The sequence below is a fragment of the Ips typographus genome, linkage group LG2, assembly GCF_016097725.1.
Source record: "Ips typographus isolate SLU linkage group LG2, UJ_Ityp_2.0, whole genome shotgun sequence".
NCBI lineage: Eukaryota > Metazoa > Arthropoda > Insecta > Coleoptera > Curculionidae > Ips > Ips typographus.
The window spans coordinates 9,374,184-9,446,272 of record NC_138423.1 but is presented as its reverse complement, the minus strand read 5'-3'; the positions used below and the strand labels follow the sequence as shown (position 1 = coordinate 9,446,272).

The 72,089-nt window shown below is 36.5% G+C and overlaps 1 protein-coding gene across 1 annotated transcript; it reads left to right on the top strand.

The window, feature by feature from the left end:
* The first annotated feature begins 42,351 nt into the window (after positions 1 to 42,351).
* Positions 42,352 to 44,107, top strand: LOC145723977 (uncharacterized). Its single transcript, XM_081972021.1, has 2 exons — positions 42,352 to 42,506; positions 43,521 to 44,107. Exons 1-2 carry the CDS (start codon positions 42,428 to 42,430, stop codon positions 44,105 to 44,107), a joined length of 666 nt encoding a protein of 221 aa, XP_081828147.1. The 5' UTR covers positions 42,352 to 42,427.
* Positions 44,108 to 72,089: the final 27,982 nt, after the last annotated feature.

Below are 72,089 nucleotides of genomic sequence, written 5' to 3'. Positions count from 1 at the left end.
ATGTTGGACCATGTTATTTTGGAACTACAGGTATAAAACTTGGAAGATGTGTCTTCAGTACCATGAAGCTTAAGTAAGACCACCAATTCGATCTAAAAAGTGTTTACAAATTAGCAAAAAGTCATCTTTTTTGGAACATATTTTATCTTTCCATATTCCCTGTATGTATGTTTACCTGCTATCTGCCCTGTCAGTATCAAAAACAACACCTACCATACATACAGGGAGTCTAAATCTTTTCGAAAGAAGATGACTTTTTGCTAGTTTGTAAACACTTTTTAGACCGAATTGGTGGTTGTACTTAAGCTTCAGGGTACTAAAGACATACTTGTCAAGTTTTACACCTGTAGTTCCAAAATAACATGGTCTAACATGGGCTTAAATATTTAACACGTGAAATCCTATGTTGCGCGTTAAAAAAAACGCACTGTATACCAATCCATTTGTGACTTAAAGAGTTTCCTTAAGCGTTCTGATACAGCGTTCCGCTCTAGCGGCCTTGGTGTGACTGAAGGTACTATAATGATTCATATTCCATTTTTGCATGAGATTTTGAAACCTGTGGTTATAGAATTCTTTTCCATGATCCGTATGAAGATTTTTTGGTCCAGTCTTAGCCCGTTGTAGTATCTTAGCAAATGCAGCAGTTACTTCTTCACCCGATTTTGTCTTCAAAGGTTCAGTTCAAACGTACTTTGAGAAACAATCAATGACAACAAGGAAATATTTGAATTGTTTATTTTCTCTAACATGCATATCCATTTGAGCAAGGTCAGCTTGCCACAGATCATTCAAACCCTTAATAATAGTACGTCGTCTAGTAAACTTTTTTCGAATGGGTTTATGTAACTCTTTAATAAGCTGAATTTTTTCTTTAGACATTATTAGGGGTGCAGGTGTCGTCTTTATAGCACCAGAGCTTGTACTGTTTTTGAAGATCTTTTAACTTAGTTTCATGTTGCTTAAGTAGATCATGCATTTTAACAGCTTCATTATTTATCTCTTCCATTCGAGTTGACAATAAATTATTTACATATTCCTTAGTAGTTACATCATTTCTTATATGTTCTATACTAGTTGACAATAAATTATTTACATATTCCTTAGTAGTTGCATCATTTTCGTCTATAGGTGGTTTTAAATTACAAATTCTCAAATTTTCTGCATCAATATCTCCTTCAGGTGTATGGGGTAACACTGATTTGGTGTAGCTTGTTGCAGCTTGTTTTCTGGAGTGACGTCCGAACTTATCAAGACTCATTTTCATAATGAGACGTTACCTACTTTAATAAATAATATTTGCTTCTTTAAGTTCCTCAATTATTGATGCGATTTCATTATCATGGGAAGTATTGCCGGCCCCTTTCGATGAATATAACAGTCGTATCGGTCAACTAGTTCATTGACATCATATCACCATACATAGTCAACTGGATTTGTATTATAAATCATTTTCACTTCACCACCTTTTTTCTGAGGTGTGGGAGCAGGTAATAGATAATTACGAACAAGATTCTTATATTTAGCAGATGAACTCCCCTTTATTTTCCCACCAGGTAGAAAGTCTGTTCTATATAAATTAGTCAGATTTAAAAAAATTTTATAATTCTCATGGTCGCTGGTTGAAAAATCACTTGGATCTTTCTAAAACAACAAATTGTAAAGTGTATCGTTTACTATTATATCACCATTATCGTTAAAACTGAGATCTGACTTTCCTAAAGTCCATTTACCCACAGCTTTATTAAATGCAGGTCCAAATATTATATCTATCTCGTGCTCCACATAATTTTATCATTTCTATACGTTTATGTATATTGTTGCCCCAATAACAAGAAAAATTTAAATTATAAGCGTTTGTAGCTTTACAACACACATCGCAATTCATATGAAAAAAGTCATGTTCATGCACTAGCAAAAAAGATGAAAAGATTGTAGTGATAAGCAACTTTTTTGTAAAACTCATCAACAAAACCTTCATGACATTCAAGGCAAATATTCATAATTAAATTTATAGATCTTATCTCAAGAACATAATGGAAATTACAAAACACTATTGATTCATGGTGTTGTACAGCACGATTCCATAACCACCAATCCATATCGCGTTGCTTAACAACTCCAGTAATATTTTGGACACGCTTGTCAACTGGAGCTTCATAGAAATCATTCACTTCCTTTATTCTTAATGTCACGTCAATATTTGGATTATAAGTGCAACAGCTATACGTCTCACTTACGACATCTTCTCCTATTTCGTCTTCTAAGGCGCTGTCGTCATTACTTTGGTTTTCTTCTTCAATCACTTCGTCTGGCTGGATTTCTGGTGGTGTAACAATGTTGCACAACTCGTCGAGGGCTTCAGCACAATCACTAATGGCAGGTGACTTAGACATTGTTTTTTGTTGTATCTTCGCTGCTGCTTTTAAACTGACTTGGAAGAAAAACTCTGTTTATTTTTACTACCGCTTTCGCTTATGCTTTTATATGCAGTTGTGACCAAAGGAAGGGAAGATAGGACATTACCAAAACATATTTTTGTTACTTTTGAATATATTTTTGTGGTCAGATACATGAAAAATAAGCGAAAAACAACAGTCATGCATTGATAGTGGAAAAGTGCAGCGTTAAAATATGGGCTGATAGGACATTAACAAAACCATGATTTGTTGTATTTGAATATATTTTTGCAGCTAAATACCTAATTACATGAAAAATAAGCATGAAAATTACTACGTAGTGACCCTGGTCAGAACATGTATGAAATTGGGAATCACTTTTTTGATCATTTTTCAGTATTTCTCCGACAGTAGACCGAAAATATGGAGCTATCTCTCCAAAAAAAAAATGAAAGTGTTTGCTGTTGATATTCAAGGTTTTACCTTAAACGGGGTACAAGGTCCAGAATTTATTGCTAAAGAAGTTACCATTTCAAATGGGTCACAAGTTAACCATTACTTGTTTGAATCGCCAATGACGTACGCATCCTTATCTGCTGCTAATAAGAAAATAGTCAGTCGGGCAACATTTAATCACCATGGACTTCAATTTGTCACTTTTTTGGAAAAACATCAAATATTTCGAAAACGGCTAGAGATAGGCATAGGGCATTGTATACAAAAGTTGGTGAATTTTGTGAGGAATCCAAATATGTTATAAATATATTTAGGGTGTTCTATTTAAAATAAGAAAGTTGTGATCGATTTCTGGTATAAACGGAAGTGCAACCATCTTGAAAATATTTTAGTTAGATTGGGCATGCCCACATCAGTATTTTGCCAAATTTTCAAAACTCTCCTATTTATACTTTTTCCAATATCAATCGATGTCTTTCGTCGTGGGACACCCTGTGTTAAAATTAGAATTGCCAATATAAATAAAAGATACACTGAACAAGTACAAGGTACAAATATATAAGGCGAGAATTGAACAAATACATTTTGTTCAATCACCAGTAGAGTTTTATTACTTGAATTCATTTTAATTTTAGTATATTAGTTTGAACTCTAAGTGTTTTAGATATTTGTTAAATATATGTATATTATGTGCAATAAGGTTAGCTGTGTAAATGTAAATGTAAAAATTTATTTTTTCTACAACCCCTATAGAAAATAAAATTTTTCTCCCTCATTTGAGAGATGAAAATATCACTTTCACTCCCTAGGGAGAGAACGTGCCACCAGAGAGACTGAAAGTATTTTATTCTCTAGGAGGGAAAAATGCCATCAGTAAAAGTCACACTGTCTAAAGACAGTTTGTCAGTTTCTTGACAAATTGACAAACATATTGTCACGACTAGCGTGACGTGTTGAATTTAATTCAACTTATTTGCCTGGGATCTCGTTTCAGCGTGAAAATAATACACAGTTAACTCTACCATCAAGTTCTATTAAATAAGTACCTTAACCTAACAACTCATATTATGCATTATCATAACTGCATTATTCGAGTTTCGACGTGTTTAAAATTGATTTTCCTCCGGAATAATCGAAAATCGTGTGTTTCTTTTCCGTTCGTGTGTGATCGGTTGATCGGTAGCATCTGCAACAAGCCAAAGGGTTTGGCTTGGGTGATGTATTATTTAGATTAGTCGTTTGAGAAACGTAATCGTCGTGATACTTGAGTTTACAGCAGTTTAGATTAATTACTTTGAGTCTTAGTGGTTGAATCCGACGAGTACGATTCACGAACTGTATTTATTTATATTTCAGTTTTTCTTATTAAGGGAATTACATTAAAACCCAGTTAAACAAAGGCAATGCATGTATGACTTGTCGTTTCTAGGCTAACAAACCTCATTTGAGTAGTTTCATCTCCGAGTTGTTACCAGATAATTCCTGTGTTTGTTCCTGTGTCTTTTTGTTTGGTAGGAGAAAGTTTAGTTAGTGGCTTAAGGGGTGTGTTAGTCACTGGAAGGAGGCATTACCGTTAAGAGAGTGGTTCTGTATCTTCACCAGTTCATTCCTAAACCATTTTTTGTTTCCTTATTCTAATTAAGTTTGTCTGCATCTTTAAAAGCAGTCTGGCATATCTGACTCTAATCCAAGCTGATTTAATTCTATGTGTTCATTTTAATTGAAATTAGATGCATTAAATTTGAAACATAAAAAGGCCAATAGGTTAGTTTCTGTATCTCTTTTCTCAAAAAACAATTTAGTTTTTTTTTCTGGTTTTAAAATAAGCTTGCGTTTTACATTTATAACAATTCTTGTTCGTAATAAAAGTATAAGAATAAGTTTTAAGGTTTCGTTTAGTTTAATGAATAAAGTAATTCATAAATTTTATTAAATTTCTTTTTGTTTCTATTTACAATAAAAGACTTACACGTAATGAGCTTTTCGGCTATGATGGGATTGCGAGATAGGATGACCTTGGAGGATCCGATGCTTCACTGAGCCAAGCCCATTTCTTTTGAACTTTGAAAATTTTGCAGCTTTTATCTTGTGGATTCAACCTTAAAGTAAAGTGTTAAATAAATTCAAACACAATTTATTTTCCTATTAATAAGATAAAATTGACAGAAACTTACCTGGACTCTTTCTTGAAGATAATTACATATTTATTTTATCAAGATGTCAAGGTCAACAAACCAAAGATTCAAGTCTTCTGAATTCCTTTATAATAATTCCCTAAATGATCTTCCTTTAAATGAAAACCCCCGCAATGAGCGTGAACAACCACATCCACTTCCTGGACTTGATGGAGACATCAACGAACCACTCTGTCAAAACTACAGGAACACGCCGGCCTTCGGCGCTTTCAAAACGGTGTCGAATATAGTGCTGGAGCCGCGGGGGCTTCCAGTGGCGTCGGCTGAAATGTGCAAGGAGCACATAAATGGCGGCGGCGTCCTCAAACGTGCTCGTTCGATGCCAAAGTTAGCGTCAGATGCGCGCGACATTGCTAATTTTCAATAAGATCATAATCAAACAGGCGTAAATTAATACACAATATAAAAGTACAATTGTCATACTTACACCTCTAATGAAGACAGAATCTTGGAGAGAAGCTTGTCCCTTGGAGCGCGTTCACAAATAACTTTACTTGAGAGTTGCAGACATGTCTAATAGACATTTGCGGTTCGGTTTCCGACGTGGTGCACCGCAAAACTGGACTGACTGGAATGAACCCCTCTCTAGGGTATAAATTCCTTCTTATAGCAGTCCAAACACTGGTTCCACCAATCAAAAAACTCCCAGACCTGGTCTCCTCTAGCCGACAACTCGTGACGACCTTTCGACCCTCGGTACTTCCGAGTGTCGAAAAAATCCGTCAAATATTGTATTTTCTTTGAAGTTTGGTATTAGAGGGGCTGTATCTAAAAGCAAAATCACAAAAAAATAGTGGTAAATAATTATTATACACATACAATACTTTTTTGTTGGTTGAATTCACTATTCTTCTTAAAACTTATCAGCTACAAAACTGCTCATCCTAAAAGTCTTTAGAGTAAGGCTTAAGTCAATAGTATTTAAAAAAAACATACTGATTAAAGCAGGGTTTACTAAAGTTCTAAATGGTCCTTGTTATCATAAAACTTAGTTTTTGTCCATAACAACACATAGTGAACAAGTAACCTCAACTTTTTAGTTTACTATGTGTTATTACGACTATGACTAAGACTAAACTGGGTAGTCCCGGCTAATACTATTAATTTACCTTGCATTTTTTACATTTATAATAATAATAATAATAATATAGTTTATTTAGCCCAAAGCTATATACAATAAACAATAATCAGTTTACAACAAAATATGTAACTAAAAGGTATACTTAAAAATTAGAACAAATAAAATAACTTATATATAAAATTCTGTACTAATATTTTAGAATCACATAGTCTCGCATACATTTTTTAAACTTATTAAGAGACTCACACATTTTTATTTCCTTTGGTAAACGGTTAAACTCGAACAGACCCCTACATAAAATGTAACAAAATCAAAATTATTTATAGTATTGTAACTATGTAAATCAGCAAATTTTTTTATTTTATCACATATATAAGACGGTACTAATTTATTTTTTACTTTATAGACAAATGCAAAGGAATTATATACGACTTTTTGTTTAACAGATAAAATATTTAAGACATTCAACAATGTTTGGATTGGTGTATAGCGATTACACCTGAGAATTATCCGCATAGCTCTATTCTGTACAGTTTGAACATCATGCAGTATACAGGGTAATTCAAATTCGACCCTCACCATTGGGATCTCAGAAACCATAAGAAATACGAGAAAGTTTAAATTGGGGCAAAGTTGCGCAATTTAAAGCTCAACCAAATGCTGTTTTAAAAATTTTGATTTTCCGAGTACTTCCGAAGATATCCGAAAAATACTGAAAATTTGATTTTTTGTTTTTATTTATTTCTAACCTTATTTGAAGAGATATCCCAAAACTAAAAGCATCTTTTCATTGCCACTTTTTCCTAGCTATTCGATGATGGATTCAAATTTGCCCCACGACGTTTCGTTTTCTGTCAGTCATCATCAACTTTCTTTTTTCTTATGGGCGCCATATTGGATTTTTAGCCCACCAAATAGTACGTTTTATTCTGATTTTAGTGATGTATAATAACTCATAAATAACAAAATAATTCAATAAAAACTATTTTTACTTTAGTTATTGGCTTTGAGTTAATGGGCCGTTTTAAAAAATGTCATTATTTGACAGTACTTGTCAAACACGATAATTCGGACGATCATTAGAGCGAGTCAGTCATAGTTAAAAATGTACCTAGAAAAGAAATCCCAACAGAAAATATTATTATTATACAAGCATTTGCTGAACTATTTAGGTTAATCAGAAAAAGAGATTTGTTAGCATTATCTCTAACTTAAAAGGCTTATTTATGTTTCCAAGAGAAAGATCATCATTTTAGGAACTTAATTTTTTGCCAAATTTCAATTTTTTATAATGTTAAGTGCAAGTTTATAGTTATTTATACAGCAAGTGACTTAAATCATTTTTTATTCATTCATATTTATTCGAGTGAATAAACCGGTTTAAGTCACGTGTCTTATACAGTATTTTATTAAATTTCGACTTCTTATATTAAAAAAAAAAAAACTAAAATTACAGTTCTATTAAATTTGCACCGTGCCCCGTAGATGTAACATTGATGTTTGTTTGTTTACATCTGTAAATAGGCGAATGTCATTCAGAGTGATTTAATAGTTATTTATACAGCAAGTGACTTAAATTATTTTTTATTCACGAAAAGAGGAACTAATTCCACGAGCGTAGCCAATAAACCGGTTTAAGTCACGTGTACACCTTTGTGACTAAGTATGTTCAGGCCAATTGCGTGTGACAAGTACTACCAAGTAATCTTCATAAAACTTCTCATTAACTCAAAGCTAACTAAGGTAAAATCTCTAAAAGCTCTAATGATCGTCCGAATTATCGTGTTTGACAAGTACTGTCAAATAATGACATTTTATAAAACGGCCCATTAACTCAAAGCCAATAACTAAAGTAAAAATAGTTTTTATTGAATTATTTTGTTATTTATGAAGCAAATCATAAGTTATTATACATCACTAAAATCAGAATAAAACGTACTATTTGGTGGGCTAAAAAGCCAATATGGCGTCCATAAGAAAAAAGAAAGTTGATGATGGCTGCCAAAAAACGAAACGTCGTGTGGCAAATTTGAATCCATCATCGAATAGCTGAGAAAAAGTGGCAATGAAAATGTGCTTTTAGTTTTGGAATATCTCTTCAAATAAGATTAGAAATAAATAAAAACAAAAAATCAAATTTTCAGTTTTTTTCGGATATCTTCGGAAGTACTCGGAAAATCGAAATTTTTAAAACTGCATTTGGTTGAGCTTTACATTGCGCAACTTTGCCCCAATTTAAACTTTCTCGTATCTTTTATGGTTTCCGAGATCCCAATGGTGAGGGTCGAATTTGAATTACCCTGTATATTTTGGCATATTGTAGAACAGTGTGCTACAATACTCCAAATGCGGAGCCGCTATACTATTATACAGTAACAGTCACTTTTTCGCCTCCTATGTTAATAGATACATTATTTACATCAATTTTAGAAATTAAGCTTTTTTACCAAAGATACAATAATTTGAGTTTTTTACATTCACACTTGAACTATTCTTACAAAGCCATTCGTATAATTTACTAATATCATGATTAATAAAATTCTCAAATTCATTAATGTTCGTCCCACTCATGTAAATCATGGTGTGTAAAACAAATAATTAACTGCTATTTCCTATCATTGTCCAGACTTCTTTGGGAACTCAACGTGGCCTTTCTTGAAGTCTTATTAATTTGTTCCATGGCACTTTTTTCATTCATTTATGCGACAAAATTGATATTAATACGTATTAAAAATTATATTCACAAAAAGCTTTTAAAAACGGATGACAGCCTTCAGACCGCGTGGGTCGTTATTTAATTATTATTGACAAATGCAAATACAAAGAATCGTGGAAATTTTTAATGCGTTTGTTAAACATTTTGTATGGTATTCGTGTTAAAAGTGTTAGGTAACATGACCATGAACATGGTCAGTGACTGTTTGAGTAGTTGAATCTCAAACTATTCGAGAGTCACACAATTAGAAAACTTTTCAAATACAAAAATTATTAATAGTTTTCCATAAGTCACGTGATGTGCTTTGAATCAACATTTGAAAGGAAATCAAGTTAAATGATCACGTGAATTTAATTTTGGATTTGAAATACTTAATAGCAGTAAATTGCAGCTTGCAGTTTCTCAAGTATATTGCATAATAATATACCAGTGTTATACTGCAATTTATTTTATTTTCAACCGCGTTATTTCTTATATGTAAACCAAGTGGAAAGATAAAATTTACCTGCTTTCACTTACCACCCGGGTGGAAAGTGAGTACTTTTTTGATTTAGTTAACATTATTTTCTTAACTTTTCGTATCTGGGATTACTTTTTACAGATATGAGACTTTCTTCCGCAACAGCTTTCAGTTCAGATGGGGTACAAGTAATAAGTGCATCTTCAGAAATCTCTATGTTAAAAGTACTATAAGAAATATTTTAGTCCAAACTATTAAAGACACAATAATGATTTGGTTAAAATTGTAAACAAATCACTAGTCGTTTATTATAGTTGAAGTCATAACTACTCGTACCTATATTACCTGATTGTTAGAAACATATTAGCGATCAATATTTCCACTGGATAAGACTCTGATAAATGGTTAAAAATAAAATAGATGGGAACCTCGGTGAAAAGTTTAATTTCTATCTCTAGGTAAAGTTAAAACAATAAATATAAACTTTGTAATTTCTCTACAGATGTTAAACACTTTCTACCTGAGTAAACAATCGCGTTCTAATTTTTGAAGTTGAAATTAACCAAAAACTTTAATATAATTTTTAAAAAAAGTGGGAACCATACTATTTTAAATTATGCCAAGACAATTTTTTGTACAAATTTAAATGCACATTTGCTTAAGTAGGTAAACACTACTAAAACAAAACAGATTCAGTCTAATCTTATCTAATCTATAAGTTCATTAACCGTCGTCCTAAACTGAAACGACAACATTGACCGTTTATTTACAATAACTCTTAAAGCAAAACCTTATAAATATGCGTTTTGCATATTGCATTGGGCATATTTATTAATACATATCACGACAGGTGACATTACTTCAAAGAGTTTTAAGCATCTGACTTATTGTCTAAGATAAAATGGTCGTCGGTATCAGACCAACGACATAAAAGATTCCTGAAAGCGCAATTCGACTGAGGCAACACTGAACAACATACCGCATGCCACATGCCACACAAGTAGCCAAAAGGCGCATGCGACACTGGACATTTCAGTATCGCAAGCTCTTTGTCGTTTGCACTTGTAGTATGCGTCCAAACCAATTCCACAGAAGCACCTTCACTTTATTAGGCCAGTTCGTTAAAAAGAATTGCGGCAGCCTATTTGGTGATAACTTTGCGTTGTAGGAAACAAAATAAATTAAGTAAAATAGTTTAACATTCGCAGATCGCAAGGATAGAGAGCGGTTTTGTCAACATAGGAAAATCTTCGCATGTGTTGTGCAAATCAAAACAAAAATTTGTACATCTCACCGCCCATTTCAAAATGTTTTTTTTTATGTTTGGTTTAAATTTTACATAATAAATGAGAAAATCATTTTAGGATTTTACACTTCCAATGGAATATCCAAAAATATTTATTTGTTTTTGAAAATATCGATAGAACAACAAGTTTTTGTAGCTACGACCTTATGCGCGCTCTTGTCGTAACTAGATACTTAAAACTATATACAAATGTGGTAAATCTAAGGTTGGCCATAGGAAAACCGTGTAACTGACAGAGAAACATAGATAATTGCTTGCGCCGGACAAAAACAGTAAACCTACAAAACGTCAAGTAGACCAAAATTTTGCTGCAATGTTGTCAAATGTCTCTTACTTGCCAAATTAATTTTGTGATTGGAACATTCCTAATCATTTATATTTATTTTAATAATCTGTATGTGATAAGTGTCCTGTGTTTAGTTCGGTTTCTGTGTTCATTTGATTAAAAAGTTGATTAAAATTATTTGTTTTTCGTTTAGTAGTCAAATTGTCTGTACGTTGCGACAGCTCTCTTCTTCTTTCAGCAGCCCTTATGCATTCACTGCTGGACATAGGTCTCCCCTTGCTGCTTCCATTCGGTTTGGTTCATTGCCATTTGGTGCCATTTTCTTCCCGCTATTTCTTTTATATCGTCGATCTATCGTTTCTGTGGACGACCAGCACTTTTTTTATGTTGCCTTGGACGCCACTGTACTATACGTCTTGTCCATCTGTCATTGTCTTGTCGTGCCACATGCCCCACCCAACGCCATTTCTGACGTGCGATGTGCTCTTTAACATCGTCGACTTTTATTCTTTTTCTAATTTCTTCGTTCTGTATATGATCCCTTAGGTTTACCCCCAACATAGTTCTTTCGATTGCTCGTTGTGTTGTTCTTAGTCTATTCGCGCTTTTAACTGTGACATATAGAGATTAGGTCGAGTGACGGGAACACTGCCGGTCACGTAAGTGGGCCATTTTGGGTTTGTCGAAAAAAAAAAACTCAAAAACTAAACTCCGGCGTCGAGTAGCCAGTTTTACATAACCGTACCGTACCGCCGTACAAGCACCGTATTTTAAACAGACACAACCAACAGTTGTTACGTATGAAATAGAGTGTTCATCCGTAACTCGTTTAGTTTGTATTTTTAATGTCCATGGGCCTAGTTACACTAGCAGGCTGATTCCGATCGTTTAATAGTTTACACTTTGTGCACATTTTATTGTTAGTGTGGGTGGCGCACCTGATAAGTTATCAGGTACCGTAGTCACGTGATTAGTTTTCGATTTTTGTCGGGAAAGCGTCGGTTTGTGGTCGTGTTTCTTTGTGTCAGGTGCCATGTGGCCTATTTAATCACCCCACTTTGTAATATCGGTCCCTTTTACCACTGCAGCAATAAGAGTGACCTGACCTGTTTAAATTTTAGTAATTTAAATTTTAACCTCTGTGGCACGTGTGTGCTATCTGGTTTGATAATCTAAATCCATTATCATCTGGCCTAATTATATACAGTATACCAGGTGTCCAAGAGCACCCTGGACATAGGAGATTAACATGGGAAAATGGTTTTGATTTTTTTTTGCCTGTACGGTTCATTTAATGGAAAAACGCTTTAGATAAAAGTTGTAGACTCATTTTCGACTCGTAATTTTTTCAATACCGTAGATTTGACCATTAAGATGAAAAACGGATCTAAAATTCGGAAATTTTAAATCTCGGGCCAAGCGGTCGTTAAGGAAAGTTCATATCCGGCCGTGCTACGAACCTTTCAAAATCATAACAAATCGGTGTCAGTCATTCTGTAATCAAAACATTCAAAACAAGTTTATTTAGTAATAATTTTGAGTTACTACCCACATAATGCTAAGAAAATACAAATAAAGCGTGATAAAAATACTGTATCAGTAGCCACTGCCCAAAAATCTGGTAAGTTGCGTTTATAACGTCATTCAATGTCTCTACTCAACTTATTTACTTTGTAGCAAAATTCTTTAAGAAAACACTGGTTTTGCTTGCAAATATTTAATGAGGATGACCAAATCACCTATCTCAAGCCTCCTCATAGCACTACTAAACGATTTAAAGTGATAAAAACAATGGACTAGGAAGGCCTGCAGATGTTTGAAGATAAGTTGCTTTACTATACAGGGACCACAAAAGAGGGCAAATACTTTCCTCAAAAATGATGCAATTTAGTGACCTATGTGACTGCTAGTTTTATTGTATCCTTCTGTTTTGTAGTGTTATCAACACACCATATTGTTTAAGTGGTTTTACATTGTAAGATGTTAATAAAAAGGCATTTTTTATACTTGATTATCAATGTTTTTTTCCTAGTTCTACAGGGTAAGGTGAGTACTGATATTTAATTAGCTCTATTAGTTAACTTGAATATCATTCACCTACAAGGATACTCGAGTTCACATTTGATTAGTAAAGGTATGTCCTGTGAAATGGTGTATTGAATTAGAAGCAAGTTGTTTTTCTTTAGAGACTTTCAATCACTAAATTTCACCTACCTTTGCTAATTTGGAACTCCACTATTATCCAAACAAACCTTAGGTTAGTAAGACAAAGTAGTTTTTAGCATAGCTTGTATGGTGAAAGGTTCACACTCAATCTGTGGAACAATCACTGTTTATGTGGTAAGACCAGTTTTCTTGGCCACCTATTGCACCTAAGCTTTTCACTTGAAGAAAATGTAGGATACGGTACCTTGAACTGTGAATACATAATTAATACAAACGTTCAGTGTACAAAGTTTTATTTGGAACAATTGAGTGTGTGGAAAAAAGAACACAATTATAATGTTAATACCTAAACCTAGAATAGAACAGCTCATGTAGATAGCTCAATTGAAAAGTTGGTTGGTGTAACGTCATCATTATTTGAATAAAATCAATCAAGTAAGATAGACTATTTTCTAACAGTGTTTCTTAATTTTTATTTCTTGATTTTTTTCCGTTTTCTACGAGTCTAACCCCTAGAAAATGATTATTTGCTATGGTGAGAAGGATCCCCATGTGAAAAAGGTGCGTTACGTACGATCACCTTTCACTTAGAGGAGAACACAATTTTGGCACATTCGACTAATTTTGATTGATTGTCACATACCATTTATTCCGTTTTTAGTTTCGATTTTCTATAATAGACGTAGAAAAAATATCGTATAATATCGTATACAACTCGAACAGAATCCTTATTTCCTACTATACAGGGTGATCCGAAACTATTGTGCCAAAATTGGAAGGTTAGTAAGTCTCGCCAAAATGAACGTTTGTGCATGTCTTATTCGGGCGCGCCTTATTTCCGTACTACAAGTGTGACAAGATAAAAATAAATGTTTTATTAAACGCCATAAAAACACGGATTTTTTTTAAAACTTAATTTCTTTGAAAGATTGTCAAAATGTCGACCATCCGCTTGAATGCATATGCGACTGACATCTCAATTGGTATGCTGCTTTGGCTTTTTAATTTTATTCCTTATTATACTTCAATATTACAAGAACTATTTTACCGGAAAGTTATGTGAAAATTTAGTTTCAATATTAAATTTGCCCTTTAAGCAAAATCTGTATAATAACAATAGAGTAGGTGGCCACGGTTGCTGCTATAGAGCCTAAAATTCCAAAATCCATTTTGAAAAAGTTTCCAGCATGCAATCTAACCCTGCCGTATCTGCTTTGATCCAAAAGAATATTCAGTTGCTTCTCTACTAGTTGAGAATGTTCAGTTGGTAACGTGGGTAAACTATTTAGCAGTTGATAGCAGATTTTTGTAGTACGTTCTCCTTCTTCAGATATTTGTTCTCCAACCCAGGCTACTAAAACACATTGACCCTAAAAAATTTTAAATTATATGAAGCTTATTACTCTATTCTAAAGTAGAAAATAATGAAACATTCAAACATGACTAAACATTAGCTCAAGGGCTTACTAGAATAAAGCTTTGTTTACAATGATTGGAAAAATCTATCTGTAAGAGGGTAAAATATAATGTGAACAAAAAGTCCTCCCAAAAAATACAGTCGTCTTATTAAATAATTAATCAATGATAAACTAAAGAAGAAAAGTAAGCTTTTATATTGCTGAAAACTAATTTTGGAATAGCATGATTGTATATTAAAATAACCCAACACATACACAAACGACGTGCTAATCTATACATTGTAAAAAATGTAGTTTTTGTTAAATATAGTTTAGTGCAAATGAGGAACACACTATCTAGGTGTCAAAAGCGCTACAAAATAGGTTAAGTTTTTGTTTCATCAAAATTTATTTTTAGTATTTTATTAACATAATTAGTTCATTGCTGCCTATAAAGTATTGTTTAATTGAACTGAGGTTACGCTTATTAAATGTAAACCATAACAGGTTATTGGCCCAGTTCAAACCTACAGTTAAAAAAGTTAACTTTGCTTCATAGTTTAAGTACCAACAATGTGGACCAATTTTCCAAAAAAAAAATCGCCTTGAAAACCAACGTATGTACTAGAAAAAGGCAGCGTTAATAAATGTATCCATATTAGAGGCAACCAATTTCAATAATTGGAGGATCAGAATAATAACATTGCTAAAGCGAAAATTGTGTGCTGAAGTTCAAAATGAAGATATTTCTGGAGCTACCAATGAAGCCAGGGAGAGATTTAAAAGAGAAGATGATGCCAATGCACAGGCGATTATTGTGCAAGGACTTTCTGATAAACAATTAAATATAATAATAAGATTATCAAACAGCCAGAAAACAGCTCAATGCATTAAAGAATCTTTTTGTAAGAACTAGTTCATTTACAAAGTTGTCCTTGTGGCGAAAGTTGCTAGATCTTCAATAAAACCCACATTATAATTTGGATGATCATTTTCTAAAATTTGATATCATTATAAGAGATCTAAAGGATCTATATTGAATAAAAGTGGTCGTGATTGTTTCTACCTTATGTCATTATCAAGCAAGTATAATACAGTAGTAACAGCTTTAAAAATAATTACAGTCAACACAATGGATGTTGTGAAAGCACGATTGTTAAATGAGGAGTTGAAGTTAAAATCTAAAGTTAGTGATTCAAATGAAGTAGTGTTTAATGCAACTTTTGGTTGAAGATGCTATAAGTGTAGAAGCTTAAATCACTTTCAAGCTCAATGGCCCAAAACTTCAAAGGATGAAAATCAAGGTAACTTACAGTTAACCATTTCCAGAGGGGCTGAAGTCTATTGAAGGCTGAAGGTATATTACACTATTATCAAATAGGATTTACAAGAGGTCTTCTGGAAACAGAGATAATGGTAATCCACATCAAAAACCCGAACAATGGTTCAGTCAATGCAGCAGTAGAGGCAATTGTATATACTACTAATTCATATGAAACCAGCCCTTTAAGGATAACTTGAGAATTTTAATGTCCGTTGTTGTTTGACGCCGTTCGGTAACTGTATCTCGTAAATAAATTTTTTCGCTGCCAAATTTTAGAATCATAAACAAAGAAATGTAATTTGATCTCTTTGCCAAACTTGTTAATTTAGTAATTATTTTTCTAGTAACTATTTACCCACATAAAGCAAAGAAAATGAAACGGAAAACTGATAAAGATACTTTATTAGAAGCTAGTGGGGATAAATCTGCAAAATTATCGTAAGTCGCACCATAACCTCAAATCAGTATCCTTTTTGATACAAATTTAATTTCCAGCTGTTTTTCAAGCAAGCGTGGTTTCTAACATGAATGTTGTTGATAAAAACCACCAATAAATCATCTTCAGGCCTGTAAGTAGAACTTTGGAGTGTCGATAACCGAGTAATCATGGAATCCGGACCATTAGCAATGTTGAAAATGTAACAGTTGAGATTACAGAAGATATACCAGAGCATGTTCAATACGTTCCAATTCAATTCATCAAATAGCTCAGGACCGGATGAACAAAATACATAACATGTGTCAAGAACAGGGCGACAAATTAGAACTCCAAGCTACCTTCAGATTATGACGTTTATACTGCATATTGTTTATTTTTACTGACTTTAACTGGTAAAAAACTAACAACATTTGTAAAAGCGTATAAAATTCCTGAATGGAAAATTGCCACGGAGGTTGGAGTGTTGGATCACAAACAACTTCAGACTTGAACACCAGCGACGTTACCAAAATCATATGTTTCAATAGATACCAAATGGGAATTCAAAATTAAAGATTATGGCACCTACAAGGCAAGGTTGGTTGTAAGAGGATTTCAGGAAACTTTCCATGAAGGAGCTGAATTCATTTATGCACTGTTCTTAAATGGATATCTAGGCAAAATTACATTTATTAAAAGACCAGAAGGTCTAGAAGAGAATTTGTCACATTTTAAATAAAATAAAACATTATATGGACTCAGAAATGCTCCTAAATGGAATATCAAATTTAAACGTATAAAAAAAAAACGATTATTGTTTGTACTCTAAGGAAGATTGGTTTTAGTGTTTTTTCTCTATGATACTTTAATAACAGGAACAGAGCAAGCAGCAAGTCGAGGAGATCTGTACAAACAGATCAAGATGTACAAGATATACCAAAATAACTTAGAGAAGTGATGACATTTTTAGGGATGAAAATTACAGTAAAAGGCAACAGTCTCAAAGTCAGTCAAACCTAGATGATTAAACGAATATTGAAAGAGTTTAAAATGACGAAAACTCGTACAGTGTCAACACCGATGGAAGCAAAGTTTGACTTCATTAATGAAGATATACTTTAAAATGTACTTTATAGAAGATTAATATGTAACTTGGTGTACATTTCACTTGTAAGCAGACCAGACATCTGCTGAGACATATGAGCTACAGGTTGGTGTCCAGGCAATTGGACAAGTTCATAAACAGCAGCAAAACGTGTTTTGAAATATCTATGGGGTATTGTTCCCATAGAGTTGAAGTGTGTGACAGAATGACAGGGATGGCGCATGACATTGATGTCATGTGGACTTGCCTGGGGCGTGTTGCCTATTGACCGATAACGTGTGTTTTGTCCCGGGAGCTGTCGTTTGACTCGTCAGTAAGGCTTGACAGCTCCGTGCCTTATACACACGATTGAAGATGACTTATAACTGCTATATGTAGTTAAATCGTGACAGACAATGTGGGCTGCATGTTAGCAGAGTTTTTGATGCATGGTGCCATCTGTGTGGACGTGTGCGAAATGAGTCGCCACATATCTTTATGTTTCACTTATACATTATGAACAAATAAGACCTTGGAAACGGTGTAGATTATAGTGTTCATAACCACCTGAGGGCATTTTAGGCGGGCGTTATTAATAAGTTAATATTAGCAATGACATTTTCCATATCATATTATCTTCCATGCTATAAAAACTACGCATTTCCTATCATAGGATGCTCTTGACTTTTAGATAATAACTCTTGGTTACTTGTTGCTGCATTTTCTTTTATATTTTCTAAAATTTCGTCCAGCTTTTGCCATTTTCACTGACTGACAGGACTATCAAAGTCACATCATTCAAGTAAAATAAACACTAAACTGTTGTTTACCGGTAAAGGTATACCTTACTTTTCAATGCCAAAAACAGTAAATTATTGCTGAATTAGATGAAACATAAAACATTGTATGCACTACAGGCGTAAGAGAAAGTATAGTGTCCGTCAGGCTGAAACCTATCTCTCGGGCCATAGGCCCTCTGGCTGTGTCGGCCTTCAGGACATTATGTTTTCTCCAACGCCCTTGGTACGTAAATAGCTATAATGCTACAATTACACATGGAATTAATTTTTCAAATGGACCACATGAGCTAGAGGCTATGTCAGATGGCGACTGGGGGGAAGGGAAATAAACAAACCCGTAAAACTGTGAGTAGATGTATAGCATTTTATGCTGAAAATCCGATTTCTTAGTATTCCAAGAAGCAAAATTGAGTGGCGTCAACCATAAAATACGTAGCTGCTAGTAGTGCGTGTCAAAACGTGCTTCCTATCAGCGCAGACATTGTTTGACTTGTTTAGAGATCAGATAGACACAACGCTTAAATGAAAGACTAGTTTGAAAGAAAAATCTGACTTCAAATCCTAAGCCAAACCTCTAAGAGATTTAATTGGCCAGCATCGTTAATCCAGAAGCGGGGATATATTTCTATTGGTAGGTGTTTATAAGAAAAATAATTTTTCTAAGTCATACTGTCGCCACAAATTCTCACCTTTTTGACCCCAAGCAAAAATGATTTATTGCCTGCAGCTGCAGGAAAAAATTGTTATTATTTATTGCACCCGACGACATGTTTTTGAAATTCCACCTTTTGACCTGACGCATTCCTGCTCCCAGAATGACGTAAATTTCATAGTATAAATATTTCCACCATTTTGCCAAACAGTCAGTCAGAACTGAAACGTCGTTAAACCGAAGACAAGTGTGGAAATTCGGTTAAAGTCCAACGGGGTCAAGTTCTAGTTATGTTCAGTAGTACGAAATAAGTTACCACCAAAATTACTACCAAAATTCTTAAGTGTGCAAGATCTGTGAAACTAAGGTGTTTGGAAAACCCTTCAAAATTCTTGAAAAGAAACCACGTAGCCGCTTGACCTAAACCCTGTCACTTCAACGCAACTCAACATGTCCAGCAGGTACGTTAAAGCCAGAATTGCTAACTAGACCTAAGTCTTTGGAACCGAACCGTACCTAGCTGAGTAATTATCTATGTTTTTGGAACCTGAATAAATGTTTCATCCGAAATTGAAGACCCAAAATTGGAAGAAGGCATTTTTGGGCCATTACATAAAGTTAAAAAATAAAAATCTATTTTTTTAAATTTATTGTACATTTTGTAGCATATTACTTTCAAATCTGGTAGCCAGAGGTTTTTTGACATGCGAAACCCGAATTTAGACACTTACAATTTAAACAAATTTTAGGTGACAGTATTTCGGTACAGTATCGAACACTAAAAACCGAAATATCTCGACAACGGTTTACATTAGCGGTTTTTAGCAGGAGTACCTTTTTTGCTTTAAAATATTTAAAACATCATTTCCTTAAAAAATAAATAAGAAAATTACACCGATAAAAAGTTACGGTCACTTAAAACTATCAGAAGTACACTGCAAAGCGCCCTCTAACCGCCGCAGTAAAATTGTGTCCAAATTCGAGTTTCGCATCTCAAAAAAACCCTAGGTACCAGATTTGAAAGTAATACGTTACAAAATGTACATTAAATTTAAAAAAATCGATTTTTATTTTTTAACTTTACCACCTTGTATCTCGAAGACGGAGCAATTTCGGACTAAGGTAAGTTGCTTCAAATCGGCTTATTTTAATGTCAGGAATATGTCATAGGATTTTTTACAGACCTTTTAGAGACACCCTGTATATTGAAGTAGTAGTCCATTCTCACTCAGTGGAGGTGTACAGATACAGAGGGTAACAGTAACACTCAGTCGTCTTCACAATAAATTGATTAGGTCTTAAAACCTTTTTAAAAAATTGCATTTGAATGTTAAAGAATTATACAAAAGGAAGCTTAAAAGTGGACAGCAGACCTGGGGTTAAGTGTTTAAAATTTTAAGGGAAACTTTTTACAAACCCATAAGCGTTTTTAGGTCTAAAGATGTAATAATCTGCAAAAATCAATTTTAGTAAAGATATTCAAAAACAGCGGTCGATCAAGGTTACCTTATAATGGAGATTAAAATTAATTAGTTACATTAGAGTTTTTTTAGGGGACCTCTGAGGAAAAACCCTAAGTGTAGGGGAAGGTCGGCATGCTTTTAATTGCTTTCGAAACTTTAAACTTTTTACGTATCGATATGGTTCATTTGTTCACTGTTTGGTGGTCACGATGGGAAAGAACGACAGAAACCGGGGTTCCCCCCGATCACCTACTGAAATAAAATGACAAAGAAGACGACAGAATGTCAAAAAGTAAGCCCCGATCGACAGCGGACAGAAATTGTTAATCTGAACCCAAGTCACCTGTTCATTGGCGAATGCAAGGTAAACGAACTTAAAACTAGGTTAAAGTCAAGGTCCTATAGTACCTGTTAAACAGCTGTTTAAAAGACACAAAAAAATTTGAAAGTTGGAAGTTTTGAAAGCAATTAAAAGCATGCCGACTTTCCCCTACACTTAGGGTTGCTTCTCAGGGGCCCCATAAAAAATTCTCTTCAATGTACTGCACCGTCATAATAACTTATGTAACCAATTAATTTTAAGTTAAAGCAAAACTTCGAGTCCATCTCCACAAATATATATTAATAATAAGTTGTTATCTGCCTAACATGTTTCGGGTGTATTCAGACACCCATCTTCAGAGGCTGAAAGTTGTACAGTGTGTTAATTAAATACTTACAAAACTAAGGACATGAAAGCCTACCTTAACTAGATCACTAGTCTGCTGGCTGTCATTCTACAAGGGGGGACAGCTGAACCCAGATGTACTAAGGTGGTTTTTTTATTCTACACGGGGGAAAAAAAACCTTGAACAAAAAACCCAGTTCTGGTTCTGAGGTGACAGGTTGTTCGGTTTTTTATTCTCGAAGGGGAAAAACACTTAATCAAAACCCAGTGTTGATGTCAAAGAGATGAAGTTAGTTGCTTGGTTTTTTATTCTTGAAGGGGGAAAAAACTTAATCAAAACCCAAAGAAGTTGAATGATGTAAAAGCTGCATGTTTATCTGTAATAAAAGAGCATGAGTAGAAGTAGGATGTCCTGAAAGGGTATATATGTAATGGGGGGGCGGCAGATAATTCAAAAGTCAAAAGATAAAATAAAAAGGCAAGTTAAAGGGGCAAAAACTGCATATCTTACCTGAAGGAGACCAAATAGACACGAAAGGGACGTCACACAACAAAAACCGCGGTGGACATTCACAAGTTGGACATTGAACAGATTAAAATAGGGGCAACTTTCCCTTTTGTCACTATGGAAGTGTGACCTTCATGGCTTGGGTGCGGCCGGACATGGAGTGGCCAAAATGGTTCCCAACCCACGCCAAGGGCAGGTTGCAGGAAGCGGAAGTCTAGGGGGCAGCATCATATTGCCAAACCCGCAAAAACCAAAAAACCAAATCCCCCAGAGAACGGAAAAGGTCAAAAACCCCCAGAGCTGGACATGACAGACAGCTGACAGGTGACAATACATGTGTGATCGGTCTACTCCATCAAAACAATACAGTGTAAACAAATAAAGTTAGGTTAAATTAGAACTTAATACTAATTATACGACGACTTAATTATAGGTTATACAAATAATGAAATGGTTAGTTAACAAATGAAGACAAAAATTAAAGTTCTAATTTAACCTAACTTTATTTGTTTACACTGTATTGTTTTGATGGAGTAGACCGATCACACATGTATTGTCACCTGTCAGCTGTCTGTCATGTCCGGCTCTGGGAGTTTTGACCTTTTCCGTTTTCTGGGGGATTTGGTTTTTTGGTTTTTTCGGGTTTGGCAATATGATGCTGCCCCCTAGACTTCCGTTTCCTGCAACCTGCCCTTGGCGTGGGTTGGGAACCATTTTGGCCACTCCATGTCCGGCCGCACCCAAGCCATGAAGCCCCGCACGGTCACACTTCCACAGTGACAAAAGGGAAAGTCGCCCCTATTTTAATCTGTTCAATGTCCAACTTGTGAATGTCCACCGCGGTTTTTGTTGTGTGACGTCCCTTTCGTGTCTATTTGGTCTCCTTCAGGTAAGATATGCAGTTTTTGTCCCTTTAACTTGCCTTTTTATTTTTATCTTTTGACTTTTGAATTATCTGCCGCCCCCCCATTACATATATACCCTTTCAGGACATCCTACTTCTACTCATGCTCTTTTATTACAGATAAACATGCAGCTTTTACATCATTCAACTTCTTTGGGTTTTGATTAAGTTTTTTCCCCCTTCAAGAATAAAAAACCAAGCAAATAACTTCATCTCTTTGACATCAACACTGGGTTTTGATTAAGTTTTTTCCCCCTTCGAGAATAAAAAACCGAGCAACCTGTCACCTCAGAACCAGAACTGGGTTTTTTGATCAAGGTTTTTTTCCCCCGTGTAGAATAAAAAAACCACCTTAGTACATCTGGGTTCAGCTGTCCCCCCTTGTAGAATGACAGCCAGCAGACTAGTGATCTAGTTAAGGTAGGCTTCCATGTCCTTAGTTTTGTAAGTATTCAATTAACACACTGTACAACTTGCAGCCTCTGAAGATGGGTGTCTGAATACACCCAAAACATGTTAGGGAGATAACAACTTATTATTAATATATATTTGTGGAGATTGACTCTGAGTTTTGCTTTCACTTACACTCACTACTCCACTGCGTGCATATGGACTACTACTTTTCGATACAATTAATTTTAATCTTTTTTTTTATCCATTATAAGGTAACTTTGATCGATCGCTGTTTTTGAATATCTTTACTAAAATTGATTTTTGCAGATTATCTATCTGTTATCTATCTCTTATATATATTTAACATGTTCTTCTAGCCGCTGATGCTTCTGCGCTCGAAACATGATGGGCAATTTTTTAAGACCTAATAAATTTATTGTGGAGACGACTGAGTGTTACTGTTACCCCCTGTATTTATATATATGTTTAAATACGACATTATCTGCACAAGGGTATTTCAATTCAAAAAAAGGTGCGTATGAGCAATGAAGATTAAGTACTGCCTGAAGTGCAGCGAATTTAAACACTTGAACGAGACAACGCGTCATATACAGCAACTAATCCGAACTTCACAGCAAGTTAACAGTTCTAATTATCGTAAGAAAACTCGTAGTTTACGTTTGTGTGTAGGGATCCCCACAAGAGCAGCCAGAGCAGAGAACTGGTGAGTGCCCCTTTCAGTTTGGTACCTTTGTGCATTTCGCGGTGTTAGCGTATAGATAAGTTATTTTCATACAGTCCACTAGATTTTCAATTTCCATTTTCATTCGCCTATGCGTTAACAAACATTGGTGGTTTCATAAGATCCCCGAAATTCTGAGATACTGCCTTTTCTATCTACTTCTGTAAAATATTCTATTTATTTTTTATTTCCCAGCAGATGCCGTCAAAAATGGGGAAGTGCTTTGGTGCTTTGCAACTTCTCGCTTCCTGTAAGAGCTACTGCAAAGCTTAAATGAGTAATGTTTTAGTGAATTTAATGGGCAATCCAACTCCGTTTTAAAAACATTACATTTTTGCTTTGTTCTTGAGTTATTTTCGAAACACAAAACACGAGTATTTTCAGAAAAGTGATGTATTATATCTAATCTATATCTAATTTCAAACATTTTCCAATTTGGCTTGAACGATAATAGAGCAACTTTTTAGAACTATTGTCCTGTGTAGTTCGTTTTCAATTCAGACGTTTCAGTTTTTAGATACTATCATCCTTCTATTTTTCTTATGGACCATATTGTTTTTGATCTAGTTAAAAAATTATATATCACAGGTTACAAAAATTTGTTTATTTTTTTCTAAGTTGGCTTTGACTTTGGCGGCCATTTGCTGTCAAAGCAAAATAGTGGTCAACAAATGCCAATTTCTTAAAAACAATTTCAAAACAATTCTCAAAAAATCTATAAATAAATGTATGTTTTATTTTCTAAAATACGAAGTTATTGTTATTATGAAAAACAAATATGATACATTATAATATAAGGACTGAAAAAAAACTTACCAAATAAAAAAGAGGATCAAATTTTTTTTCTTTGAATTCTTGGACTGAGCAATGTTTTGCTATTTACTGCAAATGGTAGCCAAACTCAAAGCCAACTTAGAAATAAACTATTTTTTAGCTTTTTGAACATAAAAACAATTTTTTTTTGTAACAGGTGATAAGTGGGATTTACTGTTTACTATTTTAAATTTCGCACGACATGTGTTTTGATTATGAGTCTGGCATTAAGTTGATTATGTTTTTAATCTTTTAAAATCAGTAATACATTGTGTTGAATCGACAATTTAGAGCGTTTGAACCAAACCCCGGTCACCCCAAAATTAGGCTTCCGACAGTATTTGACTAGAGGAATTTTTACTAGAGGAAAAAGCATTATGGCGTTTGTAAGAAAAAAAATGTTGATGATATCTCAAAACCGAAAATTTTCAAATTACAGGTACTCAAATACATCACTTTTTTGAAAATGCTCGTTTTGGTTTTCCGAAAATCACTCAAGAACGAAGCAAAAATTTAATGTGGTTAAAACGGTTTTGAATTGCAAATTAAATTTTATAAAACATCCCATTTAACCTTTGCAGAACCTCTTAGGGGAAACGAGATACCTGTATAGAGAATCGAATCTTGGACACACTGTATAGTGTAGTGCAATTGAAGAACACACTCTCTAACTGTCAAAAGCGCTACAAAATAAGTTGGTTAAGTTTTTGCCTTTGGTTAGGTAAAAGTCTAATCTGTGGCCAACGTTTAACAAATCGAACGAAACGTGGCGTTCGCCAAAGATTTGACTTCTTTTGATTGCCCTCGACCGACTATTATCTCCATACATTATAAATTAATTTAATATACTTACAAACACTCAAACACCGACGAACGAAAAGGACATAATTATCATCCATCTGCTAATACCAAAAATGTCGCCAATAGCATCTTGAAAGCCATATTTGATCACCATCGTGACGCTCCACAGCACAGTCACTGTTATACACACCACAGACATTGTAACGGCCGTTTTAAATCTTAAATTAATTTCATCAAGAATTTGGCAAATTTTGTGATGTTTCTTTGTCATGAGTTTCCAAGTGGTGGCTACATCATGACTTTTGTACAGTTTCTGATGTGTTTTTGCTTGATAGAACTCGATTATCGTAATTTCCGGATGCTTTCCTTCTTTTTCGATGTTTGAATTAAAAATTTCCAAGTAATTTTTGGTTTTTTGTGCGCACCAAAAGTATACTGACACTGCAATGTTGAAGCAGAAAAATTCTACTAATCTGTACAAAATATACGTTCCCATTTTTATGTCAATATTAACCATGCAGTATACGTTAAATACTCCAGTTATAGCGGCTAAAAAGTGAACGGAGAAAATGGCAACTTTCGAATTGTAGTTTAAAGATTTTTTTCCAAACTGCTGGTCGTATTTTATCATCCGCACGAAAAAATTCAAACTGTTTACTCCAGTAATTTCGTTAATACTATTGGACAAATTCAAAACTCCCTCAGCTAACATATCCAAAAACTGAAAAATGCCTTCATTTGCCTGCATTTTTAGATACATATACGTAAACTTTCTGTATCCTCCAAAGGCATACCCAAATACATTCATAACAATTACGAATACTTTGATAAACATTTTGATTTTATTATTTTGTGCCACTTTTGTCAGATTTGCAGTCCACATTCTGCTTTTTCGATTAGAAAACATGTACACTAATTTTCGAATGAACCGGTAAAATTTAGTTTATTATAACTTCTAGATTCTGATCTGAATTAATTTATTTAAGTGCAGATTATCATTAAATGTTAGCAATACACAACGTAATAAACTATTTAATTAGAACTGATATTAGTAACATGTGCGTGATGTTAAAAACACAGTTTCTTTATTAATTAAAATGTCCTTATTTATTTATATTGATTCCACTTAAAATAAACCTAATTATTAATATTATTTAATAGCATATTACCTTTTTTAATCCCGCGGCGAAAGGTATGTACATACATACATACAGGGTGGCCAACTAAGAATGCGAGGTACTGTATCTAGGAAACCAAAAATAATACATTTTTAAAACAAACATTTTATTAAGTAATATGGCCATAAAGAATACATCTAAAATATTTTTATAATTCCAGCGTTGCCCCATCTACATAAAATCAGTGGCAACAACCGATTTTTGTTTGACAACCTTAGTAACTGATGCTATTTCTTGATTCTGTCGCTTAATCTAGACAGTTTTTGTTGTAATAAATTTTTCTCTAGATGTAGCCGTTTTTGATATATTGACTATAAAACATTGGAATTTTCAATATTTGGAAGGCTATAGCAGGAAAACGGTTGAAAATAGAGCAAAACGGTTTACATGTTCCTATCTTATTTTTTCGAGATCTATCTAATACTTTCAAAAAATTTTAAAAACATCAAATTTTGAGTATTTTTTTGGTTTTTAATTTTTTTTATTTACTATCATAACCTAAAAATTATAAGGTTTTTTTTTTTGTTTATCAATCCCAATCCTCTGTCCGGTTTCGTAGTATTACGGCTTATCAGAGAGGCTATAGGGCTTGATAACCAAAGAACATGTTCCTAGATTCTGTACAAGGTGAGTCAACGATAGGTAAAGTTCATTATCTCATTTGTTTCGAGAAATACAAAAATATACATGGATATGCAGGGTGGTTCATATACAGGCGTGGCAGATAAAATATTAGTTTTTTTAAATGGAGCACCCTATTTTGTAACACATATTTAGATTCTCTATAATTTTTAAAACCTTTTTTGGTAATAATGTTATTTATATACCTAAACCTAATAGTTTTTCTAATATTTTAATTTTTTCGCAAAAATATAAGTTTTTTGTTCGTTCCCCTTCGTTACCTTTTCCTTCCTAATAGAAATTCCCCGACAGAGCCACATGACAAACTTAAACAAACCGTCACAAACTTAGAACATTCACTGTAAACGTACTTTACGGCAACATTAACGAATAAAAAACAAGTAGTTTATACATAGAGCACAACGACATCGACTGCTGTATGTTCGTAGAAACTAAGACAAAACTGGGACAGACACCGACTTATCGACTGGCAGTATACCAGGTGTCCAAGAACACCCTGGACATAGGAGATTAACATGGGAAAACGGTTTTGATTTTTTTGCGCCTGTACGGTTGATTTGTTTGAAAAATCGTAGTAATGAAAGTTGTAGTACCTATCACGGACTAGTTTTCTGTATTTTTTCAGAATTACAACTTGAGCCTTTTCGTCGTAAAACACGAACAAAAATGCGAAAATTTTTACTATTTACCTGCACTATATAGGAAACGCCAGATAGTTCACAACACTGGGCATGTTCTCGGGGTACTGGCAGATTCCGATCGAGGAATCTTCAAAACAATATACTGATTTCACAGCACAAGGCCATGGCTAGTATGAATTCAATGTACTAAGCTTCGGACTCTGTAACGCCCCAGCCACCTTCCAGCAGCTAGCGAACAAAGTTTTTGGAGATCTTAAATGGAAAGAAATATTTATATATCTGGACGACATAATAATATTCTCCGAAAATCTAGAGGATCATATCAAGAAGTTGGAAAAAGTATTCACAAGAATGAGAGAGGCTAACCTTACGCTAAAACCCAGTAAATGCGAGTATCTGCAGGAACAAGTAAGGATACTAGGCTACACAGTGAGTGGAGAAAACATATACCCCGAAGAAGGAAAATTGGCAGGGATTAAAGAATTCCCAACGCCAAAGAAAACTAAAGAGCTTCAAAGTTTCCTGGGTTTATACAACTTCTATAGGAAATTCATAAAAAGAAGCATTTCAGGAACTGAAAAATCGGCTAACAACAGCCCCAGTATTAAAACGCTACAACCCTAACATCGGGTGCACTCTCCACACGGACGCATGCACAGAAGGCATAGGGGCAATACTACTGCATGAAGGGGAAGACAAGCAAAACTATCCCATAGCATACATAAGCAGGTCACTATCAAAAGCTGAAAAAAACTACTCTATAAGCGAACTTGAGCTGCTAGCAACTGTATGACATACTTAAGACATCTCATTTAAAGGAAGACCGGTGATAATAGTTACCGATCACCACGCACTCTGTTGGATCCACAACACAAAAGACCACTCAAGACGCTTAGCACGAAGGAATTAAAAGAAGCAATTTTAGACCCAAATAACAGCAATTGCAGCACCATAGCGCGACGAAAGGCAAATAATTTTAGGGTAAAGGATAATGTATTATACAAGGCCACCATAGATAAAGACGGCTTAAAATATACACTTGAAATACCACGGGCATAAAAAAAAGTATTATGGGAAGCCCACAACGCACCCACAAGTGGAAACATGGGCATAACTAAAACCTTAAGTAGACTTAGCCCAAAATACTACATGGTGAAAGACGTACACAAGTACATCCGAGGGACTGTCAGGCAAAGAAAAGGGCCTTCAAACAATAAACTCTTGGATCTACTTAAGCCTATTCAAGTAGGACAAGTGTTCGATCAGCTGGGAATAGACCTGTTGGGTCCTTTTCGGAAAAGCAGCAAGGGGAAAACTACCATCGTGGTGGTAACAGACTATGCAACGAGATACGCAATAACGGCGGCCCTACCCAACGGCAAGGTGGGGCCAGTGGCGAAATTCTTGCTGGAAAAAGTACTCTTGATACACGGTATACCTCGCACCATTCTGAGCGACAGGGAAAAGGTTTTCCAGTCAGAAATAGTGCAATAGTTACAACAAATAATGGGTGTTCAAAGCACTTTCACCACAGGATATCACCCTTCGTGCAATGGCTTGACGGAAAGGCTGAACAAAACACTAGCCGACATGCTGTTTCTGTATTGTAACACGGAACAAACAGACTGTTGTTCATACCTGCCTTTCGTCACTTTCACACATAACATAATTGAAATAACATAAACAATTCCTGTTGCATGATGCCGGACCTAACGACAGTACCCCATCCAGCGCACAGAACAAAATACGGGACCTGGGTACACACCAGCCGGCGAGAAGATCAGAAACTTCAACGATAGATGGCGAGACCAAGGGGCTCGACTGGCAGGGAACTTCGTTACCCATGAACTGAGTAGCGGGTAAGGATGCTCGAACAGCCGGACTTGATAGAAAAACCCCTTGGAAGCATAACGTAATGAATTGTTTACTTGTAGTTTTATATATAAATAAAGGATTCGTTCCACCACATTAACCCACCTTGTAGCATCTAAGCTTATGTAAACTTGTACAGTTAGGATGTTTTAGTGTTCGGGGCGAACACTTTCCAGGGGAGGGGCATGTAACATAGAAATTACACTATGTTCCGGTACCAAATATTGCCTTGGTCTCCCTCAGTATAATGTCTGCGTAAACAAGATCGGCGAATTGAGGTCATGATGTGAGTATAAATACAGCACCAAAAGCACGTAAAAATCACTGATCTCTGGGTTAGTCTGGGTACGCCTATTGTGCAACGCAACGTGGAGCAATAGGCGACCAAGTGCCACACCCGAGTATCAGCCCTAGCAAAGGAAATATTGTGGGCATGCAGCAAGAGTTGCCGCACCTACTTACCTCCATTTGCTAGTACCATAACGACTTTACCGGCCCGGTGAATGCACTCGGACACGAGTCTAGTGTTCATTCATCCCCGATAAAGCATTTGCCCTCCGTGAACCCTACCGCCCTCTCTGTCCAGCATCCCCCATCATGATGTACGCCATCTTGGCAATCTGGGGGTAAGATTATTGTACCAACTGACTTAACTTCTCAAATAAAGTGGGTTACTTGTGGAAACCTGAGTATTCTTCCTTCTGGAATACCCTTAACGGGACATTATTAACACATTGTTATTGGTAAATGGAGTGGTTTTAGTCAAGAAGAGGAGCAAAAATGTAAAAACTCAAGTTCCAATAATAAAGGTAGACATACAACACACAACGCTGTCATTTATTAAGTTACGCAAACACATTTCACATCACTGCACTTAAGTCAGAATGCAGTGCATTAAAAGTCATATTAATTATATGGGCGTGCGCGCACTGAACGACCAGGTCGCAACATAAATATCATTATAGCAAATGGTGGAACACGTACTACCGACTCCGTTGGTCGCAGTCGCTAATGCATGTTGCACCATTTGCTATAATGATATTTATGGTCGCAGCGACCTGGCCGTTGCGACCTGGTCGTTCAGTGCGCGCACGCCCTAAAGAAATAAATCAACAGATTTGAATTATCAATACATTTAAGACAAATATCTTTTATATCTTTATCATTTAGCCATTAAAGAGTTTCAAGGTAGGCCATTTCTAGTAGTAATATTAAAGATATTCAAATCTGTACCATTCACAGAATCATTCTGATATAGTTCGGTATTATTGAACTCTTTATTATTCCGATAATCCCAAAACTGTTCTGCTACAATGAAATACGTTGCTACGCTCCCAATAACTGAGAACATAATTGACCGGTCAATGTTGTAGAATCCACAAGCTGTGAAGCCGACCTTAAAATCTGGAATCTTGTTGGTGAACTCTTGTAGCTCTAGGTAGGGTTTGGAGTAGATGGAGATGCAATCCTGAAGATTGTAGCAGGTGGTCATTATCTTTTTGAACTCAGTTACGATCTGATCGCAGAGGATCAGGATCCTTGAAGTTGCTACCTGAAAAAATTTAGAATGATGGTTTTGGGTTAAATTTACAGAGACATTGATTTAAAGGCTAATAACGTTTAGTCTATATAAGTGAAGTGATTTTCAGAATTTTAATAAAAATTATACTACTAAATTACTTCAATCAAATAGGTATGTTTTTCAACATCAAAATCGGAACACACCATCAAAATTCAATTATCAGTGTTACGCGCCGTTATACGAGCTCAATCATAGGAATTTCAGTTATTTGAAGAGATACGAAGTCGGTTAAACTAGGGCAAAGTAGCGCATTGTCGGGTTCTATCTTGATTTTTTTCAGATAGACTATATCTTGGTAAATCAGCATTACAGAAATTCTATAAGATCAGTTAAGGCTTATCCGGGAGCAGAGGTTTTTTCAGATCATAACCCCCTGATAGCGCGTATACACATTAAACTCAAAAAACCCTCACAAAAAGTAAAAATAATACAGATAGATACCAGCCGCTTACAAAATCCAAAAATCAAAGAAAATCTAAAACGACATATCAATGATAACTTACGATTGCTTTCTACAAAAACACAGAACACGCATGTAGAAGACAAGTGACAATATTTAAAGGAGGCTATAATAAAGTCTGCCCAGAGTTTGCTTATCATAGAGAAACAAAGAAGGGGACAAGAGTGGATGACAGAAAGAATCTTGGGACTGATGGAAGAGCGAAGACATTGTAAGACAGAGTGTAGACAAAGGTATAAGGAAGTACATAAACAAAGCAGAAACGAAATAAGGACAGCTAAAGAATGTTTTTACGAAAGAAAGTGTGACGAAATTGAGGAACTGCAACTAAAACATGACATTTTTAACCTACATAAAAAGATAAAGGAGTTGGCAGGTATACAGAAACGGAAGGATCCCAACCTATTAAGCAACGCAAATGGAGAAATAAAAACTGACATACAACAAAAGCTTGTGACTTGGAAGAATTATGTAGAAGAACTGTTCGACGATGAAACCCATGAATATAATATAGATGGCATACAGAGCGACGAAGGACCAGAAATAACTAAGGAAGAAATACTATACGCTATAAAAACAATGAAGCTGCATCTACAAAACAGGAGAAATACCAAAGGAGTGGCTCCTGTCAACTTTTGTCACTATACCAAAAAAGGCAATCGCAAAACAGTGCACTGACCATCGGACAATAAGCCTAATGGGACTAAGAAGAAGGAATTCATGGCTGAAGAACTCCTGAGAATGGTATAATTGCAACAACTGCCAACTGTTCAGATCTGCAGTATCGAAAATACGTATTTATTAGCTTTGATGATAGCCAAACTTTGGAATGAAGACGACAGCTAAAGAAGAAGAAGAAAAAATATATGCTTTATTCCACAGGAACAACCAGTATTTTCGTGCCATTTTTTCGTTAAAAAACTGAAAAAATCGAATTTTTAAATTGCATAGTAAACAAAGTCGACGATTTAGTATTGGTTTAATGGGTACATTTTCTTGATTTTTTATTTTATATAGGAAAACGGAAAGGTGTGTAAATATTACTAGATAGCTTTTTTGTTCTAAATTGAATGAGGAAAGCAGAACTGATTTGCGTTTTATGGAAAAACAGTGGCGTACATTTTTTTTTTGCAAAAGTATTAAGTAACTTGTTCGATTGGAAGCCACTGGCAAAATTGAAAAATAACTGTTTTATTACACATTGTACTTTATCGTTAACAGTTGACGTCTACAAAGTTTTATAAAAATATCTGCAGCTGTTCTGAAGACATAAATATTTTTAATTTTTTTTTGTCCAAACTTTAACACCCTGTATCTTCATAACGAAACATCTTTGGACCAGGATTTGTATAGCAAACCATGGTTATTTTTTGACGCTTAACCGCACTCCTAAAATATGACGGATTTATCGTAAAACACCCTGTATAGTTATAATAATATTTTTTTCCACTACTAACATGACAAACATACCATTATTGACCGATTAGTAACTTGAGAAATTAGTTTTCTCTACTTTAACCATTGTTGACCTAGGTCAAAAATGAAGTCTAATCTCTAGTTCTAGTCTGACACAAACACAACAAAAAAGAAAATTTTATTGACCTAGGTAAATAATAATGTCAAGGTCTATTAAGGCATATGACATATAAAATGACTTGACAGAAACAGACAAATTAGGTTGTATCTCATTCAGAGGCCGGCAAAAGGTGCTGTACGCAGGTGTATTTACAACAAAGTACCTTTGAGGTTGAAGAAAACAAAACAAAACCGTGTAAATAAATCGTAATAAATAAATATAATAATAAATAAAATAATAATCGTATTTTTTAATAATAACAATAAATGGTAACTGATGTATTAAAATTTCGTGTATGTTCTTTGTAGTTTTCGTTTCGTTTTCGTCTTTCATAGTCGGAAAACTAAAGGAATTTGGGATAAAGAGGTCTCCTGTAGAGAAATAGTGCATTTTAATCTGATACTCCTAAGAACGACTAGGAAGTTTCAATACATGAGTTAAAATAGAATGTTTTTACCCACCGACCCATTTTTAGGTGTTTTTGTTGACCTGTCTCTGGAAGTAACCAATTAAGTGCCTCGGAGATTGTTAGAGAAATTTTAAAGATATGTGAAAGCAATTAAAACACTCGTAGTCCTCCACAAGATGGATTCCAATAAATTTCACCCAAAAACTAAGCTTTGAAACGTTTGAAAACTTTTAAAAGCTCAAGAAACTCCAAGGAAAGGGCTCAGAAAACGGCCACTGAGAACGTCGTGTTTATATGTGTGTTATTATTTATTATTGTAACCTTTTTTTTTCCAAATTACGGATCACCGCCGCCACCGTGCACCGTGTACCGTGGTAAAATCAAGTGCACAGCTCATGAGTATAGTAAATCTGATTGGCCGAACTTCCGCCGTCCGCCCCCTCTGTACCCCGCGACTGTCTAGAGTCAGTCGATGTTTTAAGCTTGCCCGTGTGCACAGTTAGATCGAGCACTCGGCGCTTTTTCTTATCAGTTCGCTTGTCGGTCGCGTGTTATTTTTCTTCGGGACTTTTTAAAATGCCTCCAGTATTTCCTACCCTTCTTAGTGTGCAATATTTAAAAACAATTAAATTTTCTTCTTTAACCTTAGGAGAAAAAATTAATATCAAATGTGTAGGTCGTAAAGCCTAATTTGGAATTAACGAGTATAACCAAAAGCAAAAATCGTGACTATAAACTAACCTTTAAACCAGAAACTTATGAAAAAACTGACTGGCTGTGCGGGTGTGATGTTACCAATAGTCTTTACTGTTTTCCTTGTTTATTATTTGAAAGTGACAAAGCATCAGAGTCGACAAAATCAGGTGTTAAAGCTTTAATACATTTATCTGAGAAAATTAAAAAACACCAACGATCAAAGGCCCATTTGACTGCTAAATTAGAATTTAATTTATTGGGCAAGCAAGATATTCGGCAACAATTAAATAGAGCATACCGATTAAGCATTGAAAAGCATAATGACCATGTAAAGAATAACAGATATGTATTATCTAAAATTATAAACTGTATAAAATTTTGTCGTGCTTTTGAACTTGCTCTCCGTGGACACGATGAACAACAAAATTCTTTAAATCCGGGTATATTTAAAGGCCTAGTCAATTTCTCTGCAGAATTGGATTTTGCACTGAGGGATCATTTGCAGCAAGCTACCGTATTTAAAGGCACGTCAAAAGAAATTTAAAATGATTTATTGGAATGCATGCTTTCTGTTTGTCAGGCACATATCAAAGAAGAAATTCCACGTCAAGTTTTGTGTCCATTATTAGTGATGAAACAACTTCGAATATTTTCCAAATGGTTATAGTTTACCGTTATACTTTGGCAAACGGCACCCCCGTTGAACGATTTTGGAGCTTTATCAAACCAAACGAACATCATGCCTTGGCCTTAGCTAGCTGCATAGAAAAATCTTTAAATTACTACCAGATGGAACTTTAGACAGTCTGACACCATCACCAAAGCAGGAGCACTTTTCAGGTTACTGCAGGACTCAAAATTTATTTTTTGGTTGGCAGTGTTTCATCGAATAATGCCGTTAGTATCTTATCATCATAGACCATCAAATATATTTTAAGTGCGTTGGAGCCCCATCTACGGCAAAATTGGAGTAATTTTAACAATCAACACGAGAAACGTTAAGTGGTAACATTGAGGTAAGTGAAAATAGATGGAATGTAATCAAATTAAATATTTATTCTACAGAAAGAAAGTACCATTCAACTGGACGTTATCATTTTTGTGGTAACTTAATACATGCCATCATTGTGTAAAATACATATTTCTGGTCTCACTACCACTTCCACGCCCGGTGTCGCTTTCGTAACTGAATGTGTTAAATGTGCGATGCTCATATGCATATCGCTGAACAAAATTCTGAACCTCCTTCCTGAATATCATAACTGACTCTTTCTGAATTTTCCTAAGATGCGGCAGGAAGCTGCTCATCAGCTGGTGGATCTGATTTTACACTGAGTTAAACTCTCTTTTCCTTCAGAAGCTGTATTCTGTATTTCGATATCCACAGGAGCATCTGCAGGAATTTTACGCTTTTGAAGCCGGTTATGCAGAACTGTTTGCGGTGCAACGTTGATGAAGATGATAGAGTTGGAACGAACATCAGTCACAGTTTTATTTGCTTGACTCGTTGATGTGTTTTCAACTCATTGTCAGAATATGCATCCGACTTCAATTGCAGTGCTGTTGCCTGGCTGTCTTCAGACTCAACTAAATTGATGGTAGAAGGTCTTGGCAAAAATTGGTCTTGAAAAAATAAAAGGCTTTTGAAGTACGGCATTATTCGCAAATTCGCAAAGTACGGCATTTATTCGCAATTTTGCCGGTATCCCCAGAACGTAGAAGTGGAATCTTCTTTAATTCTTTACAACAGTAGTTCTTTAAAATTTTCCACTTATTTTATTTAATTTTTTTTATTTTAAATTTATTTTGTTATGAAAAAAAATGTAGTGCAGATCTTATATGTAGATAGAAAAATAAGCTAAGTCTGTGAAACAAACTCGTTATTCAAACTTCAGATGTATACTAGGTATCCAAGAGCACCCTGGACATAGGAGATTAACATGGGAAAATGGTTTTAATTTTTTGGCGCTTGTATGGTTCATTTAATGAAAAAAACGCTTTAGATAAAAGTTGTAGAGCACATTTTCGGCTATCAACTCGTAATTTTTTAATACCGTAGATTTGACCATTAAGACGAAAAACGGATCTAAATTTCGGAAATTTTAAATCTCGCGCCAATCGGTCGTTAAGGAAAGTTTATAACCGGCCGTGCTACCAACCTTTCAAAATCATAACAAATGGCTGTCACTCATTCTGTAATCAAAACATTCAAAACAACTTTATTTAGTAATAATTTTCAGTTACTACCCACATGATGCAAAGAAAATAAAAATAAATCGTGATAAAAATACTTTATCAGTAGCCACAGCCCAAAAATCTGGTAAGTTGCGTTTATAACCTCATTCAATGTCTCTACTCAACTTATTTACTTTGTAGCAAAATTCTTTAAGAAAACACTGGTTTTGCTTGCAAATATTTTTTATCCGGACGACCGAATCACCTATCTCAAGCCTTTTCATAACACTACCAAACGATTTAAAGTGTTAAAAACAATGGACTAGGAAAGCCTGCAGATGTTTGAAGATAAGTTGCTTTTCTATACGGGGACCACAAAAGAGGACAAATACTTCCCTCAAAAGTGATGCAATTTAGTGACCTATGTGACTGCTAGTTTTATTGTATCCTTCTGTTTTGTAGTGTTATCAACACACCATAGTGTTTAAGTGGTTTTATGATGTTAATAAAAAGGCATTTTTTATACTTGATTATCAATGTTTTTTCCCTAGTTCTACAGGGTAAGGTAAGTACTGATATTTAATTATCTCTATTAGTTAACTTGAACATCATTCAACTACAAGGATACTTGTAAAATGTCTACTAACCAAAAATAGTTTATTTGCAAGTAATGTGTAACTCGAGTTCACATTTGATTAGTAAAAGTATGTCCTGTGAAATGGTGTATTGAATTAGAAGCAAGTTCTTTCTCTTTAGAGACTTTCAATCACTACATTTCACCTACTTTTGCTAATTTGGAACTCCACTATTATCCAAACAAACATTAGGTTAGTAAGACAAAGCTGTTTTTAGCATAGGTTGTATGGTGAAAGGTTCACCCACTCACACTCAATGTGTGGAACAATCACTGTTTATGTGGTAAAACCAGTTTTCTTTGCCACCTATTGTACCTAAGCTTTTCATTTGAAGAAAATTTATACTACCTTACCTACCGTACCTTGAACTGTAAATAAATAATTAATACAAACGTTCAGTGTACAAAGTTTTATTTGGAACAATTGAGTGTGTGGAAAAATAAACACAATTATAATGTTAATACCTAAACCTAGAATAGAACAGCTCATGTAGATAGCTCAATTGAAAAGTTGTTTTTTTGACAATACCTACCCATGTACAAAAAACTTGACTGTGTAAGTCCATATTCTGTTCCTCGAAGGGGTTTCTCAGAGGTTCTATAGCCAGTTTAAAATTCTTTACATTGAAGTCAGATCAATTTTTGAGATTTAAGTCAGATAACAACACTGAATCATTTTAAGTTTTAGTTGCAACACTGATGAAGACTCTCGCTGATGATAGTCCATGAAGTTAAGCACATTGAAGCTAAATCACACCACTTTTGAAGGAAGTATTTGGGCCCTTTGTTGTTGGCCCTGTACAGTAGAAAACTTATCGTGAAAGATCTGGCTTCATTGTCCACTGTTTTCATCACTTTAAATCGTTTGGTAGTGTTATGAAGAGGCTTGAGATAGGTGATTCGGTCATCTTCATTAAATATTTGCAAGCAAAACCAGTGTTTTCTTAAAGAATTTTGCTACAAAGTAAATAAGTTGAGTAGAGACATTGAATGAGGTTATAAACGCAACTTACCAGATTTTTGGGCTGTGGCTACTGATAAAGTATTTTTATCACGATTTATTTTTATTTTCTTTGCATTATGTGGGTAGTAACTCAAAATGATTACTAAATAAACTTGTTTTGAATGTTTTGATTACAGAATGACTGACAGCGATTTGTTATGATTTTGAAAGGTTGGTAGCACGGCCGGATATAAACTTTCCTTAACGACCGCTTGGCGCGAGATTTAAAATTTCCGAATTTTAGATGATTAGACGTTTTTCGTCTTAATGGTCAAATCTACGGTATTGAAAATTATAAGTTGATAGCCGAAAATGTGCTCTACAAGTTTTATCTAAAGCGTTTTTCCATTAAATGAACCGTACAGGCGCAAAAAATCAAAACCGTTTTCCCATGTTAATCTCCTATGTCCAGGGTGCTCTTGGACACCTGGTATATGGAGTTGCATGCCTGATAAAGCCAATAAGCAGAAACACGTGTCGCCGGGTTACCTTTTTTATCTTTTCGCTTTATATTCTTAAGGAATAACCAATTAACCAATTTTTTCACTTTTCACTTCACTGCTGCAGTTCATATTAAACTGAAGAACACGCAAATTTGCATTTTGCCTGTTCAAACTCGCAGGGACACGAGCGGCAAGAAATAATAGCTATTTATGTACTGAGGGCGTTAGAGAGAACATGTCCTGTCCCTCGGGCCGTTTCGGCCTGATGGACATTATACTCTCCCTAATGCCTGCGGTACAAACAATATTTTAAGTTTCACATAATTCAGCAATTATTTACTGTTTTTGGCATTGAAAATTAAGTAAGTAGTAAGTTTACCGGTATGTTGTTTACTGTTTATTATACCTGAATGTTGTGACTTGGATAGTCCTGTCAGTCACTGAAAATGGCAAAAGCTGAATGAAATTTTAGAAAATACAAAAAAAAAAACAGATTGTTCTAAGACTAATAACCAAATACGACATTCTGCAAACCCACTACACAACCCATCCAACCAACTTCTCTACGAACGTACAAACATGACCAAAAGAACTGACAGACTCCTACAACTCCATAACAAATTTAAAAACAATCCATATAACTGGACTATAATTACTCCACTCTGCCTAACAAGACCAACTAGACAATCATGATACCTCGTTCCCGCATCCACCCTGTTGGAGCCCTTCAAATAGAATTAAGTTTTTTTTTCTCTATAATTTGTACATATACAGGGTGTCCCACGACGAAAGACATCGATTGATATTGGAAAAAGTATAAATAGGAGAGTTTTGAAAATTTGGCAGGATACTGATGTGGGCATGCCCAATCTAACTAAAATATTTTCAAGATGGTTGCACTTCCGTTTATACCGGAAGACTATCACAACTTTCTTATTTTAAATAGAATACCCTATATATTATTACATATTTGGATTCCTCACAAAATTCTGACCAACTTTTGTGTAGAATGCCGTATGCCTATCTCTAGCCGTTTTCGAAATATTTGATGTTTTTACAAAAAAGTGACAGTTGCAACGCTCAACATATTTTTGTACTTTGTCAAAACCGTGTTTCATTTTGCAATGAAACTTTGGGTTATTGTAAATAAAGGATCGTTTTATTAAACTGAGGGTGCGTAATGACTCATTTGTATACAGGGTCGTCAAAAAAAAATCATAAACTTGTCACTAAAAAAAATGAAAAATCTCAAGTTTTTTAAATAGAAACCTTAATTTTTTATGACGGAATCATTTTGAGCATTAAAAATTACTATACGTTTCAATTTACTTGCCTATACATAAATCCAACCCATTTCGTTTTATTTGAGAATAATTTTTTTTTTATTAGGCTGCATGGTTGGGATTATCTGGTGTTCTAGTTGGTCATGCTTTTGACACACGGTGATATTGGAGACTGCAGGGCATGTTAATAACACTAGTTTTGAGTGTTTTGACAACTGCAAATACGCCGTCGCGGTTACGTTATTCAAACCAAGATTACTTAAATCTGTTTATTATTTACGGAGAATGTGATAAAGTTGGGAGTAGAACATGTGAGTAGGTAGGTAGGTATTTGCCGCTCAACCTCATTTAAGTGTTGCACTAATTTAAATGAAAAATGGTGAAATTTATGTTTCTTCGGGATCCTCTGAATTGAACTTTTGGATATGCCTGATTCTACGGAAACTTGTCTTATTGACGAAGTTGGATTTGCAACAAAATAGCCCAAAATTGCAAATAATGTCAAATTGTATGTAATCAACATGATGTGTAATCCCGAGGGCCTATGGCCCGAGAGACAGGTTTCAGCCTGATGGACATTATACTCTCTCCCTAACACCTGTGGTTTACAATGTTTTATGTCTCACCTAATTCAACAATTATTTACTGTTTCTGGAAATGAAAAATAAGATATACCCTTACCGGTATGTTGTTTAGGCTGTTTATTTTACCTGAATGTTGTGACTTTGATAGTCCTGTCAGTGAAAATGGCAAAAGCTGGACTAAATTTTATAAAATATAAAAGAAAAAGCCGCAAAAGCTAACTAAAAAGTTTATTACCTAAAAAGTCAAGAGCATCCTAAGGTAGGGAATACATAGTTTGATGAATAAAAAAATTAAAATGCCATTGCTAATATTAAAAAAGTTTTCAGGGCGTTATAAGCGAGCGTCATGATAACTTTTAATATTAGGAATAACATTTTTATTCTTCCATGCCATAAAAACTACGTATTCCCTACCTTAGAATCAGGGATGGGCGGCGTCATTGAAATTATTTTTCGAAGCGTCGAAAAATTCGTCGATGTCACAGTTTTTTTCGACACTTGCCTGTCAAATAAGGTCAATTATTATTGTTATATAAAACTCAAACTATATCATTATTTTCTCTATTGATAATTAAGTTTATAAGACATTAAACATAATACGTAAAAGGCCAAATACATAACAAATAAAATAACTCGTGCAAGTATAAAACTCGTGTAAATAAGTACATACTTAAATATAGACACACAGGCGAAAAATCAGATAAAATCAGAATGAGGTTTGCTTCTTTATTTATCACGTTTGTCATATTTAAAACATTTACCTGTCTTTTACATTGTTTCGTCATCCTGTTTCTGTATAATTTATTAGAATCTTATTACACATTGGCATATTGCACCTGGTTTAAAATATACTGTTCTCGCCGTCCGTTACCAGACATTACTACTTAAGGTTTATGTAGTTACACACATAACCCCACAAACAAAACACTGACATCTTCTAAAATCAAATACGTCTGATTGGTAAAAATCACTAAATTATAACCTCACTTATGAATTCTCGACATGGCGTGCCTTTAATGACATTATGCCGCGATTTTATTTTTTGACGCAGTTTTTTCGACGCCTCAACGTCGAAAAGTATTTTCGACGCGTCGACGCCCATCCCTGCTTAAATTTGATGATTTAGTATTAAATTTTGCGAAAAATTTAGATCCCAAAGTTGTTACAGTGTTTCCACCAGAATCAATTGTTCCAATATATTCCAGGTTTGAATCATTATATCCAAATAATGATATTGAAAATATAAGTTCGGAATGGAGAAGTATTTCAACTCACGATTATCTACTAAAGCAAAAAGAGAAAACGGTAGAAGAATTTTGGAGTATCGTGTTTCAATTAAAAGATAGTTTAGGAAATTATTTGTTTCCAAATTTATCAACATTTATTCAAGGCTTTTTAGCATTTCCGCATTCGTCTGCCGCCGCAGACAATTCTCCAATCTTGACTTGATTAAAACAAAAAACCGAAATAAACTGGACACCTCCACATGTGATGCTTTGCTTCACCCAAAGTCCTTAGTGGGTAGTAGTGCTTGCTATAATTTTGAACCCTCTGAACATCTTCTAAGTTTAAATTTATGCACTGACGAGAAAGATGATGAACTTGACGACTTAACATTTTAGTTATTAATGTTTTAACTAACCAATTATTAAAATTATTTACTTTTTTGTAATGACAGTACTTGTTATTCATTTTGATTGATTAGGAGAACGAATTTGGTGTTGTGGCTTTATGGTATATAAATCCAGCTTTAAGATTTAAAAATATTTTATAAATAAGTTTTTGTTATATAATTTTAAGTTTTAATAATATTTTATTTATCTAAAAAACTGTTAATCAAAGAAAAACTTTTTTGTTATAGTCAATAAGACTTATATTTTATATTTTAATATTTTATGCCAAAAAAAAATAAGATCAAGTTGCGTACGTTTACGTTAATAAATATATTCTATTTTTTATATTTCTTATTAATGAACTACTGGCAGAACCATTAGTGAACATTCTCACCATCAATGCAATGGTGAGGTTAGAATTGACGTTTGCAAAGCAGTTACAAAATCTAGTACAATTTTTGTCAATCTATTACAATCCACAGCCATATTTAGTACCAGTGGTCAAACCAAAAACCCAAGGCTGCTAGACTCCCATCTTCACTGTAATTTTTCGTGCGCTCGGTGCTGGTTGTTATCGCGAGTGTTGTATCCTTCACGAATCAAAGATGCCGAAAGCGTCCAAAAGAGGTTCGCTTAAACGAAAGAAGCGGCTTCAGAAACTTCTAAGGTTATTAGATTCATCAAGTAAGTACCACCACCTTGTAATTTTTATCGTTTCATTTAGGTTTTGATGCTTACGCAGCGCCAAAATCAGACAGACATACCTAGTGGCGTGGAAAACACATGTTTTTTAAGGTGCGTACAGACTTAGCGAGACGCGCGCGAGACATGCCAATTCTCAATGTGTGGACGGGGCTCGCGAGAGGCTCGCGAGTGTCGCGTTGCAGGCGCGTTGCTATCCGTCTCGTGTCGGTTTTTCCGCGAGACATCAAAGGAAAGGAGGAGCTTAGTCTGGACGGAATCGGGAAGTTTGCATTTTTGGTTAGTTTTAACGGCGGTAGCGTTGTGTGAATTTGAAGTTGTGTTGTTGTTGTGTGAAAGTTAAGGATTTTATTAAAATATGGATGACTGGAATGATAAGTTACAGCTCCGTATGATTGAGCTGTATGAATCGAAACCAATTCTCTGGAACCCAACCGATCCGAACTATTTCAGAAAAAATAAAAAAATTGACGCTTGGGTTGAAATAACACAAGCTTTAAATTTAAATAAAACTTGGGAAGAAGTGAAAATATGTGGATAAATCAACTTCTAAATGGAAAATAAACTCTTTGTGTCGACGAAGTTTTGGAATTGTAAAAAGCGCGCGAGTCTCGCGAGGCGCTCTTTAGTCAAAAGTATCGTACGAAGCTCGTCACGAGCGCGTCTCGCTAAGTCTGTACGCACCTTTACACGCCACCATGGTTTTACATATGAAAGCCATCTCAAGTAGCTACAAAACACAGTATTCATATGAATTACTGGCATAGGTACAAATGTACCATTATTTTGGTTCAGTGGTTCAAATGAACCACATACCAATTATTGCCTTTAGTTTTGGAAGAAGAAATCTTGTGTACCAGCTACTAAAGGCGAAAATGGTGGAATGTATGTCTGTCTCTGTCCCACTCCTACTCGTCGGCATGTTGCGTCGTGGCCGCTTTTTTCGCTGCCTAATATTTCGATGCAGGTGGTCAAACGTTTGTTTACGTTTTCTAGGTGATTCGTCAGCGTCTTCCGAGGATAATACAGGACCGGAGTCGGATTCCGTCCTTCCTTTAATAAACTTAGTGGGCAGACAGTCAGTCCCTTCTAGTTCAGATAATCCAGAGGCAAATATTTTGTCGTTCTTAGGGAAAAAGAGTGGTGATGTGAAGGGTCCAGTGATCAATACTGAAGTCACTGCGCTTCTCTCGGGTTTTCTTCTTAAAGGAATAGAGAAAGAGGACCGTAATTCTACCATGGAAAAATTTCCTATTGTGGCGAACTGTGTGGCTTTGCAGCCACCGGTTATTAATGCCGAAATTAATCCTTGCTTGGATGCTAATGCTCAAAAGCAAGACAATTTTCTACTTAAACTTCAAACGCAATTGGCGGCTGGTATAAGCGCCTTGGCGGTACCATTTGCTAAAGAATATGATATAGCCAGAGAAGGTTCGACTGAAGAAATAAGTAGAGATTTAGAGAAGAAGTTGGACTCTCTTAAATTGTTTTCCGACGTATTTCACGCCATATCGTTACATCGCCGTCACTCCATTTTGCCTTTCCTTTGTAACGAAGTTACTAAGTTTATACCGTTTTCTTAATTGAATCGATCAACCGGAATCATCGATTTAATTATTAAAGTTTCCACAGTCGGATTTTCTCCGTTCTTGTCAGTTTAGGATCGGGACGTCGGTTACTTTTTGTTAGGGTCATAGCGATGTGTCGCGGGAAACCGCTAATTGATAAATACGTGGTTAATAAGTTTTACGCGGCCGAATGTTCAGCGGCTATAGTACCGCAGTTAACCTGCAACGGCGTCCTGCCGGCACCCAGTGTGTGGCAGTGCGTGCGCTTCCGGTCTCCCATACATGGTGCGTAGGTGAGTGGGGCATTGCAGGTAATAAAACTGGCCTGCACGTGGCAAACGGCCTCTTCCACCTGCGGTCAGCGTCCGAACCAGTCAACCTGATCCGACTAGCAGTAAGGACCCCCCAACCGCGTGTACCGGTACGGCATCTGTTCTGGGCCTATACCGCAATACCTTTCCGTTCCTTTGGATTTTTCCCCAGTAATTGGTAAACCGTAGTTAGCCGTCGTTGGACTCGTATTGACCCGACGGATTTTTCCCCAGTAATTAGTAAACCGTAGTTAGCCGTCGTTGGACTCGTATTGACCCGACGGATTTTTCCCAGTAATTAGTACACCGTAGTTAGCCGTCGTTGGACTCGTATTGACCCGACGGATTTTTCCCCAGTAATTAGTAAACCGTAGTTAGCCGTCGTTGGACTCGTATTGACCCGACGGATTTTCCCCAGTAATTAGTACACCGTAGTTAGCCGTCGTTGGACTCGTATTGACCCAACGGGTTTTCCCCAGTAATTAGTACACCGTAGTTAGCCGTCGTTGGACTCGTATTGACCCGACGGATTTTCCCCGGTAATTAGTAAACCGTAGTTAGCCGTCGTTGGACCCGTATTGACCCGACGGATTTTCCCCGTAATTAGTATACCGTAACTAGCACCCGAATTTCTCCTGTTCTTAACCGCCAGGACAGCTGTCGTAGGCACCGTTAACGCGTACATCTTTTATTTGACCGCTTTTATTGGTACGTTTAACTGCTTTGTCACCCGCGTCCCGACTTACACGCTTTAGGTTGAAATTGATCACTTAAAACAAAGTTACACGCTCTCTCTCATTTTTACACTTGCTGTTGTTTCTGTTTAAGACTTAAGATACCGTTAGGGTTCCGACTTTTGTTTTTCCGATTGGTTCTGTTCGTTAACCACCGTAGGTCCGTAGTCATAGTTTTGGTTAAGTGTTTCAGAGTGTTAATTTCTGTTTAGTTTATTTGGAAACACGACCCGGTGAGCTTGTAAATTAATTTTTGTCTTTCATTGGGCCTGTCAGCCTTGCAAAACCTTAGCGCCCGCTTTCCTTCTTCGACTGTCTTAAAAGTTACCCCGGTAGACGGAGCGTTTTTCTGGTTTACGCTCCGCGGTTATTTGAAACCAGGTGGCGCCCAAGGCAATTATAATCAGACTAGTGTCAAAAGGGGTATTTTATTTGCATCCCCAACAAAAGAGCGTCACAAATTTGGCGCCCGAGCAAGGACTACGTTTTGAGTTTTGAGCTGACAGTGTCTCAATTAACCGATTTTTTTTCTTTTTAATATAAACGTGTAACTTTGTTGTGGTTAATAGTTTAGGATAACTGTACTAACCGAGCTTGATCCCCGCTTTGCAATTTACCTAAAAAAAAAATTTTTTTTTGTCTTTAACCAATCCGGCTGTTGTTTTTTTACCCGAGTTTAAATATACCGTGTAGCCTGGGTTGTCATGGATACCGACCAAAAAGATAGTTTACCGTTAACCGTCACCGCCGCCACCAGTGCAGCCGCCTTCTCAGGCGGCACCGAACCGATGGACTCCAAAATTGCGTACGTTTGCCAGCTCAGGAAAGACGCGTTGATCGTTGAACTATCCAAGATTGGATTAGACACCAGTGGCACCACGGAGGTATTAAGGAAACGGTTAATTGCCTGCTTAATGGGTGGAGAATCAACACCGATAGTCAGGACTGCACCATTTACTTTTCCTGCAGTTTATACCGAACCGACCGCTACCACAGTAACTTTGCCCCCGACTACCGTAGTAGTTAAAGTTACCGAGTCTCTTACGACGACCGCCCCCATATTTACCACACCATCGACGTGGGGTGCTACACGCCCAATCCCCAGTTGCAATACCGCCGTAACGTTCACTTCGGCTCATACAACTCGACCGATTCACGGTTCCCGAGCTCCCCCTCTATCGTTGACTTTGCCGGTAACTTATCCCTGGGTACCGCCCATGACCACGGCCAATGAGGCGTTAACAAAGCCACTTCCTTGTCCGCTGGAACCCACGCCGACCCTGGACCGGCAAACATCCATGTATTTTCGCGCTCAAGACTGGAAAGTCTACTTTAATGAACAGGATGATCCTGATGCTTTCCTGGAGCAATTAATGGAGATTTGCGCCGCCAATCAAGTCCATCCAGACTTATTAGTGCCGCAATTACCTATGGTGTTGCGTGGTAATGCGCTATTGTGGTTCCGAAACAACCGGCACCGTTGGGCGACGTGGCAATTTGAGGCTGATTTCCGTACTTTTTATTACCCTCTGGATTACTATGATGATCTTGAGGCGCAGATAAGCCGCAGATTGCAAAAACAAGGGGAATCCGTTAGTCGGTACTTTACTGACTTACAAACTATGATCCGCCGACATGGGAGTATTACACCCGAACAGGAGTTACGTTGGTTGTACCGCAACATGACACCACAATTAAGACAGATGGTGCGGCCGACTGACTTCTACGATGTGTTAACTCTGTCACAGAAAGCCCGTGAGACCGAACGCCTCTTAGAGGAGGTAAAGCAGGCAGAGGCATGTAGTTACCGCCCTCAACCTGAGTTTACCAGAGGGAGTAGTAATCAGGAACCGACCATAAAGTCACGACAAGTACCCGAGACACGGGTTACCGTACCAGGCCGCCCACGGCCAATTGAGGGGAGTCGACAGGCTCGCAACAACCAGTTCCTCAATACAACGCACAACAGGTCACCTCAACACCCACCCCGTGCTGAAAACCGTCTAGGTGCTCCCGTGGGCAATCCTGGAGGAATGTGTTGGCGATGTGGAGAGACCGGGCATTTCCGTACAGAATGTATGCGTCCGTCCCGTCTGTTCTGCTCCAGATGTGGGAAACCGGGTGTACAGTCTCGGCATTGTGATTGTGCACGGCCGGAAAACTAAAAGGGCGTTGTGATATTGCGAGGAAAGCACAACCGCCCGACGTAACCGCCTCGACCCACCCTGTTTTGACCGTTACCGCCTGTCAGCCGTCCCTTGTAAATACCGTTCAGCCGTTAAACCCCGTACCGACCGTTACTCCAGTTAACTTTACCGTACCGCCTGTTCCTGTCACCTGTCATACCGTACCACCTATTCCTGTCACCTGTCATACCGTACCACCTGTTCCTGTCACCTGTCATACCGTACTGCCTGTTCCTGTCACCTGTCATACCGTACCACCTGTTCCTGTCATCTGTCATACCGTACTGCCTGTTCCTGGCACCTGTCATACCGTACCACCTGTTCCTGTCACCTGTCATACCGTACCACCTGTTCCTGTCACCTGTCATACCGTACCACCTGTTCCTGTCACCTGTCATACCGTACTGCCTGTTCCTGTCACCTGTCATACCGTACCACCTGTTCCTGTCACCTGTCATACCGTACCACCTGTTCCTGTCACCTGTCATACCGTACTGCCTGTTCCTGGCACCTGTCATACCGTACTGCCTGTTCCTGGCACCTGTCATACCGTACCACCTGTTCCTGTCACCTGTCATACCGTACCACCTGTTCCTGTCACCTGTCATACCGTACTGCCTGTTCCTGGCACCTGTCATACCGTACTGCCTGTTCCTGGCACCTGTCATACCGTACCACCTGTTCCTGGCACCTGTCATACCGTACCACCTGTTCCTGTCACCTGTCATACCGTACCACCTGTTCCTGTCACCTGTTATACCGTACCCAAGTATACCGCCGACAAAGTTAACTTTACCGTACCGACCGTTTCTGTGCCTAGTTGTACCGTACCGACCGTTAGTAGACATAAGCGTGATGTTACACCAGTTACTAAAGTACCTAACGTTATTACCAGTTACCCTGTACCGACCGAGACGTTGGTTAACGATTCTGGCACAAAAGACTACGTTCTTCCGACCGCAACACCAAACGTTACCGTACCGACCGTCCCAGTGCCATCTGTTGCTGATATACCAGCAGTCACCGCCCTGAATGCTTTCCTGACCACTGACAATCGACCCCACATTTCTGTCAAAATGTTTGACACTGAATTTATGGCATTAGTGGACACTGGTGCTGCCCGTTCATACGTAGGGGCCGTGGTACGACAGTTGTGTCTTAGGCACGATTGCACACCCCTCCGTCCAACTGTTGAGAACGCTAAAGTTGCAAACGGCAGTAAGGTGGATATTACCGAGGCTTTCAGGGTCAAACTGACTTTTGAGGGTTACCCGACTGTAACGGAGGGTTAACCGTATTTATCGTACTTGGTATGGACTTGCTAGGAAAACATCCCTTCCAAGTAAATTTGCAGACCAGGGCTGTACAAATAGTAAGCCCTAGACCAGTCCGTATACCGCAAAAGATTAGTCCAGTCAACACTATTGAACCGCCTGAGCCTTTAACGTTAACCGAAACCGAAAACGCCAGACTGCCACAGTTTTTAAACGCCGAACTTCCAAAGTTTGACCGAATTAGAGGCGTCACTCCACTAACCGCACACACCATTCATTTGGAGCAAACCGAGCCGATTAAGCAACGCTATCACCCTCGCAATCCTCGTATGCAGGAGATTATTAATACCGAGGTAAAGCAGATGTTGCAGGACGGTATAATCGAGCCTTCAACCAGTCCGTGGAGTTCCCCTGTAGTAATTGTCCGTAAAAAGGATGATAAACACCGTTTCTGTATTGACTTCCAAAAAGTCAATGACGTTACCCGAAAAGATGCATACCCGTTACCATTTATTAATGCAATCTTGGACAAACTCCGCCGTGCCCGTTATATATCCAGTATTGACTTGAAACAGGGTTACTGGCAAGTAGCTCTTGATGAAGCTAGCAAACCAATTACCGCATTCACGGTGCCGGGTATGGGCTTGTTTCAATTCAAAGTCATGCCGTTTGGTTTACACTCTGCTCCCGCTACGTTTCAACGATTAATGGATAGAGTCATCGGCCCCGATATGGATCCGTACTGTTTTGCGTATCTGGACGACATTATTGTTCTTGGGGAAACCTTTGAACAACATCTCGACAATCTGTCCGAGGTTTTCCGTCGTCTCCGAGCTGCGAACTTGCGCCTGAATCCGGATAAATGTCAATTTGGTCGGAAATCCCTCCGTTACCTGGGCCACCTGGTTACGTCCAGTGGTATCCGTACCGATCCAGAAAAAGTGTCGGCTATTCAGGAACTGCCGGCACCAACCAACGTGAGAGGCGTCCGCCGTTTTCTCGGTGTTGCATCCTGGTACCGCCGTTTTGTCAAGGACTTTTCCAAAATTGCTTCTCCTCTAAACCGACTTTTAAAGAAGGGAGTGAAGTGGTCTTGGTCAGCGGACGAGCAGCATGCATTTGAGCAGCTGAAAAAGTGCTTAACCGAAGCCCCCATTTTGGCTTGTCCAGATTTTTCCCGGCCGTTTGTACTACAAACAGATGCGTCGGATCATGGGCTAGGTGCTGCATTAATACAGCATGACTCCAATGGCGGTCACGTCATCGCTTATGCTAGCAGAACGTTTGACAGCTACCGAACGGAAGTTTTCGGTGACCGAGAAAGAATGCTTGGCAATAGTGTGGGGAGTCGAAAAACCCGTCATCGAAATACCGTTTTACCGTGGTGACGGATCACCAGTCCTTACGTTGGTTGCACTCTCTAAAAAGCCCATCTGGCCGACTAGCCCGTTGGAGTATTTATCTCCAACAGTTTGATTTCGAAATCAAGTACCGAAAGGGGATACTGAATAAAGTCGCTGACGCTCTATCTCGGGACCCCGTGCCGTCCAACTCGGTTGGCGATCCACCCGAATCCATAGCGCTGATCGAAAATTTTGAACCGTGCTCCTGGTATAGCGCCAAGATGGCGGCGGTCGAAGCAAATCCCAAAAATTTCCCTGACTATTGTGTTAAAGAAAATCGTCTCTATCGCCATTTTTGGGATTTAAACGAAGTCACGTCTGCAGAGTCTGCCAGTTCGTGGAAACTTTGCGTCCCTAAAACCGCTAGGGCGGCCATTCTTCAGCAAAACCAGCCGCCGGGCATTTTGGGATTGCAAAAACCACCGTCCGTATAGCTCAGCGCTATTATTGGCCGGGAATGATGCGGGATATTGCAAATTACGTCCGCAATTGTCCTTCTTGTCAGCGGTATAAAGTATCGCAACAAGCACCGCCTGGGTACATGCAACCGTCACGAAATAACCGCCCCTGGGAAACCGTCTGTACCGATTTAGTTGGCCCGTTACCTCGCTCTGCAAAAGGGAATAATTACTTGGTAGTGTTCCAAGACCAAAGAAAAGCAACGGCTCGAGCTGTAAGCCAAGCTCTGCAACCGGCTCAAACAAGCACAAACAGCTCAATGATATTTATGAGCTGGTCCGTTTAAATCTGAGTCGGTCGTTCACCACTCAAAGCCGGCATTATAATTTGCGGAGAAGAGAGTGGCGGTGTCATGTGGGAGATCAGGTTTATCGGCGTGAAAACCCCTTGTCCTCAGCGGTCCGAGGTTTTGCCTCAAAGCTAGCGCCTAAGTTTTCAGGGCCCTACACCGTGGTCAAGGTTCTTTCTCCGGTGGTATATGATCTTAAAAGCTGCACCGGAAAAATTCTGCGCCGTATCCATATTAAAGACTTAAAAGCGGCACATGACGGGGCCGAAGTTAATAAAGCCCGCCTGTAAACCGCGCTGAGAGTTGGGGCGGGTGACAACCGTTAGCAACCATAACGTAAGCCGTATTTGTTACCGTACCGACCGTAGCCGTTAGTCTAGTTGACCGAAAGAAAGTGTTTACCGAAGTTCCGTCGGCGCTTACCGGGGGAGCCTCCGTTTTCTGCACCTGCTGATCCATCGGCCATCTGTAGCTGAGACCGGGAGTGAGAAAGGTGTGCGAGGTGCGGGCAGAGGTGTGAGGGCTCCGTGCGATGGGTCTCGGCGGGTTCCGCGATTTAGGTTAAGTTAGGTTAAGGGGAGTTGTTTGCTCCGAGTGGAAAATTTATTTTTGTACTTTTGTAGGATCTGTGATTTTTATTTTTTTATTGTATCAAGTCTGTGAATTATTTTTGTGATTCTATTGTTAACCGTAGCGTTAGCGTTAAGCCGTTAAGTTTTTGTTTTCTATAGTTGCCGGGTAGTTTTAAGTTAAGGCCGTCTATTTTGAAAAGTTTTGTTTTAAAAAAAAGGAGTAAACGCTTTTTTTTTTCCGTACGAAGAGGGGGTGTGTAACGAAGTTACTAAGTTTTTACCGTTTTCTTGATTGAATCGATCAACCGGAATCATCGATTTAATTGTTAAAGTTCCCACAGTCGGATTTTCTCCGTTCTTGTCAGTTTAGAATCGGGACGTCGGTTACTCTTTGTTAGGGTCATCGCGATGTGTCGCGGAAAACCGCTAATTGATAAATATGTGGTTAATAAGTTTCACGCGGCCGAATGTTTAGCGGCTATAGTACCGCAGTTAACCTGCAACGGCGTCCTGCCGGCACCCAGTGTGTGGCAGTGCGCGCGCTTCCGGTCCCCCACACATGGTACGTAGGTGAGTGGGGCATTGCAGGTAATAAAACTGGCCTGCACGTGGCAAACGGCCTCTTCCACCTGCGGTCAGCGTCCGAACCAGTCAACCTGCTCCGACTCGAGATCCGACTAGCAGTAAGTACCCCCCAACCGCGTGTACCGGTACGGCATCTGTTCTGGGCCTATACCGCAATACCTTTCCGTTCCTTTTGATTTTCCCCCGTAGTTAGTACACCGTAGGTAGCCGTCGTTGGACTCGTATTGACCCGACGGATTTTCCCCAGTAATTAGTACCCCGTAGTTAGCCGTCGTTGGACTCGTATTGACCCGACGGATTTTCCCCCGTAGTTAGTACACCGTAGTTAGCCGTCGTTGGACTCGTATTGACCCGACGGATTTTCCCCCGTAGTTAGCCGTCGTTGGACTCGTATTGACCCGACGGATTTTCCCCAGTAATTAGTACCCCGTAGTTAGCCGTCGTTGGACTCGTATTGACCCGACGGATTTTCCCCAGTAATTAGTAAACCGTAGTTAGCCGTCGTTGGACTCGTATTGACCCGACGGATTTTCCCCAGTAATTAGTAAACCGTAGTTAGCCGTCGTTGGACTCGTATTGACCCGACGGCTTTTCCCCAGTAATTAGTAAACCGTAGTTAGCCGTCGTTGGACTCGTATTGACCCGATGGATTTTCCCCGTAATTAGTATACCGTAGCTAGCACCCGAATTCCTCCTGTTCTTGACCGCCAGGACAGCTGCCGTAGGCACCGTTAACGCGTACACCTTTTATTTGACCGCTTTTATTGGTACGTTTAACTGCTTTGTCGCCCACCCGCGTCCCGACTTACACGCTTCAGGTTGAAATTGATCACTTAAAACAAAGTTACACGCTCTCTCTCATTTTTACACTTGCTGTTATTTCTGTTTAAGACTTAAGATACCGTTAGGGTTCCGACTTTTGTTTTTCCGATTGGTTCTGTTCGTTAACCACCGTAGGTCCGTAGTCATAATTTTGGTTAAGTGTTTCAGAGTGTTAATTTCTGTTTAGTTTATTTGGAAACACGACCCGGTGAGCTTGTAAATTAATTTTTGTCTTTCATTGGGCCTGCAAAACCTTAGCGCCCGCTTTCCTTCTTCGACTGTCTTAAAAGTTACCCCGGTAGACGGAGCGTTTTCCTGGTTTACGCTCCGCGGATATTTGAAACCAGGTGGCGCCCGAGCCAATTAAAACCAGACTAGTGTCAAAAGGGGTATTTCATTTGCATCCCCAACAAAAGAGCGTCACAACTGACAAACGATATAATACATAAATTTATATCTTTTCCACATAAGAATGGTTTTGTGGTTATTCCCATCGCACATTTATAGTTTATATAGGGTAAAAGGTGTGTCAGGCCAAACTTATAGTTTTTTTTAAATTAATTTTTTAATTTTTTAAAACCATCTATTATTGAACTATTGAATAGAGCATGTCAAGACGATTTCAGTCTATATATCCAGATATCCAGCTTTGTTGGGTTGAAGTATTGAATACTATTGTCAAAAAACTTAAATAAAATTCGAATTTGATTTTAAACAATTTTATACAATATTAATTAATTCCTTATTTATGTTTTTTGAGGAAAGTGTTAAAGATCTCAACTATCTTCTGAAGACTGAAATCGCCTTGACGGGCTCAATTTTACACAACAGTTGAGTAATATACTGTGTGTCCCATCGAAAACTACCGCGGAAAAACTACTATAATTCATGTTTGTATACCGTATGATAAAGGTGGTTTATTACCGTTTTGCTTATTTGTTGCAGTTTACTTTTTTAACTATTGTTTAACCTTCAAAAATGTTTTTCAAAGTTTTCATTCCTTTTAAAAGGTAAAATAAACTATTTATATTGTTACGAATGGAAAATCCATTCAATCATTCAATCAATCAAAGATGGACTTATTGACTTAAAAACACAAGAATATTCGAGAATTGCGAAATATAAAGCGCACGAGGCCAGGTCGCACCATGATGCACCGAGTGCATCATATCGGTGATGAGTCACCACCACCTGCTTTGCAGGAATATGAAAAATAGGCGACGAAACCAATGAGTGGATAAGAAATAGAACCAAGGTACAGGACATAGTGAGGCGAATAGGCAGTCTTAAATGAAACTGGGCCGGACATGTTGCCCGAAACAAAAACAACTGGAGCGGAAAAATAACAAGATGGAGACCTTGGGGGGAGAAAAGAAGCACCGGCAGACCACAACAAAGATGGTATGATGACATCAAAAGAACAGCCGGACTTAACTGGAACCAAGGGGCACAGAACAGGGAAGACTGGAAAAATATGAGAGAGGCCTATATCCAAAGGATAGAAAACGGCTAGAAGAAGAAGAATGTGTGGGCTTTAAAGAAATTTTAGGTATTATCTTTTGGCTAGGGATAGTAACGTTGATTTATTTAGTGATATTTTGGGGATTACCTTGGCTATTGAAGCGCTCATTTGATAAAATTTTGGTTTAATATGGGTGGTACATCTTCAAAGGAGGAAGAAATTATTATCTCTCAAGCAGGAAACAGTGGAGGATTATCAAATTAAAACAAAAATACTGTAAAAAAAAAGTGAATTTTTAAACCAGAAAAAATATTTTTGATTATTCTCATCGTGAGTGAAAATTACCTCTTTAAAACAAATATATATATATATATTTTTTTTTTCTTTTTGCATAATTAATTTTGTTCTACATTGTCATTTTGAATATTCGTTTTCTAAATTGTTAAAAGCATGTCAGTATTACTGAAACGATCGTGTCTTATGTTAAAAAAGTCAAGAAATTAATGGCTAATATAACTTTACGTACAGCACTGGCCGAACAAAAAGCCCTGGCCATCCCTAAATTTACGTGTCCACATACGTTTAATCCATCAAGTGATTGCCCCATTACATTTTTTAATAAATATGAAAAGTCCGCAAGATTAAACAACTGGACTTATTCTTTAAAGATTTCATATTTTAATAATTATTTGGACGGACCAGCACAAGTTCATCACAAGACATCAAAAAAATGTAAATGATCCAAAAAATGTTTTGAATACTTGGGCAATAATTCGAACAGATTTTCTAAAAGAATTCGCAGGTGACCAGCCATTTCGTAAACTGAAATTTAGATTAAACACGCGTAAACATCAGGACAATGAAGACATTAAAACTTATTATTTGAGTGATTTAAACCAACTAGTCTTGAAAATAAGTGATATTAAAGAGCGTGTATTATTTAGTCAAATGAATCGGCAAAGTAAATTTTACATTTCGGACGGAATGAATTTTCGCTCTCGTAATGATCGGTTGAAAAACAAATTTCACAAATACAGTGCTTATCGTACTTGGCCAAATAAGTATTGTAAAAATTGTGAATTTCAGTCCAACAATTATTGTTAAACAAAACCCAAGTTAAACAAAAATGATTTTTACTATCGAAATGTGTCACAAGAAAAGCAAAATTATTCTAGGTTTGATCAAAATCGAGGTATAAGAAATAATAATACCAGAAATAATTATTCATCAAAATGTACAAATTTTAATCGAGGTAGCAACAAGTTTTACAATTTTGGACAAAATAAGAATTTTTCTACACATCAGAATCCTAGTAAATGTGGAAACTCAATGTTAAGTGTCGATGAAGTTGCTCTAAACTCGACAAACAGTAAAGATAGCAATTTATTGTCAATCAAAGCTTCAATAAATAACGAAGACAATTTGTTTGACGTAATTTTAGACACAGGATGTGGACCAAATTTAATTGATTTAAATCTTATAACTAACATGTCTTTATCATCAGAGAAAATCCAATTAACTTCAGTAGGAGGTTATACTTTTAACCCAGTTGGTACTTCGAAAGTAACTCTAAAAATTAACAACATAAAGTTGGATATTGAAGCATTAGTAGTAAAAAATCTTTCTAAACCTTTAATTTTGGGACATAATTTTTTATCGAGTTTTAACGCAATGATTGATTACAATAAAAATATTTTGAGTTTTTCAACAAACAACAACGATGAAGTAACAGTTAATCTCAATCGACCTGATTTAGATGTTACATCTAAAAACCAAGTTCAGAAAGAGTATCTAATGGGTGTAGAAATTTCTGACGTCAAAAAAAACAGTAAAACCTGTAATAAAATTAAAAGTTGCTCGAAAGTATATCGTAAAACCAAATACGCAAATAACGTTACGGTTGAAAACCTCGAATAATGTGCCTGATTTAACGAAATGCAATTTTATTAAAAGAGACAGTTATTTATGTCCAAGAAATCTGTGTGTAGGCACACCATTTTTGCAAAATGGGCACAATTTATACATTAAAATTGTCAATAAGGGATTTAGAACAGTTCCTATTTTAAAGCATTCTGTTATAGGTAAATTCGACGTTAATGAATCAATAAATACAAATACAACAAAGGATTCAATGTTTTGCATTTCAGAAAAACGCAAATCAAAAACTGCTAATAAGTTTCAGTCCGATTTTCCAATTCAACCAAAAATGTTACATCCTAATTTACACACAACAAGTAACATAAATGAAATCGATAATATTGATTATCGAAGAAAAGTTGCTTTGTTTAAATAAACTCGTAAAACTTCACACCAAAATAGAGACACGGCTGACCAAGTCGAATTAAAAAATGTAACATTTCCTGTATCCCAAATTTGTGGATTACAATATTCAAAGCAAAATGTGTGCTTTTAGCTTACTATTTAGTAGAAGTTTGTATAAAAGTTAAGCTAAAAAATCAAACAGTTTGGAGAAAAAATTGAATTTTACATACGACAGCATGCTATTAAATTAATTTTTACATGTCTTCTACATCGGAAGTTAAAAATAAAATCCACACTGTAAAACAGCGGATTGTGTTATTAACAAAAAATCGTTGTATAACGACAAAAAATGAGCCGATGCGCTAAATGAAACTTCTAATTGTCGAAAAATAATTTTTTACTTATTATGTGTAGGTACTTTAAATAAAAGCATAGTGCAGAGTTAAAAGAGGATTTCGATATGTTTCCACCATTTGAAAACGAACAGTACATAAAAATCGAAGGTTATTATTTGGTCGCTTGCAAAAATCGCGACATTAGTGGAAAATAAAGTGAAGCAGACTAATTAGTTCTATTTGACGCCGCGTGCCAGTGTGACCGACTTGCTTTATTGCACTCGTCTCGTCGCATCGCCGCGAAGTTGTCGATAAAGAAACTGCTGATTGATGGATTTTAATGTTTTTTTTTTCTTCTAAATGCACATGAATGATAATTTACCTACATGGAATAACAAGTCGAAATGTTGCATTGGCTAATAATAATTAAATTTGATTTTACTATGGAAAAAATGACAACTGATTTAAAAAGTGTCCCAAAATCTTTTTGAATACCCACAGTTTGTTTTGACTACGATTAGAAAATGATACATTTGTAATAAAGTATTTCTGAAGTGATATTTAACACATTCAACGGACATACTGCTCGAATGAGACGATAAGACCCACACATCATGATAATGTGGCTTTATTTTAAATTTATTTCTGCTGAATTTTATTATGTTAAATAATTAAGGTGAAAAACGCTAGCTGAGCGTAATACCTTATTATGTAAGTGGCACATAGAGTTTTTCTTTAACCGACCCATTGTAATGAATTTTATGAGTACTAAAGTTTCAACTTACATGCAGTTGAACTATTTTTGATGCATCTATACGAAGATGTCCAGCTCAAGATTCATAATTAAATAAAATAATTATTGAATTGCCAATGAAAAAATATTGGTATCTTTTATAAGGAGTAATTTAAATACTCAAGAATTCAACAGGAAAAACAGTATAATTCAATGTTGGTAGGAGTATTAGTTCTCAAAGTAGTTGTTTCTGATTTTTCCCTTCTCAGTTGAGAAGTTTCTGATACAGAAAGGTCTGTACAGGTTGAGGAATATTTGTTTTAGTGCCACACAGCAATACTGTTGCTGTTATCGATGTTAGGGCGGTGCATGAATTTTTCTTAAGGAACAAACCAAAGATACTCGTTGAATGCGAAATTAGTAGCAGGCTGAAATGATTGTGTGTATGCTAAACCTTATACATACGTTTATTAAGTTTTGAAAATTGGGTCTTTGAAGCAAATTGATACTAGACTTCTTTAAACTCGGATATAAAAAGGTCCATATGAAGTAGCTAAACTTGTCAACATTTTCAGGCAACGGAGATTCCTATTCCTGACAGCAACCGGTTATACGTTATCCTGGAAATAAGTAGTACAATAAGTTGTACAAATTTCTAGCAGACTGACTACGACTATTTTTTGAAACAAATATTAAACTGCTGAATAATTCAGAGTTACAAGTTACAAGCCCGATAATGTCAAAATGCTCATAATTAAGTTATAAAAATGATTTACTTGTATTTGCTTAAATAAATTATCCTACAATAGGATAAATTTTGTTTTTTGTGCACATGAAAAAATGCGATATATAGGTACGTAAGTACCTAACCAATTGATTAGATAATTCTTCTCTTATGCCACAGACAGATGGTAATCACTTTGTCATGTCATCGCGGTACGAACGTTCACTAAAACTGCGTATGGATAAATATCATTGTAATTTCATTTTGACATGCAAATTTTTAGCATATGAGAATAATTAAGAAAAATGGCTATTGTTATTATAAAAGTTAAGAAGTGTACACTTTAGTTTTGTATCGTGATTTTTCATTGTATGAGTAAATGGATTAATTGAAGACTTTACGAAATAAAACTGGGCTAAATACTTATTGAACATTGAGAAGTAAAGACTGTATTGCACGGTCAAGATGTCAAGATACTAGTAGCAAATTTTGAAACTTGAACACTTGTCATATTAGGTTATCAGAGAAATTTTTCCCAAAGGTTAATGAGTGCACCATGCTTAAAACCATGGAATTCGCTGGTTAACTAATTCGGAATAATATCTCAATGAGACCATGTAGGTACCTACCAACGAATAAAGATAAATATATGAAAAAATTAATATTGTCGGTGTAATAATCACCTTGAACATATAGTTGTTTATGCATTTTTACGAGGAACGCAACTAATTCGCGAGCGATGAAAAATGAATGTGTCGCTGCGCGCATAAATAAATGACTAATTTAAATAGTCCGAGTTAGGAAGACGGTTTACATTATGTGCATATTGATTTTCATTACGTGATTGTTGAATCAACCGAATCATTCCCAATACACGCATACTTATATACCGAATGCTACGTTTTACCAGTTTCGGGTACCAGTAGTACCCCAAACACAACAAAGGGTTGAAACATCAGAAGTGAATTCTGCTGGCGCATCTTCTGGAGGTGCGTTTGGACCACAAACTTATGGGACCACCTGAATCCCACGCAAGTCAGGTTGTCCGCAATCCGGCACTGTGCCCAAATCCGGATAACCAGGCGCAAGTGCGAGCAGGGGGGCCCATTAATCCTCAAACTAGAGATGATCTAGAGCAAGCGGTAGCACAGCCGTTTGTTGCTCAGTTAGAGCCTTTTGGAAATATAGCGAAGAATATTCCATATTCTGCTTATCAGCAGCAATAAGGTCTACTTATCAATTATTCTTATTGGAAATTGTACATTAATGTTTACGAGAATAATCTAGTCATGAAATTAGTCCAATTATTTTTTAGCGCTATGAACTAATAAGGTGCGATAAAAAATGTTTCGCTGAGGAGGCGAATATTCCTGACACGACGCTCCGACAATCTTGTTGGTTGATGACGAACTACTAACATAAAAATTCGAGTTGTTTACATGACTAATTTTGATCGCGCGGTGCATACACGGAAATCCTTGCTTTACAGCATTTGGAAAATAAATTTCACACGTTCCATTTTTTATTTTTTAGGAATGGAAAATGGATCGTACATACTAACACATAAGTAAGAGTTACAAATGATGCTAAAATTAATTTTGTTATAAGACATGATATTGCATATTAAGCCTTAAGTAGCACATATTAACCTTTGTTCTTATATTTCATGTAACACTGAGGACTATATGAGAATGAAGCCAAAGCAGACTATGATGAGCCATTATTGTTGATGGGCCTGTACGTTGGTACTAAGGTCCAAGCTAGCCGATTGATCGATTGAATAATCGACCCAGATCACAAAAGTTTATGTAACATTGATCATAATGGTGTTCAGTGATGTGAGATGCGAAGTTTGGCTCATAGGACTAAGCCTCTATTGAACTTTTCTCAGTGTTGCAGTATTTTTGTTGTTCTGTCATTGCTAGAACCGAATAGATTTAGGGTAAATAAAAGTGCATAATGTTGTTTATGTATAGTCTCTCTTCTAGAAAGGAAAGATTATATTAGGTTTCTTGTTAGAATAAGTACTAACTTATTATTAAGAAACGATTGTAACCAGTGTCCTTGGACAAACTTAAGAGAGTACTATGGAATACTCACATATGTAAACCTACTAACCATTTATTATAGTGTCTTCGTATGTACACATGTAACTTTTTAATTTGTGTTAGGCTAACTATATATTTTTACTATTGTTAAAATTTTTTGGTTATTGTTCATAAAAAACTGGGGACCAGTTTTTCTGAGGCGGAGGCATATGTCACGAATGGAAAATCCATTAATTCAAAAGATGGACTTATTGACTTAAAAGCATAAGAATATTCGAGGATTGCGAAATATTAAGCGCACGAGGCAAGGTCGCACCATGATGCACCGAGTGCATCATATCGGTGATGAGTCACCACCACCTGCTTTGCAGGAATATGAAAAATAGGCGACGAACAATAACAAACTACGTCAGCCGATCAATCGGGTATAAAACACGCCGATTTCAGCAGTATAGGGAGAGTGTAAACCAATCGACAGTAGTGCGACCAGCTGAACCAGGAAGTCGAGATGTCGACTCTCCTCGGTCAAGAAGATCAAGTTAAGTAGTTCATTCTCCAAAGTTGTTCCAACACGAAAGTGACCAAGCCAGCCGCCAGAAAATGCTGAGGTCCTTAGCTTATGAATCTATGTAAGTACAATTGTTAAATTGTCAACTTTTAGTGTGTTTATGACTGTATTGTACCGATCCATTTATAAATGTTTGGTTAATAGATTTAAGTGTTTAACAGAAACCTCAGTGTTTGATTCCATCCTTAAAACTGAGATCCCGGCGCGACGTTTAACGTCGTGAGTCAGTTTAACTGATTGGTACGACAACTACTTCAACAATGACTTACCATTTACACACCAATTGATTACTGACGTAGAATACGACGAAGCACTTGCACGCATGAAAAACACAGCTCCAGGAAAAGACAATATAAAAAGTAAAATTCTGAAAAACTTAACTCCACAAACGCACAAAATTATACTTAACTTATTCAACAGATGCATAAAAAACAACGTAATACCAGACACTTGGAAAACGGGACTAAACAACACACAAGTACAAAACTTTAGACCCATTACACTACTTCCTGTACTGAGCAAGATGTTTGAAAATATTATAAAGAATAGACTACAACACTTAATTGGACTTCACATACCGCCATACCAATTTGGTTTTAAACCTAAGCACTCAACTGTTCACCCCTTGTTTATACTAACTAACAACATTCAAACTACGCATCTTGAAAACAAGAAATCAGCATGTCTCTTTATGGACATCAACAAAGCATTTGACAGCGTATGGCACAAAGGACTACTATACAAACTACACAAACTGAATACTCCAAAATACCTAATCCACATTATTAGAAACTTACTGGAAAACAGACAATTAGAAATACGTATAGACAACACCCTTTCCTTTCCTTTTATTCCTGAACAAGGACTACCACAAGGATCGCCTTTATCACCCTTCCTCTACAATATCTACTGTCATGACATATACAACCACAATCTACTTGACAAAAACTACATAAGCAAACATGACTACATTCTACAATATGCTGACGATACAGCACTCATAGTAAGGCAACAACTACGGCAAAAGCTGTAGAGGAGCTTCAGACATTAACAAACCACACGACGGCATGGTTCTACAAATGGAGATTAACACCAAACCCCACGAAAAACCAACTACTCTTACCAAATCACAAAATAAAAGACAACTCTCCTACAATAACAGCAGACGGTAATGTAACTACACCAAGCCCAGAAATAAAATACTAAGGGATAACACTTGACCAAAAACTCAAATTTACAAAACATGCACAAAATGTGAGAACTGAAATTATTAAACGAACTAAACATTTCAGAGCCCTGACGTACAAGAACAGAGGTATAAGCACAAAAACTGCAACTAAAATATACAAATCTATTTGCAGACCTCTACTCGACTACGGACACATACTAAGAGTTAATGCGACCAGCAAAACAAAAAAACACATACAAACTACAGAACAAATTGCACTTAGACTAGTAACCAAGATTAGACATCCTCAAAACCCGCTACATAACCCAACCAACGAATTACTCTACGAACGGACACAAATGACAAAAATAACAGAACGATTAACGAAACTAGAGGAAAAATGGAAAGGCAACCCCCACAGCTGGACAATTATAAACCCCATCTCCCTCACAAGACCAAATAGACAATCTCGCTACGCCTTTCCTCAATATCCTCTGTTGGAACATTTTACCTAAAAAAACGAACTATTAATTTTAACCTTTTCTTTGTAAAACATTATTTTTTATTTTTTTTTTTTAACAAATATTTAGTACATTAAGTTTTGTTTCTGTAACATTGGCAAAAAGACCGGTAGGTCGATAGCCTTTTTCCTCGGAAATAAAGATTGTTTATATATATATATATATAGAAAACTCAGTGTTTGATTCCATCCTTAGAACTGAGATCCCGGCACGACGTTTAACGTCGTGAGTCAGTTTAATTGATGAACCCAGAAGGGCTCATAAATTAAACGTGACAATATTTTACATAGATTGTCATTTGTAGTCAGCTATAAAAAATGTATGCAGTGGTTGAATTTAGTAATAAAAAGGAATTTAGTATTGTTCCCCTTATATGGCTTTCTGACTAAACATGGTGTTATTGGCCAAAGAATGTGTTATCTTAAAAGCAGTTAAAGACATTGATCGAATCGTTGTCTTCGGCTAAAGAGACTTGGACCAAATACTCAATCAGACGGATTCACAGAACTGCAGGTATGTTTTTCTTTTTTTTTTCATTTATATTTACTTCTCGATTTACTTATAAACAATTAAATTTTATCATCATAAAATTTTACTCATGACATTTATGTCATGAGTCATGTCTATGATTCAAGTTTTCTAAATTTCAAATTACTACATATAAATACATGATGTGTTTAATAATATATAACAGCTTTTATTATTGATACAGTGTGTCTTACTTTGGTCATTAATCAAGTTATTTGCACTAGTGTGATTTAAAATTATTCAATTTTTGTACCTTAGGCACATAATTTTTGAACACAACTAAAATAACTGTGAAAGTTATTTTATACAATTGAAAATAAAAATAAATTTTTTATGTTTCTGGATACTAACAGAGTAAAGCAAAAATAGGGCGGCGCATTGATATCCTACTACATAAATAATAGGGTTCTGTTTTGACTATGCGATTATTAAAAGTAATAAATATAAGTAAACTACGTTTTATTTCAGAGACATACTCTGATGCCGAGACGACTTTGCAAATAGTATTAGCGGAATGCAGTTCTAGTCCAACTACCGACCACAGTACAGACCAACGAATAATAACATTACGGGATCAAGTAATAGAAAAAAATGTACAAATACTCATCAATGGAAGTGATTTATGAAGTTCTGATATGGCGAAATTATTTCTAATAGTCTCGAGCAAAGAGATAAAAAAAACATTCCAAGGTCGCTCCAGAAAATAACTGAAATTGATGGGTTAATCGGTGATTTGTCAGATTTGGAAAATAAACATGAAACACCACATGAGAAACCAATTAGCAAAAGAAAGCAGGCAGTGGTCAATTTTAGCAGCGACTCTGAAAATGAAGAATTGGAAACCTGTCGAAAGAATAGAAAGAAGATATCTTATGGTACACCTAAACATAAACATAATCACTCAACAAGCAGTATTAAGGTAACCAAGTTATTTAACTGATTTATGATGAAGGAATTTAAATTGAATTTGTTTCAGTACTCCCTCTTTTACACAATCTGACAACTTGAGCCCAAGTTATGCAAATCCAAATATGCGGAGACATTTAACTGCTAACCAAAATGGGTATGTATTTTGCATTATATGATGACAATCAAACAAAAATAGGATGTCGTAACAATGATATTACTTGCTGCAATTGTTCAGAATGTGGCGTTTGCGTCTTGTCACATTTGGCATAATACAGAACATATACAGCAGATATTTCATTATTGCATCATCCGATTTTTTGATTGATTTTTTTTTCATATACAATATAACAAGACTCAAATTTTATCGGACGAATTTTATCTGTAGGTACGAAATCAATGTTGCCTAGAAAAACCGAGCGTTTTAGCGCAAGATGTTTTTTTGTGGTGAAGTTGAGCACTTTTAGGAGTAATGCTTTTTAGGAGTAATGCCGTTTTCTCACTGGGCCGCTCAGCGGCGCTAATTAGAGACAAAATTTATCCGATAAAATATGAGGCCGAATATAACGGCTGGACAAATGCGTGAATAGTCATTGTGTCACAGGGTGATAGTGGACACTGCTTATAATCAAACTTGCCATATTTCGAAAACAACACTGATAAAATTCTGATTTTTATCGCGATAAACACGCGTCAGTATAACACTTTTTTCTTTTGTCTTTTTTTTTAAACTGTCCTGTTTTGATAAAAATTCCACGTTTCTATGACACTGCATTTGTCATGCTCAAGTATTTTTGTAATTAATATATTTTTTGTTATTATTATATTTTTTTAGAGATTCTAGAAATAGTTTACTGAATACTCCTAGGAGTGTAGAATCTCTTTATGGTGTGAATTCGTCTGTGTCAGCTTCACTTTTCTATATGGAAAATAGTGAATGGGGCCGGATGGTCACAAGAGATTTGGCAAGAATTAAAGAAGTCCAAGATCAAAATTCGTCTTTATTGGCTCAAATCTGGCAAACTTTACAAGTGCAGAACATCAAAGCTTTAGAGCGACCATCTGATATACCAAACTTTCCAATTGAACGAAAAAGAGATTTCGGCAACCTAGAAAATTGGCTTGAAAACGAACAGAATTTCTGTTATATGGTAATACAATAAATACCTAGAGGATAAGAATGGGATACTTTGGTAGTATAATTAAGGATATTTGTTTCCCTTTCCTAATAAAATGTACTTATAGAAAACACACAAATCAAAAAATGTTGCCCCAGGTTCAAAGATATCTCATTATTCTCCTCTACTTGTGATATATCGTTATTTCTAACTACGAAATTTTTTAGAGAACACGTTTATCCTCAATTGAAGGTAACACGGTCCGCAATGCCGTTATGAATATGTTAAAATATGTTTTATCAAATAAAGTAGGAATGGGATTCAATTGGGCTGGGAGTGCTCCAAAATTAGCAAACCAACCAAGAAAGCATGCTTTTAAAGACACAAAGATGTACAAAGCTGTTTAATATTGAGGAGGTTGAAGGTTTAGATTGGGTGGGTAGAGTTATTGAGAGTCTTGAGTGCCATTTAAATACTGATTTAATCCTACGCATGTAACTAACAATCTTACTAAACTATTAACCATACCAGTGGCTCAGAAACAATTAAACTCTATGGTTTTGACATGGTTGTTACAGTCATCATTTGTAAACAATATATAAACAGTTTGGTGGCTGCTGAACTATAATTATTGCAACCACTGTTAAATAATATAGAACGCTATGTTACGCTGTTTTGAATATAGTTAAACAATTATCGTTTTGCTTACTAATTGTAATTATGAAATGTTAAAAGATCTATAAACTATGATTGTCCTTAATTACCCTGATTATTTATATAACATTAAGATATATGTTTAGCTGAAGACTAAACATCTTGCCGGGCTCGACTGAATTTGGCGAGCTGAATTAAGGCAGGGACACATTGTTCTGACGCGACGCCATGCCACGCGACGTGACGCGACGTCATAAGGATCTGCACCGTGCATTTTTATGTACGTGTGCATACTGTTCTGACGCGATACTACACCACGCCACGCGACACCCCGCAACGTGATACAAATCCCAACTTGTCTGATTTTCGTCACATCGAGTCGTGTAACGTAGCGTGGATTCTGAATAGTGTGCAAGAGATCAACACGTGTTGGTAATAAAATCGAGGTGATGGCGGCAAAAATTGATGAAATTATGTTAATTGAAATGGTCCGACAACACGAGTGTCTATATAACATGAAAAGTAAACACTATAGAGACCAGAATATGAGAGGAGAAGCCTGGGAAGAAATTGCTGAGAAAATGGGCTTAGCAGGTAAATAAAAATATACCTACACACATTTTCAAAGTATTATAATACATCACAAATAATTTTACATTTAAAATATATACACTTCAATATATTCTTCCGCGTCTTACAGTTTGTATTTGCCAAGATACAGCACCCTCTTCTGATATAAAATATTCTTTAAATTTGTCTCTCACATATATTGCTTCTTCGGTGCAATTTTGTCGTAATGGTGGTACAGAAGTGAAACAAGAATCAGGCCTATTTGAATAGTCGTTTTCCGGTTCTATATCTGTTTTATCACACAACATATTGTGCAAACAAATAGCGGCTAAAACAATATTCTGCGCTGTTTTCGGCTGAACTTCCATGTAGCGAAGGAAAATTCTCCAACGGGCAGCTAAAATTCCAAAACTGTTTTCCACTACTCTTCGTGCCCTGGAGAGACGGTAGTTAAAAACTTTTTTTTGCTCGTCTCCATTCAGATTTCCTCTACTGTAAGGGCGCAGAAGGTATGATTTTAACGGAAAAGCTTCGTCACCTACTATAACGTAAGGTAGTTCTTCTCCATTAGGTGTCAACTTTTCGTTGGCAGGTACGTTGAATGAATTATTAGCTAACGATTTGCCTAGCAGAGAATTTGAAAAAATAGCACCATCGCTATTTTTTCCATATGCTCCTACGTCGATAGCAATAAACTTATAATTCGCATCAACAAGAGCAAGCAACACAATTGAGTGGGTCCCTTTATAATTATAATATTCAGAACCAGCATTAATAGGACATCGTATGTTTATATGTTTCCCATCTAGGGCTCCCAAGCAATGTGGGAAGTTCCATATGCGTTCATATCGTTGGGCAATCTCCTTCCACATAACTGCAGTCGGTGATGGCATCTGTATTGGTTTTAATACTTGCCAAATTGCTTGACACACTTCTTGAACTATTTTTCGTACTGTACTGAATCCCATTCTGTAACTGAAACCCAAAGACCTGAACGAATTGCCAGTTGCTAGAAATCTGAAAAAAAAATATACATTTTTAACTTATTTAACGAAAATAATAAAATATTATTAATTTTGTAGGTAATAATGTGAAAACAGCTTGGGGAAAGTTAAGAAACTGTTATTTCAATGCTCAAAAAAGACGCAAAACCAAAAGTGGGCAAGGTGCAACTAAAGTTTTGAAATGGAAGTATGATAAAGAAATGGAATTCCTCCTCCCGTATTTGGAAACAAGGCAAACACATACAAATTTAGAGCAGTTAACTGAGGAATTGAATGACGGCCTTGAAGCTGATGACGAAGATCATGAAGCGACCGCAGAACCTCAAGAACATGAGCCGAGTGACAACAATCCACCTTCTGTCACTTCTTTTCAACCGGACCTAAAGAAACCACTGCCTAGGCGTAATCAAACGTCAAATCCTGCTCAAGAAATGGTTAAAATAATGAAAGAAAACGCTAAGCTTCGAAAGGCTAAGTACCAAAATGTGTCAAAATCTGCAGATCAGTCTATGTTGGATGAGACAGACATGTTCTACTTGAGTATGGCTAAGACTGTTAAACGCCTACCCCCAATAGAACAAGCAACTATTAGAATGCAATTGTGTACTATGATATCCGAGGCAGAAATTCGACATATGAAACAGGGCCAATTACATGTACCCACGCCATTAACAAGTCCTTCAACAACTACATCTTCAGGGCAAACATTCTTTTCACCTCCTAATACGCCTACTTCTCAAAATAGTTATGCTCCAGTTGCGGCAAGAGAAAACAGAGAAAATCTACAACCGATTCGAGATATTACTGAGGATCCTATGCTATACACATTTCAACAATGTCCTTCTACTACCAGTTATTATAGCACTTTTAGCGGTTCATTAGATTCATCTGAATAAGAACTTTTTTATAGATTTTAAGATTCAATGTTTTCACTCTACTTGTTTTAAATATAGAATATATAAAAACAGAATTGTTCTTACCGTAAACAAACTGCCAGTCGTTCTTTGCTGGATATCGCCTTCCGGAAAGTTGTGCTAATCTTTTTAATATCCATTTCCACTAATGAATGCAAATTCTCAAACCGGTCCTTGTTCATTCGGAAATACATATGAAATCGGTCTCTATTATCATTCATTTCGAGAAGCTCTATTAACGTGTGATATTCTCCATGAAAATAACGTGTCAAGTTTATTGGATGTATCCAATGTTTTCGTCTTTTTCTTTCTTCTAATACTAATAAACCTGCCACTGCTTCTATTTCTTGATCCCACTCATCAGAGGAACTGCTGCTTGCCATGATTTTTGAATGTTTTTGGTAATGTAGCTTAGCGTGGTATGAACTCGTATGTGCACACACAGTTCATCTGACGCATCACGTCGAGTGGCGTAGCGTGGTGTCGCGTCAGAACAATGTGTCCCTGCCTTTAGAGATTGATGATTTCATATCAGGCCTCATTGTTGAGACTGTGTCGTCTTAGCGATGCCAGTTCTATCATCTCTGAAGATGTCTTATGTTTGGTTGTTGGTTGAGATCTGGCAGTAGTTAGTGCCCGACGGCATTTGTTGTCTGCTACTATGACCGCCATGATAATAAGTACTACCGCTGCTGATGTCAGTGCACCTGTGAACATAGAATGTTTAGTTATGGATTTCCAGTGATGTTGTCCTAGCTCGGTTTCAATGTCTTCCTCCATTTCTTTTAGCTTTCGAAAATCATCTGAGGGATGAATGATGTTTTCTTCGTATTGGCTTTGAGGTGGTTGCTTTATTGACGTGGTCAAGTTTACCGCCACCTGCTTGATAAAACCTGCTAGAACCGGAAATACGTCGCTGCGCCTAGCTGCTATAGATATTTTATTAGTCGATATAATGCAATTTGATGAAATCGAAATGATTCCTGTTTTATTTAAGACTAAATCTTCTCTATTACCGTTACACGTTATTGCAACTTTTGATAAATCAGGTGACACAAAAATCCACGAATTTTTGGTGTAAAGTTGAATCCATTGCATTGCTTTAATTTTCACTCGCTTAACGGGACAGCTCGAATGTTCAGTTCGTTGATATATTTCATCTAAAATGCAATTCGGGCTGTTTTCAATGTTCCTTATTAAAGGCGGTGAACATACGAATAAATGTTTTCTGATTCCTATGCAATTCTTAAATTCTTCTTCACTTATGTGAAAATATTTTTGTTCATTGTAATCACTAGCTAGCAGTTAGTTTAGTAGGTCAATTGTTAAATACGTGTCGCCTTCCACTGCAGACGGTATCGCACTGACCTTGACTACGGTAAAATTGCTGAACTCAGTTACTATAAAATACACATAAACGTGTAGTTGTTTTTCTGTTTCCTCAAGTTCAGTTTTCAATATGGGTTGAGGTAAGATTTCAATGCTTGGTGGCATTTTGCGCTCTGCAGTTTGGATTATTTCCCTTATCTGCCCCGGTGTTAACATTGAGTATATGTTGCCTGTGTTGTATAAGATGTCAGACAGACTTTTATAATAGTCATATACTTCATCTAAATAATTGTTTCCAACTTGATATGAGCTCAGAAGGTGAATGCTAAGTCTGTTTTCGTCCACCGCTTGAAACCAGCTTTGCTTCATCTCAGCTATAGCGGCTTGGCTTCTGATAACCTTTTCTTGAAACTGCTTAAGCTTGCTGTAAATTCTGTTTTCGGTGTCGTTAAACTGAGATAGTGCCTGCAGCATAAATTTAGTTTGATGACTAGATGCATGTATTAATTGTTGTTGATTCTTTTCTAGATTGTTAATGTCGGTGTATACTTCGTCATTTACGCCAAAAATTGAAGTCATCAGTTTTCCAAGTAATCCTCGCCGTTTCCTTGACCTTGTAACGTCGTATATTCCTTTTATAACCCATTCTAGTCTAGTTTCTTTTAATTGCATATCGGAAATTAATGTGTTGCATTCAGTTTTTTCTGATATTTCTGCCACATTTTGGCATACGTTCTGAATCTGGGCTGTAACATTTTTTATGTTTTTTATGTGGTAGCTGATATCAGATTTATTCAGCTTTATGTCAATTCGGAAGATTCTCCTTTCTATTTTTGCTTGTCCAATATGTTCAATGTACAATCCTGGTTTTGGATATTCTATCTTATATTGAGCCTTTGCTGAATTTACTAAGCTTAATATGAATAAAATCGCAACAACGGCTTTCTTTCACAAATTCGCTGACCTTGTTTTGCCTTTAAATCGATTTCTCTCATTTCCATATTCTACTGCCTTTTTTTCTGATTCTCCACGTAACGGTATAAGCTTATGAATCGGCCGTTTGGTAATTACTCCCCCTGGCTTCTTTATTGACACTACTCGAACAATTCCGTCCTTATCCGCGTGCGCTTCGGTTATTCGAGCTAATGGCCATTGACTTGGTTTTACGTTATCTTCTTTTAAGATTACTACTTCTCCCGTTTCTAAATTGTTTGATTTGGATGTCCATTTGTACCGCTGCTGAAGTTGATGTATGTACTCTTGCATCCATGTATTCCAAAATTCTTTACGCATTTTTTGTATCATTTTCCATCTTTGATTCATATTACTGATGATGTCTTCGCAGATTGGGGTAATCGGTGACAATAGTTCTCTTCCGATTAGAAAGTGACCTGGTGTGAGAACGGCAACATCGTTTATGTCTTCGGACAACGGACACAAAGGCCTTGAGTTCAATGATGCCTCAATAAGTGTTAACAACGTATATAACTCCTCGAAGGTCAATGTTGTATCTCCAATCACTCGTCTTAAATGATACTTTGTGGATTTGACGCCCGCTTCCCAAAGACCACCAAAATGAGGTGCTAAGGGAGGGATAAAGTGCCACTGTATGCCCAACGATGTGCTTCGATCCTCAATTTTCTCCTTTCTGAGTAACGCGATAACTTCTGACTCGATTAGGTTGTTTGCCCCTACAAAAGTTGTGCCATTGTCACTATAGATGTGTGCACATTTTCCTCGTCTAGATATGAACCGTTTTAACGCTGCTAAAAATGTTTCAGCTAGCATGTCACTTACTAGTTCAAGATGTTGTGCCTTAGTTGCTAAGCACACAAATACTACAATATAACCCTTATATGATTTATTTCCTCGTCCTTTTGTGGTTCGCACTTGAATTGGTCCTGCATAATCAATTCCAGTGTGTAAAAATGCCGCTGATTGAGTAACTCGAGGTGGTGGTAACTGTCCCATTAACTGTTGTGCTGTAGCAGCTTTATATCTGATAAATTTTACACAATTGTTAATTATCTTTTTTACTGCCTTTTTTCCATTAATCAGCCAAAATTTTCTTCTAATGAAGGCTAAGGTATTCTGGTTACCTCCATGTAATGTTGTGTTATGCGCATCTCTTATAATCAAGTTTGTTAAATGACATCTTCCTGGTAAAATTATGGGATGTTTTTCTGTGTATTTTAATAGTGAATGTTTCAGTCTACCTCCTACTCGTAGGATATTGTTTTTGTCGATAAGCGGACTTAAATTGACTATTTTACTTTGTTTATCTATTGTTTTATTTGATTTTAGAGCTTGAATTTCCGCGTGAAATGCTCCAGCTTGTTCTAACCGAACAATTTTTTCTTCAGCGTTGCTAATTTCCTGAATTGTTAATGTACCTTTCCTGATGCCTGTTTTTTTGCAATTGTTAATGAATCTATAACAATAGGCAATTATGCGATTCATTGACAGCAATGATGAAATTTTTTCATGAATTTTGGGTTCACTTCTTTGTGCTACATTT

Coding starts and splice junctions, on each gene's coding strand:
- LOC145723977 (XM_081972021.1), top strand. CDS start 42,428: ATGCCGAAAGCGTCCAAAAGAGGTTCGCTTAAACGAAAGAAGCGGCTT. Junction 42,507..43,520: donor AAGGTTATTAGATTCATCAA/GTAAGTACCACC, acceptor TACGTTTTCTAG/GTGATTCGTCAGCGTCTTCC.